The following is a 69,784-nucleotide window of genomic DNA, read 5'->3' as shown; positions in this document are numbered from 1 at the left end:
AACTGGGGATCAAGCCCAAAACCAGCTGGGCCAAATGTGGCTCATCTTAACCTGCAGATGTGAACTGGAGAAATGACAATATGGTTCCTGCTGCTCTCCCACCTCCAACATAATGGTGGAACTGGAAGATGGTAATTATGATAAACACTGTTGTTCTGAAAGGAAAGAGTGGGAGACACACAGTAGTTGATAGTGGCTCCTGGCGATTCTGAAATTCCACTAGGCAGACATGTTTAGGGCCCCCTGCCATGGAGATGGAAACTATCTTTGGGTAACGGCTCCTTTATGCACTGTTCTCTGTGGTCTCTGCAGCGCTCTGTAGGAGGTCCCTCCTTTTTCATCCCCCTCCTTGGCCACATCTCAAAAGAATGTTGGGGAATATACCTCAATCGGTGATTGAGTCATTTCTCAGTCATTTTCTTATAGATGGCTAGGGACCCAAGGAACATTTTATTACTTGAACAGTTACAGTCTTTTAGCTCAAGTTGGTAGTTTTTTTTGAGACTACAACTCTTTTAAAAACTTAGTTGACTTCTTATCTGGAACTATTTAAAGTTTATGTTTTGCCCTGGTTGGGTAGCTAGGTTGGTTGGAGTGTCATCCTGATGCCCCAAGGTTTTAGGTTCAATTCCCAATCAGGGCACATACAAGCATGAACCAATGAATGCATAATAAGTGGAACAACACATTGATGTTTCTCTCCCTCTCTCTCCTCTCTCTAAAATCAATAAGTTGAAAAGACAAAAAAAAAAATCAATAAGTTAATAAAAGAAAAACAGAAGAGTTTTATAAAAAGAAAAAAAATAAAATTTATGTTTTAATTATAGTTGACATATAGTTTCAGGCGTACAACATAGTGGTCAGAATTTATATACCTTACATATCTCCTTGATTTACATGTATCTTGGGCCAGCATGCGTTGTTGGGTGTCTGTTGTTTTCCTATGGTCTCTCAGCTCCAAGCTCACCCTTAAATATGTTGGTCTGTGTTGATGGAACTCAGCAAACCACCGTTCCCCAGATGTCCTTGCCTGTTGGCTTCCTGCTAGGTTCTTCCAATGGGAGGAATTGGCAGGAGATGAGAAGGTGGCTGAAGGGGAAGCAGGACTTCCTTCCTAACTCCAGCACCTACCAGCATCCCCGAGGAGCAAAGGCCAGCTATGGCTTCAGCCTCCAGCCTCTTTTGGCCTTTTCTTTTCTTTTCTTTTCTTTTCTTTTCTTTTCTTTTCTTTTCTTTTCTTCTCTCTCTCTCTCTCTTTCTTTTTTTCATTTGAAATTAAGGAGGGAACTGAGGAAGATTACATGGAGGTAGGAAAAGCAAGGTGGGGATTGGATTATAGGGTAGTTCACAAGATTATGTGCTTGAGTGTGGTTACAGCTTATTTCAAAGGTGTGTTAACCTAAATACATAGAAACGAAGGACAGGCCTTACTTAAGGCAAGGAAAAGCCTTTTCCTAAGAAGTTGTATGCCTGGGGCGTGACTACCCACCATGACCGGCCCAGTTAGGAATCTATGATCCAGATCATCCTCGGAGGTTACTTTCCATAGTATTCCTTTTTTCCCATCCACAGATCCCCTTTCTGGTCATAAGTCAGTCTGAAGGTCAGGCAGTGTTCTTTTGGCATTTCCCCAGCCACTCAGAAGTCTGTGGTGTGAAGTGGTGTGAAGACCAGTCCCCATTACTAGCTACTTGGTATCCCCCTTAAGCGTCCACACATCAGCCATGTGGTACCCCCTCAGAGGTCTGAGTAGCAGCCAAGTGGGCCCTCCCTCCAAACACTTAGGTCTGGTATCCACACCACTTCCTTTTGATTCCTCAGTTCTGAACAGAGTAGCTGCTTTTGGCAGTTACCAGTCGCTGACTGCCTCAGCCCTGGGAGCAGTAGCTGCTTCCTGAAGTCATTAGTATCCGGGTTATACCAGCATCCTCTTTCTGTTCTTCCAGACTTCCAACACTGCAACACCGAGTCTCTAAATGAAATCCCTCATGGCTTGTCCCTCTAACTGGACCTGCTATGGTGGGAGAGCCCTATCTCTAGTTCCCTTTCCCTCAGTTACTTTGTCCAATTTTCTGGGTGCCATGGCCTTTGCTGTGAGAGACCATAATGCAGTTAGAGGTTTTAAATGTAAATGCTGCGTGTTGAGGGCAATACCTCTGTTTCCACTCAAAATTCTCAGTTTCATCTTTTATACACTGGGATTGAGAAGCAATCCTGCAAGTCCTCGAATGTTTGACTGTTTCTCTATTTCATTTTAACTTGCAAACTGGCCAATTCTTTTCTTTTTTTATAAACATATTTTTGTTGACTTTAGAGAGGAAGGGAGAGAGATAGACACATCAATGATAAGAGAGAGAATCATTGATTGGCCACCCCCTGCAAGCCCCCCACCGGGCATGGAGCCCACAACCCGGGCATGTGCCCTTGACTGGAATTGAACCTGGGACCCCTTCAGTCCACAGGCGGATGCTCTGTCCACCGAGTGCCTTGCTAAATACAGCCAACAGCAACCAATGCACATTCCCAGTGTTCTATTTCCATCCTCTCTCGTTGAGCTTAAAGTTTATTAGGTCTGTGACCTGTCTTCCCATGCACTGCAGGAATAGTTGTACCAAATGTTTCACCATTACCTCCAATAACAATTTCTTTGCTCCTCCCTGCATGAACTCAAGTCAATGTCACATATTTTAGGTTTTGTTATGGCAACAGTGTACTTCCAGTACCAATTTCCATGTCAGTGGGAGATTCCTAGCATGGCTTGTCCCTCTAACTGGACCTGCTACAGTGGGAGAGCCATATCTCTAGTTCCCCTTCCCTCAGTTATTTTGTCCAATTTACTGGGTGCCATGACCTTTGCTGTGAGAGACCATAATGCAGTTAGAGGAGTTTGGAGAGGCTAGGTTATGTCGAGGGAACAAACCCCCAGAGTCCAGTGGCCTAACACAACAAGGGCTTATTTCTTGCTCACATCAATGTGCCCATTCTGAGCCAGCTAGGGACTCGGCTCCATGTTCTCATTCAAGCTGCCATAGTGAAGGTTGCCCCTCAGCCTAAAGAGAAGAGATAAATCATGCACTGACTTAAAGCTCCCAACTAGAAGAAACCATGTAACTTGGTAGAAGCAGTCACATGGCCAACCTAACGATGAAGGAGGCAGGAACATGGGCTTCTACCATACATCTAGGCAGAGAACCAGAATCTCTGTGAACCGCACTAATGATCATACTAGTAAACCTATAGAGCAACCGGTCAACTTGGAACAGGAGGATGAGGGCTCTGTGCAGAAAAAAAGTGGATCTGTAGACCACCCGATATAATAGAGTGGTGACAGAGATAGCCACGGTGTGTAAAAGCACAGAGCCTTGCAACGGCCCAGATCTCATGGATGAGGATAAATGAAGGAAAACAGTACAAGAAAAAACAAAAATACTTAGAAACTCCAGGAAAAACAAACAGCTCTCTAAGAAAGGAAATGTGACAGAACCCAGTTGGCTCTGATGTAACTAACATTCCCCTAGTCCAGTGGTCGGCAAATCATTAGTCAACAGAGCCAAATATCAACAGTACAAAGATTGAATTTTCTTTTGAGAGCCAAATTTTTTAAACTTAAACTATATAGGTAGGTACATTGTTATTAACTTAATTAGGGTACTCCTAAGGTTTAGGAACAGCCACATTCAAGGGGCCAAAGAGCCGCATGTGGCTCGTGAGCCGCAGTTTGCCGACCATGGCCCTAGTTGATAATAATGTAAAGACTGTACACTGAAATCAATCTATAGTCAAAGCTTTGAAGATTTAATTATGGTTACAGAACACAATTTAATGTCAACAACCTTGACAGTTTAAAAATTCAGATAGGGAAGCTGAGAGGTAGAAGCTAAAGGGGGCAGTAAAAGCCCTCATGTCCTTATTTTACAAAGTACAGAGTCAGGCACTGCTGTCTGTGGAGTACGGAACAATGGAAAAAAGTGTATGTGTATTGCTTAATGTTACAAAAGTAATCATGGAGGAGTTGAAAACATTGGTAGGACACTGTTGGGGTGTGGGGAGAGAAGAGTGATGATGGTGGTATATGTTATCACCTATCATGGAAGAATGGCTATAGGTAATGTTTAAAACTGATAAAGCAAGAAATTGCCGTATAAGCTCATTATTTGTAAAGATGTAGATACCAACCAGAAGAAATAGCTAAAAGAGTTAAGAAGTGTTGCTTCTTGGGAGCTGGACTGGCAGTTAAGAGAAGAGGGATAGAGTACAGTGGCTTTTTAGTATAAATCTTTCCAAATTAAAACTGCTTAATTTTGAAACCATATGCATATATTTCTTTGGTAAAAAAGTCATTAAAGCCCTGGCTGGTTTGGCTCAGTGGATAGAGCGTCGACCTGAGGACTGAAAGGTCCTGGGTTCAATTCCTGGGCAGGGCACATGCCCGGGTTGTGGGCTAGATCCTCGGTAGGGGGCATGCAGGAGGTAGCCGATCAATAATTCTCTCTCATCATTGATGTTTTTATCTCTCTCTCCCTCTCCTTTCCTCTCTGAAATCATAAAACTATATTTTAAAAAAGTCTTTAAACTAAAATTATGTTTTAGAAAAGGCTGATATAAACAAATGAAGAAACTGAATATCAAAGAAATTAAGTGACATGCTCAAGGTCTGAGAGCTTATCAGTGGCAGAGCTGGATTCAAACACAGGCTCTTTAATGTTAGTCAAGGGGCAGTGGTTCTCAACCTTCCTAATGCCGCGACCCTTTAATACAGTTCCTCATGTTGTGGTGACCCCCAATTTCATTGTTACAAATTGAACATAATTAAAGCAGAGTGATGAATCACAAAAACAATATGTAATTATATATGTGTTTTCCAATGGTCTTAGGTGACCCCTGTGAAAAGGTTGTTTGACCCCCAAAGGGGCCATGACCCACAGGTTGAGAACCGCTGGTCTAGGGTTTATTTCGCATGCTCACACAAACCATTCAACAAAATTCATTGAGCATCTACTTTGGCTGGATGTGATGTCAGGTGCTAGGGTCAAGATGAGTAAGTCCTCACACTTCATAGTCTAGTGCAGAAGGGCTGACCCTTCAACCAGTCCTCATAATGCAGTGTGGTTTCACGATCATGTGATCGTGTAGAATTTGGAAAAGTAGGCTACTTTAACCACAATCAGTTGAGATTGCTGTCTCTTTCCACTTTGACTTCTTCATAAATCTTCCACTTGTGTTGGGTGGTGTTGGAATGACTGTGGGTTTTTGTGAGGTGACCAAAAGGAAAATTGTGTTGGAAATGCATTTAGTGTGGGTTTAGTGCTATATACTTATGTGGTTCTCAGTCATTTCTGTGTATAGTTATGTTATCACTAATTATGCTAGCATTGGAATAAAGTAATAATTAATGCCCTCTCCCTAAGATCAAGAGTAAAGAAAGGATGTTGGGATCTTACTACTACTATTTAACGTTGTGCTGGAGTTTGTAGTCAGGACAATCAGGCAAGGCAAAAAAATAAAAGGTCTATAGATTGGAAATGAAAACGTAAAACTGTCTTGCCCAGCTGGTGTGCTCGGTGGTTGAGCACCGACCCATGCACCAAGAGGTCACTGGTTCAATTTCCAGTCAGGGCTCATGCCCCGTTGTGGGCTCGATCCTCAGTAGGGGGCATGCAGGAGGCAGCCAGCCGATTGCTGTTTCTCTCTCATCGATGTTTCTATCTCTCTCATCCTCTCCCTTCCTCTCTCTCTAATAATCAATAAAAACTTAAAAAAATAGCAAAACTGTCTTAATTTTCAAATATGATCATCTATGAAAAAATTCTAAGGAATTTACAAAATGCTACTAAAACTTAGTTTAGTAAGTTTCAAGATATATACTTCATATACAAAAAGCAATTGTATTCCTATATACTAGCAACATTCTGATTGAAATAGAAAAACTTTATTTTTAGTTTTAGAAATTGACAAGCTGATTCCAAAATTGAAAAGAAATTCCACTTATACAGAATTCTAGGAAATACAAACTAATCTAGAGTGACAGAGGCGGCCTATTGTTTGCCTAGGGATGTGGAGAAGGGGCGTGTGTGGGACAGAGGGGAGAGATTACAAAGGGCCATAAGGAAACTTTGGGGGTGAAGAATCTGTTCATTACCTTGATTGTGGTGATGTTTTTATGGATATATCTATATCTAAAATAAATGTCAAAACTCATCAAATTATGTGTTTCAAATATATGCATTTTATTGTATGTAATCTCAATAAAGTCATAAAAGCAAAAAGAAAGATTGGTTAAATAAATTTGAGTAGATTCATAAGGAGAGATATATGTAGCAATGAAAATTATGGAAAGGAAGGAGAACACCATGTGAATACTCAGGCGGGGAATGGACTGAAACAATAAGCCAAGGATCGCCAGGGATTATCAGCAACACCAGACGCTAAGAGAACAGCACCGAATAGCCTCTCCCTTAGAGCCTTCAGAGAGAGCAGGGCCCTGCCAACACCTGGGTTTCAGACTTCTAGCCTCTGGAACTTTGAGAAAATAAATTTCTGTTGTTCAGAGCGAAAACAAAACAAAACCAAACCTATGGAAAGATATTTAGGATAATCGTTGAGAAAAAAAATCAGATTACAAGCTAGTATATGGTCACTTATTTTTTGATAACCTGAACATGCCTAGTGGTCACTGTTTGATTACAAGCAGTGTCACATTAAAATTAACCCATGAGCCTGGCCGGCACGGCTCAGTGGTTGAGTGTGGACCTGTGAACCAGGAGGTCAGGGCACATGCCCGGGTTGCAGGCTGGATCCCCAGGAGGGGGCGTGCAGGAGGCAGCCAATCAACGATTCTCTCTCATCATTGATGTTTTTATCTCTTTCTCCCTCTCTCTTCTTCTCTGAAATCAATAAAAATATATTTTAAAAATTAATTCATGGTTTATGCCAACCCATAGCCACCCTGCCAGCATGGGGACCCCCTTCCTTGCAAGCCCACCTTTCCCACGTGTTTCTGGGTGTCCTCAAATGTGACTCACTGCTCGTGGAAAGCAAGCTCCGTCTCCGAAGTCATTTGCTGTGGCTGACACCTGGGGCCTCTGCTGAGCTGAGAGGGCCCCATCTAGTTGCACAGCCGGAGGTCCCCACAGGAGGCTGGTTGGGCCCCAGGTGTGGCCGAGCTCGGCGGGGCAGCTCTCTCCTTTTCTCCCAGAGGTGCTGGGGCCGGAAGAGTTCAAGTGCCTGCCCCGGGGAGGCGCCTGGAATGACTGATCCCTCCCACTCTCCCATCCTCGTGTGGAATGCACTCCTACTGCCAAACCCCTCTTCCCCAGCTATGCAGTCTTTCAGGGACTACCATCATCCTCTGTCCGGTCCCTTCTAAGTTTGCCAGGTGAGCCTGTACCCCAAACATGAACACTGGTGGAGATTTTTCTAGGCAGCTGCTCCAGGTTTATGATTGCATCATATATTATATATTTCATATCTATTGTATACACATCACATCACATCACATCACATCACATCACATCACATCACATCACATCACATCACATATATACATACACGCAGTGGGAGGAGGAGGGGTGCCTCCATCTCCCCCAATCAGCATGTCTTCATCTTTCAGCTCTAGTCCAGCTGGAAGCACAGACCCCACAATATCAACAAGGATTCTCTGAGTGAAGAGAGATCATAGATGGTGTCTTATTTTCTTTCTTCTTTTCAGACTCGCCATTTTTATTTTCTTCTGTGGATACACAGAAAGGCAAGGATAGTGCGTCGGGCTCAGAACCTCATCCCAGAGATGCAAATCAAAACAACAATGAGGTATCATCTCACACCTGTCAGACTGGCTATCATCAACAAATCAACAAACGACAAGTGCTGGAGAGGATGTGGAGAAAAAGGATCACTTGTGCACTGCTGGTGGGAATGCAGACTGGTGCAGCCACTATGGAAGACAGTATGGAGTTTCCTTAAAAAACTGAAAATGGAACTCCCATTTGACCCTGTGATCCCACTTCTAGGAATATATCCCAGGAAACCAGAAACACCAATCAGAAAGGATATATGCACCCACATGTTTATAGCAGCACAATTCACCATAGCTAAGATCTGGAAACAGCCTAAGTGCCCATCAGTAGATGAATGGATTAGAAAACTGTGGTACATCTACACGATGGAATACTATGCTGCTGTAAAAAGGAAGGAACTCTTACCATTTGCAACGTCATGGATGGAACTGGAGAGCATTATGCTAAGTGAAATAAGCCAGTCAATGAAGGAAACATACCACATGATCTCACTCATTCATGGATAATAGAGACCATTATAAACTTTTGAACAATAATAGATACAGAGGCAGAGCAGCCTCAAACAGATTGTCAAACTGCAGCAGGAAGGCAGGGGAGGGTTGGGGGGCAGGAGGTAGGGGGGTAAGAGATCAACTAAAGGACTTGTATGCATGCATATAAGCATAACCAATGGACATAAGACACTGGGGGATAGGGGAGGCTAGGGGACTGTCTAGGGCGGGGTGATAAAATGGACACATATGTAATACCCTTTGTAATACTTTAAGCAATAAAAAAAAAAAAAAAGAACCTCATCCCAGCACCCAGCAGCGGTGTTTGGCACATAGTAGGTGCTCAATAAAAGTGTAAACAACTAGGTGCTGCTTTTTAAGAGGGCGAGGGGCTGGTTTAGCAGTAAGGACGGGTGCGGGGGGTGGGGTGGGGGGGAGCGGTAGCTTTTGAGCACCTGCCCTGCTTGCTCCACGTGGACCCACCAGGTCCAGACTCTGCCGGGTGCCTGGGGTTGACGCCTGCCTCGTGGGGCGGAGTGTCTGACGCCAGCCGGGTGCCCTGGGCCTTTGTGAACAGCAGGCTCAGCAGCCCGAGGAGGGGAAGGGGGAGGGGGGAAGGGGATGCTCCACCCGCCGGTGAGGGGGAGGAGAGGGGACCAGGCTCCTCCAGGAACTCACCCAGCGCCCCGCCCCGCCCCTCCCGTGCCTCTGCCCGACTGCTTCCTGTGCCTCCTTCCAGCCTCCTGCAGCCGCCCCCATGAGACTCTGCTCTGGGACTCCGGGTGCCTGTTTCAGAGCCTCCCCAGCAACCGCTTCTCTGTTGTTCCCATTCGGCTCCTCCTGCAAGCTGTGGCACTAGAGTGTCCCACCACTTGGGTAAGGGCCCAACCACCGCAGTGGCTCCCCGCCTCCCTGCCTCAGAAGAGCCACCTTCCCTGGGATCCTCCTGCTGCGGGCTCCTGCTCCGTCCCAGCACCCACCCTAGCACATCTGCCTCTGCGGGGTCCTGGGCTCCAGGGAGTGCCTGGTGCATGTGTGCTGGGCGGGCTGGGTCAGCGGCATCTGGGGTTTGAGCTGGGATGGGCAGGCCTCTCACTAGATTGGAGGAGGCTGGCCCTGGGGAGGGCCTACGGGCACAAGGCTCAGAGTCCAGAGTGTGTGAAGCCACTGCTGACTCACTGGGCAGTGTGTGTGTGCGTGTGTGTGTGTGTGTGTGTGTGTGTGTGTGTGTGTTGGGGAGCACTAGCCCATGTTGTGAGTAACTTTCCTGCAAGGACCCAATGGAGGAAGTTGGGCTTGGCCCAGACCCCCAGCAGCTGGGCCGAGGAGGAGGTTCAGCCTCCACAGGAGGACGGGAGGACGTGGTGAGAGAAGGGGAAGGAGGGCGTGTTTGAGCCTGCTGGGCAGCAGGGAGTTCAGGGCTGGCTGGACAGCATCCTGCCTCTGGCCTCCAGGCGTTGCTAGCATTCCCTCCTCCCAATCCCCACCGCTCTGTGTCTTCTCGCCCTGGCATCATTGGACAGGTTGCTCACTGCTCCCCTTGCCCAGCTCCTCCTGAAAGCGCAGCGTGTGGTCTGAGAGGGGCCTGCCTTGCAGCAATGTTTAGGTCACCTCCACTTCCTATCTCGCTGGTATCCTCTGTTCCTCCCTTCTGTCCTCCTCCCCATCTATCCCACAACTTCCTTTATTGTGTCATGTCATGCCCAGGGCCCCCCAGAAAGAACTGGGAGTCTTTAGCTTGGAGAATAGGAGAGGATGACAACATACCAGCATTCTTTCATTCATTTGTGTAGTCATTCATTCATTCATGTATTTACTTCCATTCACTCACACATTCCCTTGTTCTTTCCCATTCAATTACTCATTCCTTCATTCTTTGGACACTGAGCATCTACTATTGATCAAGGCCCTGAATATTTAGTGGGAGGGGGGCAGGATACCCTGGTGAATCAACACTGCCAGCTTGCTCATGGTCAAGGAGAAATTAACATAAACCAGCCCAATCTAAGAGAAAAAACAGCATGAGTGAGAAAGAAAGGGCTGTGAGGGGTGTGTGTGTTTGTGTGAGGGGATTGAGGGCACTGAGGGAGGGGATGTCATTTCCACTTAGGCGGGCCCAGAAGACTTCTCGGAGGTGGTGCCACTTGAGCGGGCCTTGTTGGGGGCAGGGTTGGGATGTAGAGTTAATAGAATGGAGAGAACAGCAGGAGCCGAGGAAACCCCAGGTGTGGGAGGCACCATGGGGAGCCCTGCTCATGGCTTGAGAAGACTAGAAGTCAGTCTGGACAGGGAGGCCAGGGCCAGGCAGAGGGCAGGGCGCGTGCTCCCACATCTCTGCCAGTGTCACAGGCCAGGGGGCAGCTTTGTTCTGGGTGACCTAGAGCCATGGTCATGGGTTGATGGCAGGACCCACCTGCCTATGAGAACTCCTTAACTGTACAGGCAGCCTTAGACGGAGTGAGCTCTTCAATCTGGGAGGTATGCAAGTGGAGGCTGGGTACTAGGGGTATGTGTGTGGTGGGTAGAGCTATAGGTTCTGGCTCATGGACGGGTTCAGCTAGGACAGAGCCAAAAGTGAGAGCTGGAGTGGATGATGTCAGAGATCCCCTCCTGCCTAGAACGTCTGTAGTCCTATCTGGGAAAACTAGAAGGCCCAGCAGAGGGAATTCCTGGGAGTTTGGTTATTCACTAGTTCATTTCTTCATTTGCTCCTACACCCCTCCCTCCCTCCCTCCCTCCCTCCCTCCCTCCCATCCACCCTCCCTTCCTTCCTTCCTTCTTTCCTTCCTTCCTCCCTCCCTTCTTTCCTCCCTCCCTCCCTCCCTTCTTTCCTTCCTTCCTTCCTTCCTTCCTCCCTCCCTCCCTCCCTCCCTCCCTCCCTTCTTTCCTCCCTCCCTCCCTCCCTTCTTTCCTTCCTTCCTTCCTCCCTCCCTCCCTCCCTCCCTTCTTTCCTTCCTTCCTTCCTCCCTCCCTCCCTCCCTCCCTCCCTTCTTTCCTTCCTTCCTTCCTTCCTTCTTTCCTTCCTTCCTCCCTCCCTCCCTCCCTCCCTCCCTTCTTTCCTCCCTCCCTCCCTCCCTCCCTCCCTCCCTCCCTCCCTCCCTCCCTTCTTCCTTCCTTCCTTCCTTCCTTCCTTCCTTCCTTCCTTCCTTCCTTCCTTATCATTTACCTTCCTTATCATTTAGTCACTAAACCCTTGCTCCCGGCAGGCCCTGTGCTGAGAACTCATGACTCAGATGAGGGCCCTGCCCTTGTGCGTTCCTAGTCTGATGGTGGAGACAGACTGGTGCCTGATGGTGACCCAATGCAGTATCACCATGGAATATAGATGGAGATTGTTTTCATTGTGTTTTGTCATTGTATGGGGAAGGAGAGCTGGGATATGGACCTGAAGAATTAACGCAAACATTTGTCCTCCAGCCAGGAAGGCCCATTGGTGGGACCTGATGAAGGATGTAATGTGAGAAAAGAAGTATTTGTGGGAGAAAATACTCTGGGCTCACTGGGCTTAAGAGGCAGGCTTTCTGAAGATGCAGGGCGCCTGAGGACCAGGCCTCTGGGCTGAGTGCCGCACAGCTCATCCCACACCAGAAATGAGCCAACTGGAATTGGGAACCTCTAGAGCAGCGGTTCTCAACCTGTGGGTCGCGACCCCTTTGGGGGTCGAACGACCCTTTCACAGGGGTCGCCTAAGACCATCGGAAAACACATATGTAATTACATATTGTCTTTGTGATTAATCACTCTGCTTTAATTATGTTCAATCTGTAACAATGAAAATACATCCTGCATATCAGATATTTACATTACGATTCCTAACAGTAGCAAAATTACAGTTATGAAGTAGCAACGAAAATAATTTTATGGTTGGGGGTCACCACAGCATGAGGAACTGTATTAAAGGGTCGCGGCATGAGGAAGGTTGAGAACCACTGCTCTAGAGAATTCCTTGACCAGTGTTAGCTGTAAGCAGACTGTGTAGAGTGGTGGTTGAACTCGAGGGCTCCAGATACAGATTAGGGTTCTTCAACTGTGTGACTTTGGACAAATGACTCCTTGCCTTCATGTTCTCCTGTCAGAGGATAATCACAGTACCTTCCTCGCAGGGCGAGGCCCGCAGCTGGTGAGGTGCATGGAGTGCGTGCACAGTGCTGGGCGGGTCAGCAGGGCTGTGGTGACGATGACAGTGCTGCTGCTGCTGCTGCTGATGATGATGTTGATATGCTGCCAGGAGCTGCCTTTGAAATCTCTGGGCCTCATTGCCCCGGCTGTAAAAAGGGAGGGCTGACCTAGCTCACTGGATCTCAAAGTAGAGTCCTGGTGCCAGCAAAACAAGCCTCCCTTGGGATCTTGTTAGAAACGCCGCTCCTCGGGCTCTCCTGGAGACGGCCCAGCAGGCTGTGTTTAACAGCCCTCTCAGCAGAGGGCTGATTCTGATGCTGAAGTTTGAGGAGCATTGACCTAGCTATGGCTTATGGTCTCTTCTCCGCCTGCCTTCCCAAGGCTGTGGTTCGTGCAGGTGTGTTTCATGTTTCCGGCATTTAGGGCCCTGGTCTGGGGGCTGGTGGGGAGGGGGCACACCCCTCAGGGGGCTCCCAGGTGAGCTGGGAAAGGGAGGCAGACATCCATGGAAATAGCCACTGGGGTGCCACCCTGGGCAGAACTGCTGACGAGACACAGGAGTCGGTTTTGTAATAAAGAGCAGAGAGGAGAGAGTCCTTTGTGGGTGGGCGGGGCTTCTGTTTCTCATTCCTGATAATAACACTGATTGCACCTTGGGGGACACCCTCTCAGGAGTCCCTGCAGCCTCTCTCACTTGATGCCTTGTCGTGGGAGGGGGTGGACAGGACTCCACATCTGAGGTCAGGAGTGGTGCTTCTGGACGCGCTCCTCCATGGGTGACTTTGGGGCTCACGTTTCATTTCTGGGCCTTCATGTTCCGTCTGTAAGGTGAGGGGACTAGACTGAGACCGGAGAGTCTGAGCCATGACAGTTCCCTGGAGAGGGTAGGGAGGGGGGCAGAGGCTCCCTGGGCTCCCATTCCCTCATCTGCATAGCGAGAGCCTGAGCTTGTCCTGCTGCCTGCCCGAACCCTGTGAGGTTGAAGGACATGAACTGTCCCCTCTCCGTGCTGGTTTCCGCTCCAGTCTAGAGAGGCTCATGACACCTGTCCTGTTCACCTCATGTGGCTTTTATCACGTGAGCATGTCTGTCATTCTCAGAGGCTTCTTAATGCCTAAATCCTGTTGCCTGGCATTCGAGGCCCCCCCTCGGCAGATTCCCCACTTTTTTCTGCAAAACGAGCACCCTCACTGCCTATGACAGCACCCTCTTCTGTTTCTGGTAAGCCTTCCCTCACCCCTCTTTTCAGCCTAGCCAGTCTTTCAATGGAGAATATTCAATGGAGAATTTTTTTAATCATTGATTTTTATTTATTTATTAAATATTTTTTGAAATATATTTTTATTGATTTCAGAGAGGAAGGAAGAGGGAGAGAAAGATAAAAACATCCATGATGAGAGAGAATAATTGATTGGCTGCTTCCTGCACGCCCCCCACTGGGGATCAAACCTGCAACCCAGGCATGTGCCCTGATCAAACATCGACGTGAGAGAGACACATTGATTGGTTGCCTCCTGAACGTGCCCAGCCCAGGACTGGGGATCGAACCTGCCACTGAGGTACATGCCCTTGACTGGGAATCAAACCTGGGACCCTCTGGTCTGAGGGCCAATGCTTTAATCACTGAGAAAAGCTGGCCAGGCCCCATCCAGTCTTTAGACCAGCTCTAGCCCTGCCTCCTCCAGGAAGCCTCTTGGCTTGCCCCACCCCAAGTGCCATCCTCGGACCATCTTGCAGTCTTTAAGGTGTGACTTTACTTTCTCATCTGTAGACACTAAGCTGCTGACAGACCATAAACAATTTGAGAGCAAGGCCTGAGCTCATAGGGGTGGACATTGGGGGGTGGACACTGGGACCCTTGACTCCTAGTGCAGGGAGGCTCCGAGGGAGGAGGGAGCATGCCCACGGTCACGTCGCGTGTAGGTGAAAGAACCACGCCCAGAACCCAGGTGCCTCAGGCCCGGGGAGGCAGGCTTCCATATGTGGTGAATGAAATGGAGGGGCACAGGGAAGGGCAGAGGCCTCGGAATCAGGTGACCTCTGTGCCAGCACAGCTCCGCACTCGGTAGCTGTGCCACCTGAGACACATCGCCCACCTTCCCCAAGGGACCTGTGGTGGGGTTAGAGCGAGGACCACGGTGAGGCCTGGTACACAGAGGTGCTCAGTTATCATAAGGAGTTCATTGTCCATCCAGCTCCCCTGCCTGGATCGCCACCCCTCTTTATCCCTGAACCGCTGAGCACTGTATTTCATTGCCCCGTCGTAAGCAGTCCACCATGAGCTTCAAGGCCTCCTCCTCAAGCCTCGTGCAGGAGTGGGAGGGAGAAGGGGAAGTGCTGGTAGTCTCTCAGTCGGTAGTGGCTACAGAGGGGCTAGGATGGGTGCCCAGGGGCTGAGTTCTGTGGAGCCAATGGGGTGGGATGTGGCAGGTGCCACTTTTAGAAAAGTCATGCCACCTATTTTAAGGCAGTGAGGGGTGTGCCCCGTCCCTGGCCAGCAGTGGCTGGAAGCCAGCCGCCTGGAGCAGTGGGGCGGGGGAGCAGCCCTCCCAAGGGTGAAGAGTCCTAGCAGGTGGCTCTGGTATCTCTCTGGGACTTGCTGGCAGCTCCCTGGCCTCCTGCCACCTCCCCACCTGATCCCTTGCACAGGGAGGGAAGCCTGCAGCCCGGGTGGTTCACAGTCTGCCAGCCTGGGCCCAGGGATCTGGAGCTTCCAGGCCCCTGGGAGCGACCCCAGAGCCAGGAGACCCCGTGGGGAGAATTCAGGGGCTGGAAAGGGGGTGACTAAGTTTGGCTGGAAGCAAAGCGAGTGTGCGGCTAGGAGCCCAGTGGGCGGGCACAGGGCCCCCTGAGGTGGCTGTGCCCCAGCTGGCAGCCTCTTTCCTTCCTGTCCTCCGGGCAGGCACAGGAGCTGCTGTGCGGGGGCTCTAGGAGAAGGGGGGCAGAGGGCAGTCTGCGCGAGGCTGGGGCCTGGGCTCAGCGGGGGCGGGCGCTTGGGAGGAGGAGCGGGAGGAGACTGACTGCCCACAGGCTTCATATGGAGCCGGAGCGACTGTTGCTCAGGTGACTCGCGGCTCTTGGAGGGTGCTGCCACCCGTGTGCCACCAGCTAGCTAGCGGGGTCTCAGCCACCATGATGCAGAATGTTGGATCTCAACTGCGAAAGGTATGGAGTGGGGGCCGGGTGGGTTGGCGGCAAAGGGGAGGGGATGATCTGGGGATCCCGAAAGAGAAGTGAAGTTTCCATTTTAAGTCAGAAGTTCTACGTCTCCTCTCTCATTTTCCACGGGCCATTTTCTAACTCTCTTTTGGAAAGAGAAATCGCAGGACCCTGGGCTGCTTTATTATAAGCAACACTTCCCACACAAGCCCCAGGGCGGTCAGCTCCCCAGGGCAGGCTGTGCTGACAGCAATCATGTTCCGCATGTTCTTTGTGTCTGCGGTGCTATGGGGTGTGTGTGTGTGTGTGTGTGTGTGTGTGTGTGTGTGTGTGTTTCTCCCGGCAGAGGTCTGTGTGGGTTTCTGCAGGACACACGAGCTCTGTGGCTGTGTGGTCTCAGAGTTCAGGGCTCAAAGGCGACGTTACAGGGTTTGGGTGTGTGGGCCAGTGCGACAGGGTGAAGCCAGAGTTTTGGGGAGCTAAAAGCTCTTGGGAGAGCAAGTGCAGGGCCAAGTGAGGGCTGGTGACACGCGTCCTGCAAGGTGACCTCGCAAACGTTTCCCGGGAACCTCTTAACAGGGACTTTGGAGCTGAGATTAGATGCGGAGGCACGAGACAGACCCAGTGCTCAGCGGGCGTTTGATCTGGGGAACAGAGGAGGGGTTCAGGACACACTGGCAAAGGTTGTGCTGGGCGTGGAGTGGGTGGCCCCCGAGGATGTTTTCAGGAAAAGCCTTTTTAAAAGGGGCGGGTGCAAGTAAAGAAATCTCTCATCCACGCCCTCCCTCCATCCGCATGATCACCACTGAGCTCGGACTCTGTGCAGCCTCCTCCCTGGTTCCCCTGTCTCACATCCAGCCCCCTCCAACCCACCTGCCCCTGGAGGGATGCTTCTACAAAGTAAATATGATTATTCCTCACCTTCTCAGATGGCTGCCTTCAGCATAATGTTCACATTCCTCACTTGATACCAAAGGATTGGGCAATGTGCCCTGCCCACCTCTCCCTCCTCCTTTCACCCTGCCCTCCCCTCTGCATCTAGTATGGTGGCCACCCTGCACTGCTTGCCCTGCCTCTGTATACCAACTTAGTTCTCTCCTCGCTCTGTCGTACATACTGTACTTTCTGCTAGAGTGACCCCAGCCTCCCCTCACCCCCTGCTAACTTGTTTCCCGGGAAAGGTGCTTTTGAGCCCTCAGATCTCAGCTCAGATGCTGCCTCCTCCGAAAAGCCTTCCCAGATTTCTCTCAGCACAGCGAGCCTCTGTGTTAGTCCCTTCTCACCCTGGACTGTGTGGTGGACTTGCATGTAAATCTCTTCCATCAGCCAGTGAGTTCCCCAAGGCTGCTCTCGGTGAGCCTGGCACAGTGTTGAGCAGGGCCAAAGCCCCAGGGCAGAGGGCACAGGGCAGAGAGCATCTTCCAGGTGGGTGGGGCTGTCTGTGTTTATGTTCCATCATCTTTAACTCTTCTCCCATTGATTTGACTCTTTCCCCATTACCCTTATCAGTAACCGGGGAGAAGGCAGCCGGGGAGGGACGTATCACTGCGACCATTTTGCGAAGATAACCATATCCTATTCTAGCACAATTCCTTACCTAGCGCTGACCATGCTAGGCACCGACCATGCATACATTAACCCATTCAGCTCTCTGGGAGGCTGGTAAAGCTGTCATCCCCATATCCCAGGTGAGGAAACGGGCGCAGGGAAGTTGAGTGACTTGCCCAGGATCACACTGGTAGGAAGGGGCAGAGCTGAGTTTGAGCTCTTAAGAACCTGAGGCTCAGCCTGATGAAAGCCCAGCGTGGAATTCCAACCCACACATCCTGACTCGGCGCCCCAGGACATCCCTCTTCTTCACAGTCCACACCCACACTGAGTTGGGGAGTGGAGCTGGCTGTGGGGCGTGGAAGTTGGACCTGCAAGGTGACATGGGTGACCTCGTGCCGGCCAAGAACACTCTGGCCTGGATTGCCACCTTTGAACCATTGCCTACATGGCAGGTCTCCTTGGACTCCCTTATTCCCTCCTGAATTCCCTAAGTTCCCTAGGAATACAGGAGAGTTGGGGACTGTTTTCTGGGCTGTTATCAAAGCCATCCTACATAATAAAAGGCTAATATGCAAATAGACCGAATGGCGGAACAACCAAACAACTGAACAACTGGTCACTATGACGTGTGCTGACCACCGGGGGGCATGCGCGGAACATGGTGGGTGTCGGCTGCGGCAGGATGGTGGAGCCGGTGAGTGGGGGTGCCAGACCAAGGCGGGGCGCTGGTTGTTGCCATTGGAGCGAGCCTCTAGTGGTTACTGAAAATTCTTTGCTCCTGAGCGTCACAGTCCCACCTGGCACTTGCACCTGCTACTGGTGCTGGCCCTGCTTGCACCTGTTGCTGGCGCTGGAGCCACCCCTTGCACCTGCTGCCAGTGCCTGGCACCGGTCCTGATTGCCCCTCAGGGCTTCTCCGCCTCCCCCTGCTCCTGAGAGGTGATCAGGGCAGCAGCCGCTGCTCCCACTCGCTGACAGCGCTGTCCCCGCTTGCACCCACTACTGGTTCCAGCCCCAGTCACTCTGCACCATCAGCAGATGCGAGTGGGGTGGCGGTGGAAGCGGGGCTACAGGGGGCGGGGCCACAGTGGGAGGGGCCAAGACCTGCCCCCTGTGCTCGCTGCAGCCTCACAGCCCACAGTTCATTTCAAGGTGCACGAATTTGTGCACTGGGCCCCTAGTTTTTAATAAAAAGCAAGCAAACCAACCCCTCCTCCCTGCCCAGCTCTCTTCACTGGGGACTAAAGAAAGCCATGTTTAATTGCGAATAAAAGGGAGGCTTCACATCACAGGGGTGGCGACCCTTGCCAGTATCTTGCGGCTCTGCAGATAGTGGGCATTGTGGAGTTGGAATGTTCTGGCTTGTACCCACCACTGGGTACTCAGCAAGCACTCTGCACGGTGAAGGAGGGAAGAAGGGAGAGAGGGCGTTAGGGAGGGAGTGACTGAATGAGGGAGGTGGTGAGTCTGCTGCCGAGCTGGGGCAGGTGTCTGGAGGAGCACTGAGTGTCGGTCCAGTGGTGCTGGAAAGGTCCCTCTGTCCTCCTGTCTCCCATCCAGGGGTCAAGGGTCAGTCTACACTGGACACTGGGCTGGTAGGGACCTGCTGGCAGCTCAGTGGGAGGCTGGGTATCCCTGCTCAGCATGAGTTCTAGCCTGACTCAGGTGGGGCCCAGGAACTTTATTTACTGTTGAAACAGCTCCACTGTTTGTCCAGTTTCTCTGAGAAGCCCTGTGCTGGTGGTGCTGCTGACATGAACCCACAGACCTACATGCTGTTCCCCATACCCCGTGGCAACCCACTGCTTCACCTTGAACCCGAGGAAGCTGGAGGTGCGCCTCCCCACCCCCAAACTCCAGCCGCATTAGGGGATCTAGTTCAGATATGGGGAGGTTTAGGGTACAACATTTGATCACCCTGGATTAGTTTATCTTCACCCCGTTGCTCTCATATAACCTTGAACCAGGTGTTCCCCATCTCTGGGTGTCCCTGAGGTCCCCACCAGCCTTGACATCCTAGGGGTCTGGATGTTTGTGAAGGGTTTGTGCATCACCTTGAGGTTGGTCCTGACAATGAATGGCAGGGGTCATCTGATTGAGGAGACCCCCCCCACCCCGCCCTGTGTGGGGCTGGAAGGGAGAACCATAGTCATAAAATGACATGCCCATTATATGTAGGAGTGCAAAAACTACTGAAAGAATGAGTGACAGTGGGAGCTCAAAGCAGGCTGAAGTGGTCCCAGAAGGCTTCCTGGAGGAAGAGGCAAGGCTCAGACACAGCTTCAGCCTATTTAGGAGCCACATTTGAACCTCAGTCTCAGCCATGGGCAGATACCCTTAGCGTTCTTAGTCTGTCCTGGAGGACTCTTTATCTTTTAAAACCCGGCTTGGCCATCATTTCCCATTCCAATTCCCACCCTGCCTGCTCCCAGAATTAATGGCATTTCCTTAGGATGTTTTCCTGACTTCAGTTGTTCCCTCCACAAGATTAGCATGTGTCAGGTGCTGAGTACACTGGGACGAACCCAGGCTGTCGTGTGGAGCTACGGCTAATGAGGGAGACCAAGTGAAACGGTAGTCGAAGAAATACAGAAGGAAAACCTGTGAATAATAACAGTAGGATGAGTGTCACGTAAGTGCTAGCTATGTGCCAAGCATGCCTGAACTCAGTAATTCCTTATAACAGCTCGGCAGTAGGTAATAGCTTTGTGCCAGTATTAAAGATGAAACAGACAGAGAGGTTAAGTAACTTGCCCAAGGTCACACAGCCAGTAAGTGGCACTGCTGAGATTAAGCTCGGGCTGTCTGGAGAACAGAGAACAGGAGAGAATAATGAGAGAGGGCAGGAGTTCTCTGAGCAGGTGATAACTGGGTGAAACCTTGCAGTTGAGAAGGAGGCAGCTGTGGGAGGAACTGGGGGAAGAGCATTCCAGGCAGAGGGAACAGCATTATCTGCAGGCTCCCAGCGGGGAGGGGAGGATGGAGCTTGGTGCATCTGAGCAGCTGAATGAGGCCAGTGAGGCTTGGAGTGGAGTGAGTGAGGGCAGCGCAGCTGGAGGGGCTGAGACGCGGCTGCCGCGTAGCAGGCTGGGGGGCTAGGCCCTGTTTTGAGGTCTGGAATACCCTGGGTTGTATAGTCCTGCCCACCAGACCGTGCGCTCCTTGAGGACTCCCTGGCCCCCCAGGCTTGGTGCCACGGTACGCAGTCCTTGCACACCAAGCTCAGGGACCAAGGCAGCCCATCCTCATGGTTCTCCTCTGAATGGCCAGCACCCTGAGGGTCCCAGCCACCGTCCCATCCACCCCTGCTGCTCACAATATGGGCAAGAAGTGAGATGATGTGCCTGGGCTTGCATGGCTGGCGAGGGACTCAGTACCTCTACCAATGAGGCTGGGACCCTTTTCCAGCCCCTGTCTTGACCAGAGAGGCATCTGGGACCTCTGCACCCAAAATGTGGTTTCACTGTCTGTCATCCTCAGACCCACCCACCATCCTTGCCTCCTCTGCCACCTTCACACACTGACAGTGCAGATCCAGGCTGCCCACCTTCCCCCACCTGGTGCACACCAGGTTCCGGGGAGGTGCTCCCTACCCTTCACCTGTGCCTGATCTGGCGGGGCCCAGCTGGCATCCCTGGTGCCCCTGGGTGGCGGGGCTCACCACCACTCTGCTCACCGTGCAAGCGCCCGGAGACCTGCCTTGGAGACACTAACGCACTTCACTCTGGGCCTTTGTTTCCTCATCTGTGAGCCGGTCTTCCTGCAGATCTTGCTAGGTCATTGGTGACATGACAGACTTTGGCGGTTGTAGAACTTGGCACATAATGGGCCCGGTGAACACTGTATTGGCTCTTTTCATCTCATCGGGACCCGTTTCCTCAGTGGGTGGGTAACAGGGTCGGCTGGTCAGCTGAGAAGGGAAGAGCTACCTCTGTGGAGTACCTGCTGAGTGTCAGGCATGTTTAAAACTTCCCACTGCTCTGCCGCCTGCTGGTATTTCTTTTTTTTATTATTAATACAGTATTTATTTGTCTTCCTTCTGTCAAACCCTGAGCCAGCCACTTTCCCCAGGCTGCCTGGGGGGGTATAGGAAAAGGAACACACAGGGCAGACAAGACCCGGGAAAAGGACTATGGGAGGTGGAGACAGCTCCCTCACATGGCGAAGAGGAGGAGAAAGGCCACCATCAGGCAAAGTGCCCCATGGCCTCTGAGAGGGCGAAGCCCAGATGGCGTAGGAGAAGAGCTGTTGCCTCAGAGAAGGGTTCCTGGCATAGCCAATGATGAGGCTCCCAAACACAGGCCCAATTCCAGCCCCAGAGCCTGCCAGCCCTACTGTGGCCGCCCCAGCCCCAATGAACTTGGCTGCTGTGTCGATGTCCCTTGAAAAGGCACTGGTTTGGAAGCTGCGGCTAGAAATAAGCGAGGTCAGGGGACGTGGGGCTGCCAGGCCGCTGAGGCTCTCATCTGCCAGTGTCTCTGGTCGTTCCAGCACCACTGCAGACAGTGACCGGCTCAGCCGGGAGGTGCCCGGACCAAGGAGCGGGTGGAGACAAACTTGGTGCGGGCATACATTTTCAGGGGATGAGGGGAGCTGCTCCCAGTGCAGAGAAGGCAGAGACCCGCCTGCTGGTATCCATCTGGCTGTGCAGACAAGAGCACCAAGGCCCTGGCATGGAGCCGCTTTGAGCCAGTTAGAGAATCCCAGGTCTGACCCCGAGCTGCCGCTGAGCGGGGCGCCGGGGCTGTGGCTCTTGCCCTGGGCCGACCTGGCTGGGCGGAGGCACGGCAGTGCTGCCCTGTGGCCACCGTGTCCTGTGGCTCCAGGGGCAGATGGTGCTGGCGGGCGGCTCTCCTGAAGCTCCCTGGCTGTGGGCCTGTGTGCTCCTCGCGGGTCGGAGGTGGCACCAGGGCAGCGATGGAAAGAACCAGAGTCTGGTGCTTTGGGGACGCAGGGATGAGTCAGAGTGGACCTGTCCTCAGGGGCCCCCATGGATCTTTCCACGGGGAGACAGAGAGGAACAGACTGATGACGACAGCACAGTGTGGCCAGGCTGGGACAGAGGAGGCCCAGAGGTGGCCCCTCCCAGCCTCGGGGACATCTGGGCTCCCTGGAGGAGAGACAGCTGCGTGGGGAGAGAATGCGGCAGTGACCCCTCAGCTGTGTGATACGTACATCCCGCCTGGGCTTCTGGAATAGTAATAATTTGCCCTCAGCAAGCAGACCTTAACTAGTTCATGTCAGATTTAAGCACCTTTTGATTGTGGTAATCATTTCACAATTATATGTATATCTGGTTCTCAACCTTCCTAATGCCTCGACCCTTTAATACAGTTCCTCATGTTGTGGTGACCCCCCAACCATAAAATTATTTTCGTTGTTACTTCATAACTGTAATTTTGCTACTGTTAGGAATCGTAATGTCAATATCTGATATGCAGGATGTATTTTCATTGTTACAGATTGAACATAATTAAAGCAGGGTGATGAATCACAAAAACAATATGTAATTATATATGTGTTTTCCGATGGTCTTAGGCGACCCCTGTGAAAGGGTTGTTTGACCCCCCAGGGGGTCGCGACCCACAGGTTGAGAAGCGCTGATGTATATTAAAACATCACACTGTGCAACCTAAATAATACGTATAATTTTTATTTGTCAACTACATCGAAGTAAAGCTGGGAAATTGTAATGAGACATTGGGACTCCGCAGGGACATGGGACTTGCCCCCTGTCCTCAAGGAGCTTCCTGTCTCCTCATTGGGGCACCACTTACAGCACAGGAAGCAGGTGTACACGCTTTACCTGGTCTGCTTGCTCCTGCCCTGGGGCCGTTACTCAGGATGGGATGCTGGGGCGAGGCATCCACAGACGGGGCCACAGGGGTCCGCCCCTTGCCCGCTGGGGTGAGGGTGCCCTCAGGGCCGGGGGAGTCTTCTCCAAGCAGGGAACCTGTTGCTCACCGTGGGTGGCACTGCCGAGCCCCAGATCTCCCCACTCCTTGGCCTTGCCCTACTTGTGACCTCTAGAGCAGGCTGTGATCCGCCCCTGGGGGTGTGGCCCTGCTCCCAGGCCTGAAGCTGATTAGAGGTCGGAAGGGAGTGGCTCTGGAGCCTTCCTAGAGTAGCCTCAGGTGCCAGCACACTCCAGGCTGAGCTCCACCAGGTGGGTCTCAATTTCCTTGATTCCTTGGGGAGGGAGGGTGTGGAGAGACCTGCTTCTCTCCTTCTCTACGCCTGTGAGCGGTGGCGGGGGGGGGGGGGGGGGCACAGATGGGTGGTCTGGAGTCGGAAGACTCCTGCTGGATTGGTGAGTCTTGATTAGTGAGTAGCAGCACGCCTTTCCCAGCCCGTTTCCTCACCTGTAACTTGGGGACTCGGGGCTAATAATGGTCCTTGTCATTTGAGCCTGTTAAGTGCCAAGCAGGTCTATTCCATGCTGGCAGTTACACAGAGATAAGTTTTATGAGATTAAATGGTGTGCCTACAGGCCTTGAGAGCAGTGGGGTGCGTGGGGAAGGGTGGGGGAGAAGAAGGGGCTGAGGATTAAATGACTTTGGGTCAAGGGGAGGGATTTCTGCCCCCCCCCCCCAAGAAAATGGGGAGGGGACAAGCACAGAATTGCTTCCCCGCTCCCTCCACCGCACCCTGAGGGCCTCCTGAGACGGAGTGTACCGGCCCCACAGGCCACACCTGGCTTCTGAAGATAGAGAGCTTCCGGCAGCCAGGCTCAGGTGTGTCTCGCTGCACAAACCTGATCTCAGCTAGGCAGGTAGGTGGCTGGGAGGCACTTCTGAGCCTGCTCCGCCTGTGGCTAGCCCGCGGTGGGATGACAATGTGGGGGTGCTGCCCAGGTGGGATGGATAGGTCAGAGACCACCCCTTCCAGGTTTTCTCCATACCATCTGGGAGTCAGGGACGCTGGGAGGCAACCCATGGAGGGTCTCCAGAGTGCCAGGCTCTGTCTCAGAAGCCCCCGGTTGGTGACTGGGTTTCCCTCCAACTGGCATCCCTCTCCAGAGTCAGAGAACACAAGTTCAATCTCGCCCTGTCTTTTCCTGGCCTTGTGTCCTTGGGTGGATCTTTCCATGATCCCTGAGTTGTTGTTTTTTTCAACTATAAAGTGAGGACTCCTGCTTCAGAGTGGAGCTGAGAATTAAAGGACCCCCAAGGACTAGGCCTGGCACACAGTAGGCACAATGAATGGCTGCCATCGATATCTGAAAAGGGGTCTTTGAGCTTCTGCGAGGGCAGTTCTTGGGCAGCCCCTGTAATGTAGGCAGCTCTCCGGCTCAGGGGGACCCCCCTCCTACTGGCTCTGTTCCATTAGCAGGCAAATGAGCTCTAATAGCTCCCAGGTAACAGCATCCCTCCCCTGTCCCCATGTCCCCTTCCAACTATTATTTTGTTTCTTTACTCCCCTTCCCCACAAAAATCTCTGAAAGTTTTCTGTGGTCCCTGCTTCCATTCTTTACCTCTCCGCCTTTCTCTAACTCACTCTGCTTGGACTCCTCTCTCTCTCCACCCTCCCTCCTTCTGCTCCCTCATAGCTTTTCTCCCCATCTGCCTTGACTGCCTCTGGACCAGCAGCCCCCTCCTTTGGAGCCCCCCCCTGCCCCCCGCCCCCGCTAGAGGTCCTCTCACCTCACCCAGTGCCCCTTCTCAGTCTCCTTCTCGGGGTCCTCCTCCCACCCTACCTCTAAATAGCTCTGTCTTGGCTCTCTCTTCAGACGATGTGTGTTCTGGTTGCTATGTTGCGTGACAAGCTACCCCCAAAACTTAGTGGCTTAAAAACAAGAACCATTTTATTGTATTTTGAGATTTTGTTTGTTAGGAATTGGGCGGGGCTTAGCTGGGTGACTGTTCTGCTCTACCTGGCGCTGATGGAGATGACGCCATCCAAGATTACTTGCGGGTGTTCAGCTGGTGGGTGGGCTGGACTAGGGAGTCCAAGATGGTATCGCGGGTATCTGGCTGCTTGGCATGGCCGGAAGGCTGGGCCTCGCTGGGACTGTCATTCCCAGCACCAACGTGGGGCCGTTTTTGTATGACGGTCTCAGGGTGGTGAGACTTCCCACCTGGCAGCCGCTGCATGAGAGCAAGGGCTCCGAGAGGCCTGAGTGGAAGCTGCCAGGCTTCTCATGATCCAGCCTCAGAAGTCACCAGGTGAAATGTCACAACCTGTGACATAGATTCAAGGGGGGGAGGGTTAGACTTGACCTGTCCCAGGGAATAGCAGCCATATTTGACCAGCCACAGGATGCAGAGTCCTGTGGATCTTAAATGCCCAAATACTCTCATGTCTCCAGCTGCAGCTCTTCCCCAGTGGCCTCCAATCTTGAACATTGTTGCCTCCCTGACATCTCTCTTGAAGTGTTCAATAGGATATCAAAAATTCTTGATTCCATCCCCTACTCATTTCTCCCCAGTCACCCCCAGCTCAGTAACCAGCACCGTCACTCACCAGCCATGTGTCCAGAACCTGGGTCCTGCCTGCACCCTCCCTTTCTCTCATGCTCAGGTGTGGAATCCGTCAGCACTGCTGGCTCCACCTCCCAGGACTCCCTGGGGCCATCATCTGTCTGCATCTCCAGTGTTACTAGTCCAGCCTGGGCTCCATCTCCTCTCCCTGGACGGCACTGGCCCATGAGGAGGCTCCCTGCTCTCTCTCTCTCCCTCTAATCCACCCCCACACAGCAGCAGGGTGATCTTAATGCAGGTCAGGCCACCTCCCTCCCCACTTACAGCTTCCAGTTCTTCCCGTCACACTTGGAGTAAAATCCAAATCCCACTGGAACCTACGAGGCTTTGGGTGACAATGGCTCTACTTGTCTGTTCCCCTGGCTGCATTTTCCACTTGCCCCCTCCCTGACACCACTCCAGAGCCCTGGCCACCCTGCTATTCCTCTGGCAGCCAGGCCCGTCCTTGTCCCTCCTTGGATCTTTGTACCCTTTGTTCCCCTGACCCAACCTTGTGTCCCCAGAGCCTTGCAAAATCACTCCTTTTTGTCATTCATTCAGATCTGGATTACCCAACCCAAATTAGCTCCTCCCATCCACCACCTTCTCTCTTTGTCACATCCGCCATTTTTATTATTTTTTTTGGTAGCACTTTTCACTCTCTAAAATTATTTTATTCATTTATTTGTTTACTAGAGGCCTAGTGCACAGATTTGTACATGGGTGGGGTCCAGCCTGATTGAGGCCGATCAATGAGTCTCTCTCATCCTTGATGTTTCTATCTCTCTCTCCCTCTCCCTTTCTCTCTGAAATCAATAAAAATATCCTATATAATAAAAGCCTAATATGCTGTGTCCAGTCATCCCGTCAGCTGTTCAACCAATCAAAGCTTAATATGCTAATGATATGCTAAGGCCACTCAATTGCTCACTATGATGTGCACTGACCACCAGGGGGCAGACAGTTGACTGGTTGACCAGTTGCTATGATGTGCACTGACCACCAGGGGGCAGACTCTCAGACCGGTAGGTTAGCTTGCTGCTGGTGTCCAGCTGATCAGGACTGAGCAAGATGGGCCAGACACACCCTGGAGCCCTCCTGCAGTCTCTCCCTGGCTGGCCAACCTCCCATATCCCTCCCCTCCCTGGCCCGATTATGCACTGGTGGGGTCCCTCGGCCTGGCCTGCGCCCTCTCACAATCCAGGACCCCTCAGGGGATGTTGGAAAGCTGGTTTTGGCCCAATGGCAGGAGGACCGGTCGCTATGACACACACTGACCATCAGGGGGCAGACGCTCAACGCAGGAGCTGCCTCCTCATGGTCAGTGCACTCCCACAGGGGGAGCGCCGCTCAGCCAGAAGCCAGGCTCACAGCTGGCGAGCGCAGTGGCGGTGGCGGGAGCCTCTCCCGCCTCTGCAGCAGTGGGATATATCCCGAGGGCTCCCGGACTGTGAGAGGTTGCAAATCGGGCTGAGGGGACCACCCCCCCCCCAGTGCACAAATTTTGTGCACAGGGCCTCTAGTATATGTATAAAAGAAGGATCTATGTTGATGCCCAGCCAGAATTGGCCTCTCTCTAACCTTGTCCATCCCTGTCTGGTCTTGGCTTTATACCTTACTAAGACCCTTCCTGTCCTCTGACCCAGCCAGACCTTAGATTTACAGCGAGAGGCCTGTCCCCCAGGTCAAATGTAGCCCAGCCCCCTCACTGTCCCTCCTGGGGACACTCCCTGTTCCCTCACAGGGCTGGGCCACACCCCAGTGGGGGGCTGTCTTCTCCCGGCTACTAACCCTTTCCTGCCCTAAACATGCCCCCACCGCTCATGACAGCAGACGCTGCAGCAGCCACAGGGTGCTCCTTTACTTACAGCAGGAGTTGTCAGTGTTGAGCTGTGGACAGATGAAATCATGTGGCTGTTTTTGCATAAACAACCATTAAGTTAGAGCCACCCAGCATGCATATAACTTAAAGCAAAGGGATGGCAATAGAAAAAAAAACGTAAATGCGCAGGCTGATACCGTAAATCTTGTTTGTTTTCATCTGCGCGGTGTGATGTTCGTGTTAGGTTTCAGGTGGCCATCAATGTGTCTTTATTCAAGCCATTTGATCCAGTGTTGAACGGAGCGGACAAATGTGCTAGTCCCCAGGAGACACCTCCCAGGGTCTATCGAACACATGGACTGAGCCCTTCACCATGTTCTGGGTCTATGCAAACGCAAACTATGTCTACTCCCGCCCCCGTGACCTCTACCCTTGTGCCTGGAGGCCTGTTCCCAATGAACCTGAGCTGGTTTCTAGTGATTGTCTCCTTCCTTCCCAAGAAGCCATTTCCACAGTGAGGCGTCGTAGGGCTCCCTGAGTTGGTTCGGTTGTGTGGACGTCTGTGTGGGAAGCCACAGACTCCGTCCTGTTCGATGTCTGGATCGGTGGCTGCAGCGAAGCCCTGGTGCTAACAGACTGCACGGCCACCTGGCAGGGTTGTCAGAGAGTGGGGCTGACAGGCCTGCGCACCCCACCGCTGCCGGAAGCTCCCTCAGCTCTCCCATCGACCCGGAAGTGGGCTTCATCCTCAAGCGGGGCGAGGGCTCAGCCACACCGGGCTGTGCAGGCTCTTCCTGGCTCCGATGATTTCCTGCGTCGCTCAATAATGCCTTGCTTTAAAAAAATGTTTTTATAGATTTTTAGAGAGAGAGGAAGTTGGAGGGATAGAGAGATGGAAACATCGATGAGAGAGAAATGTCATCCATCATCTGCCTTCCACATGCCCCCTACTGGGGCTCAAGTCCGCAGCCCAAGCATGTGCCCTGACTGGGAATCAAACTGTGACCTCCTGGTTCATGGGTAAACACTCAACCACTGAGCCACACCGACCCGGCAATGCCTTGCATTTTATTTTATTGATTATTTATTTTAAAAAATATATTATTATTGATTTCAGAGAGGAACGGAGAGGGAGAGAGAGATAGAAACATTAATGATGAGAGAGAATCATTGGTCAGCTGCTTCCTGCATGCCCCCTACTGGGGACAGAGCCTGCAACCCAGGCATGTGCCCTTGACTGGAATTGAACCTGGGACCCTTCAGTTCGAAGGCTGACGCTCTATCCACTGAGTCAAACCAGCTAGGGCAGTGGTTCTCAACCTTGGCTGCACATTAGAATCACCTGGGAATCTTTTTTAAAATCCTGATTTCTGGGCCTCATCCTCTGGAAATTCTGTTTCTTTGTTATGGGTGGGGCCACAACATTAGTAACAAAGAAACAATTTCCAGAGGATGAGGCCCAGAAATCAGGATTTGAAAAAGATTCCCAGGTGATTCTAATGCAGCGGTTCTCAACCTGTGGGTCGCGACCCCTTTGAGGGTCTAACGACCCTTTCACAGGGGTCACCTAAGACCATCGGAAAACACATATATAATTACATATTGTTTTTGTGTTTAATCACTATGCTTTAATTATGTTCAATTTGTAACAATGAAATTGGGGGTCACCACAACATGAGGAACTGTATTAAAGGGTCGCGGCATTAGGAAGGTTGAGAACCACTGTGCTAATGTGCAGCCAAGGTTGAGAACCACTGAGCTAGGGCCATGCCTTGCTTTTTAGCATGAAGTGCTAACACTTTCCAAGCACTTTCGATGGGTCAGACCTTATTCTAAGCAACTTGCACATAAAATCTCACTGAATCCTCTCTGTGAACATTATTGCCACTTTATAGGTCTGCAAAGCGAGGGTCAGTGTGTCTCACATAAATGCTTAAGGTCATTCAGGGAGACGGGGGCGGGGCCAGGATGCCCATGCAGCCTGGGTCAGGGGGGCCTGCTGCCAGCCCCCCGGGCCTTCCTGTTTTTTTCTTTCTTCTCTCTGTGCCCTGCTTATCCTTTCTTCAACAAACCTTGACTGTGGCTGAGAGTCCTCAGACAGTACAGGGCACCCATGGGGTGTGATTGGGACCAGCACACGTGTCTTGCAGCCAGAGCTGGAGGTCAGGGAAAGACTTGGAGCACCGTAAGTGCCGGTGGAGAGCTTGTGGTGCCCCCGCCTCAGAGCGCAGCAGCCCCTGCCACAAATGGTGGGCAGCTGTGGGCCTCACCCTGAGACCTGGTGACTCAGGGCCCCAGAAGCAGCCCTTCCAGGGTTGGTGTCTCCTTGCAAGGCTCATTCTGAGGCCTGGTCTGCTCCTTACTGGTGTAAAGGAATGCGTTCTGCGCACGAAGTCACAGCCCCTGCACTCACCACTTGGCCCTGCTTAGAAAGGTTTCTTGAACACTTTGTATTTATTTGATTTTTTAAATCCTCACCCGAGGATATTTTCCCGTTGATTTTTAGAGAGAGAGGAAGAGAGAGGGAAAGACAGAGAGAAATATCGATGTGAGAGAAACATATCGATTGGTTGCCTCCTGTATGTGCCCTGACCAGGGCCCAGGGCCAGGGAGGAGCCTGCAACCAAGGTACTTGCCCTTGACTGGAATTGAACCGTGGACCCTTGGGTCCGCAGGCTGACATTCTATCCACTGAGCCAAACCAGCGAGGGCCTTGAACACTTTGGGGGAAAAGTCAGTGTGTTGTGTGAGGGGAAGCTGGGAAAGAAGATGAGGACTGCCGACTGGGTAGGCAGGAGAGCTGGGACATCTGGGGCCTCAGGGAGTATAGGGGAGGTCAGTCTGAAGGTGCTGCCTGAGGGGCTGGGGAAGCGGCCTCCCCTGCTGGGCCGGGGTGGGGGTGGGGGTGGGGGTGGGGATGGGGGGCCCCATCCCTCAGAAGGAGGGGCCTGCAGTGGCTGGAGGAGCAGCTGGGCCTGGAAGGGGCCACCCAACATGTGGCTAGCTTCCCAGGGCAGGAAGTCCCAGCTGCAGCCAGAATCCTATAGGGCTGAGAGGAGCAGCTCAGGCCTGAGGAATGTGTGCAGCCTGGGAGGGGAGAGGGGCCCCTTTCCTGCTCCCCTTACTTCCCTCTGGGGAGAGAGAAAGCGAGAGATTGATTTTCTTCCACTTGCTCTCTTCTCCCCCAGCTCCTATTCTTGGACCTCGTGGATTTTCTGTTCTCTGTTTCCCGTCTTTCTCTGCGTCTGTCACCTCTCTCTTCTCCTCCCCGCTTTCCGTCTTCTTGGTCTCTCTCCCTCTCCCTTGCCCTCCGGGAGGGGTTTATGGTACCTGTAGCTGGTGTGCCCAGCTTCAAGGTTAAACAGGGTTGTTGTCAGGATGGCCGGGCCTGACCCATCACCTGGCCACCTGTTGCCATGGTGACCCAGAGGCGGTGTCCAGCAGCGGCCTTGGCTGTCTACTGGGAGGACCTCGCAGGCACTGGCACTTGAGCATCCAGCAGGACAAGCGCCTTGACTCTGGACTGTGCTGGGAGGAGGTACTGAGAGCGGAGCACGTGGGGGTGGGCAGGGAGGGGAGAATCCCTGTATGGGTCCCGGCCTGGCCTGTGGGGTGAGGAAGGGCTGTGCCTGGCCCAATGCCTGGGATGATGAAGTAACTACCTTGCCCATCAAATGAGAAAGCAGTTATTTATGGCAAAGTGGCCAAGCAGCCTCAGCCTTTGAGTTAAATAGACTTGGTTCAAGTCCCATCTCTGTCCTTTACTGACTTTGTGATTGTGTGTGTGTGTAAGTTACTTTCCCTTTCTGAGACTCTGTTTTCCCATCTATAAAATGGGAATACTAACAGCATTCAACTAGTAGGACCGTGTGAAGATTGAATGAGAGAATGCATAGAAAATGCTTAGCACAGTGCCTGGCACATGTTAACTACTTAAGCAAGGGAGAGCGATTGTTCTCAATCTCACCTACACACCCACCCTTTCAATTTTATAAATGAGGAAGCTGGGGCCGGAGACATGAAAGAACTTGCTCATGTCCCATTGATCATTAGTTACGGGGCATACTACTGGGACAGCACCCAAGCAATACAGAGAAGTGGCAGTGAGGATGTTGGCTGAGGTTAATTGAACCCCCTGCCCCACAGGCCAGTTCCTGCCCCTGCAGTCTCCGCACACACTCCCATAGGCTCCTGCCTCCCCTCAGTGTAACAGCACCCCCTAGGCAACCCCAGCTCTCCCACTCAGGCTTGTCCCTCTGGCAGGCTCTGCTCAGATGCTCCGGAATAAAAGGAGGGCAGAACCATTGCAGTCGGCCTAGCACTTTCCATATGCCCCCTCTCTTTGCACTCTGGACAGAGTACCTACGATCTCATTGTACAGACGAGGAAACTGGCCTGTGGGGGGTGCTCACCTGGGGAACATATGAATCACTGGGTGGAAGGGGGTGGAGGGGCGAAGCAAGTCACCTGTGCCCCCGTGTTTCTGAGGGTAGGTCTGGGTTCCCGTGCAGCCTACCTGGCTCTGGAACCCCCGGTCCCATGGTGCCTCCTCCCCCACATTTTCATTTTCCCAAAGCTGAGAAGCGAGGGCTACTGGAATCTCGCGTGGTTTAGGAAAGACAAGGCCCTGTCCAGCCCAAATGCTCTATCCTCTCCAGCCCCTCAAACGGTGCTCCCTAACACGGGCACTCCCTTCATTAGCCGTGCCTCTCCCAGGTCCTCACAGTGCTCTTGGAGGAGATGGGGTGGGTAAGCCCTCCTAAGCTTCTCAGTAACCTTGGACAGAGCTCCCAGTGCCTCAGTTTCCCTAGGCATACGAGCAGCAGGCCGTTGTAATCGATCTCTGACACCCTCCTCACTCTCATGGTGGAGGAAGGGGCTGCAGGGTAGGTGGAGGCAGCAGGCCTGCACTTAAGCTTGAGCCTGGTTCTGTGGTTCAGAACTGGGGGACCTTGGACAGGGCTTGGGACTTCTCTGGGCTTGGGTCCCCTGTGTACCTTGCCAGTGACAACCCCTCCAGTATGTGTCCCTGGGTCAGATGGGACAGGAATGGAAAAGCATTCAGGAAATGCCCTCTCGGCCCCCGCTGCCCCCTGCAGGCTCTTTGTGGGGCAGGGGGAGTTCTCCTGAGGACAGGTGAGGGTAGGTGTCAGATTTCAGACAAGGTTATTTTTACCCTGGGGGTGGAGGCAGGCAGGTGATGCTCAGGCTCTGTTCTAGAATGGGGTGAAGGGGCAGGGAGAAGAGATGGACCTGCAGTGGGGAACCTCGCCTGACCTCATGGCCTGTGTTCTCCCTGCCTTTGTGGGGAGACACTAGTGGGAATCGGGGACCCACTGAGCAAACTCATGCATTTGTTCCTCAACGGGCCAGGCTCTGTGGGCCCTGTGGGCACCAGGAGCAGAAGGAGAAGGCTCCTGCCTGGCCGATCTTCTGGTCCAGTGCCAACCAAATGTGGCCATTAAATAAACGCTGTCATTCATTACAGGGAGAGCATTTAAGAGGCGAGGTACAGGTGCCAGGAGCCTGAGGATGCGGGGAGAGAGAATGGAGCTGAGGGGTGAGTAGGCACTGCAGAAATGGAGAGGAGAGGGAAGAGTGCTCTGGCAGAGGGCATGGCACGGCACAGGCTCTGGGGCGGGCAGTGGCATGATGAGTGTGTGGAAATGACAGAGCCGGGGAGGCTGGGGCACATGGTGTGAGCAGGGGATGTGGCGGGCTGTCTGTGAGGGGCCTTGGCGGCCTTGCTGAGGGCTTCTTCCTGGAAGCCAAGTCTTGGAGACTAGGTAAACGCCCCATTTGGCAGATGAGGAAACTGAGGCCCAGAGAGCTAATAATAAAAGCTGCCCACCATTTTTACTGTGTGCCAGGTACCATGCTAAACAGTCTGCTTCCAACATCATTTTTTGCTAATGGAATTGGCATTTTACATTTCATTTAGGGGGCTTACCTGATACTTATCTAAAATGTTTTTCTGAACAGTTAAACATCTTTTTCAAGGTGAAATATAACATACAATTACCCATTTTATTTATTTATTTTATCCTCATCCGAGGAGATACATACATGTGTACACACACACATACACACACACATATCTCATCTCTCTCTCTCTCTCTCTCTCTCTCTCTCTCTCTCTCTATATATATATATATATATATATAGGAGCATATATATGTGTGTGTGTGTGTGTGTGTGTATATATATATATATATATATATATATATATATATAGAGAGAGAGAGAGAGAGAGAGAGAGAGAGAGAGAGAGAGAGAGAGTTAGGAAGAAACATCAATTGGTTGCCTCCTGTATGTGTCCCAACCAGGGATTGAACCCACAACCTAGGCATGTGCACTGACTGGGAATCAAACCCGAAACCTTTTGGCATATGGGACAATGCTCTAACCAACTGAGCCACCCTGCCAGGGCACAATGACCCATTTTAAAGTGTATAATTCAGTGACATTTAGTACATTCATCATCTTGTACGACCATCACCTCTATCCAGTCCCAAAACGTTTCTGTCACTCCAAAGTAAACCTCCTTCCCTCTAAAGCAGTTTCCCCCAAGGACTGGAGGTCAGACGGGGAGCCCACCGCCTGATCGTCTGTATCAGACTCTGGGCTCTGGACAGGGACTCAGGGCCATGGCCTGTTTTCTCCTCGGCCGTTGACTGGGGTAGTTTGCTCCCCTCTGAGGCTCAGATGGGAAGAATTCCTTCTGTCTTCCCCATCTCTAGGGCCTATGGAAGTGCTACAGAGATGTAAATGTGGACTATGGCTGGTGGGTCTGGGAGTGTCTTAAATTCTACCATTTCCCAGGTGTTCAGAAGCAATGTACCTGTTTCTCTATCAGCCTCGGTTTGCTCATCAGTGCAATGGGTAGAGTAACAATGCCTCACAGGGTAGATATGAGAATTACTGAGATAATACATCTGAAAGCTCTTAGCATAGAACTTGATACATACCAGGTATTCAATAAATCAGTGATGGCGAACCTTTTGAGCTCGGCGTGCCAGCATTTTGAAAAACCCTAACTTAACTCTGGTGCCGTGTCACATATAGAAGTTTTTTGATATTTGCAACCGTAGTAAAACAAAGACTTATATTTTTGATATTTATTTTATATATTTAAATGCCATTTAACAAAGAAAAACCAACCAAAAAAATGAGTTCGCGTGTCACCTCTGACACGCGTGTCATAGGTTCGCCATCACTGCAATAAATGTTAACCAAATGCATAGCATATAGGAGGTCGTAATGAAAATTACTGCTTTTCTCTACCTTTTTCACCCCCAAATTCTGAAAAGTGTCAAATGCCAATTCACCCTGTATCTAGAAGTAAAACGAGGATGTTTGTGTAGGGCACTGGGGACCATTGTTTATCTTCTAGAATGAAGATCTGATCTGATATTATATGAGAATTAGAAGCCTGGAGCAGCCCACTGTGTCCCCCAGCCCTCAGGCTGGCTTCATGGACGGCTGCTCCCTCTTTTCACCTGAGTTTGGAATCCACTGCTACCCGTTTTTGCTTTGTCTGCTGGGACTCTCAAGGCCAAATGCAATTCTCTATGGCAGTATATTTGTGCAGCTGGATTCCTAACATAATTGCGTCTCCCTTATTTGGTTTCTTAGCTCTGTTTGCATCTCGGCTCCCAGTGCACTGTGTCCTGTGTGTGCAGGCCTCAGAGCCTTTTTGGGAGAGAGGTAGGGACCCTGAAGGGGAATTTAGGATGTTGACAAATGTGCCTGCCTTTCTGGGGGGAATCCACCAGAGGCCATCCTGGTCTCTGAGATGCGGAGCCACCCCTCGGGGATGGGGCAGCTCAGAGTGGTCTCACTCAGACAGCCAGGCCCTTCATGGGGCTGGCCCCCGGCTCTGAGGGCGTGGGTCAAAGTCTGCTTCTCGCTGCCCCCCCCCCCCCCCTCAAACCTGCATTTTAGTCCCATGCCTCTAGCGGGAGGGAGGGAGAGTGGGAGGAACAGGGGCTCTCAGTCTCACCCTGGGCTTGAGTCCAGGCTCCAACATCAATGGCTGTTTGAATTCTCACAGAACCTCACAGACGGGCTAATAATCTTGCCCATTAACAGTCTTGCCCCATGAAGTTCTGGTCAGCTCAGAGGTGAGAAAAGGCTGCGCAAAGTCCAGTGTGGATTATATTTGGGCCTTTCCCAGCTGTGTTTCTGTAGGAAGTCGGACCTCAGCTTTAAATACTGACAGTACATGTTCAACAAATGTTAGCCATATGGCCGACATGTCCGAGGAACTTTAAACCCCTGATCTCATTTCCTTTCATCCTTCGGATGACCCCTGCAGGTAGGCACTATTTCCCCATTTTTTACAGATGAAACTAAGGCCCACAGAGCAGCTTGCCCTGAGGTCATACAAGTTCCTTGTGGAACCAGATTTGAACCCTGGCCAGGTCAGCTTCAAGGCCTCCCCTGCCCTGGCCTGCTGTTCCTGGTGGTTCCTGCAGCACCGAGCTCTCTCCTCTGCTGTTCCTGCAGCACCGAGCTCTCTCCTCTGCTGTCCCTGCAGCACTGAGCTCTCTGCTGGCTGTCGCTGCAGCACTGAGCTCTCTCCTCTGCTGTCCCTGCAGCACTGAGCTCTCTCCTCTGCTGTCGCCGCAGCACTGAGCTCTCTCCTCTGCTGTCCCTGCAGCACTGAGCTCTCTCCTCTGCTGTTGCTGCAGCACTGAGCTCTCTGCTGGCTGTCGCCTTTTCGGGGCAGTCGCTGTAGGGACTCCCTGGCCCCTTTCCCTCTGTCTCTACCCACACCAGTACCTAGCACTTGACCCCAGGCTTTCCTTTGCCACGCAGTGCCCATCACCGAGGCACCACTGTTCCTGCTCGCCCTCTGTGCTGTCTGCACGTCCTCTCTGCACCTGCGACCTTCCTGTCCTCAAGTCTCAGCCCCTGTCACCAGCCCCTTGCATAGGTGTTTATTCGGCACCTGCTCTGTGAGGCTGCATTGCCCCTGTCTGGCGGGAATGACTGTCTGGCGGGAGAAGCGTCTAGGAATACAGTGACTGCACAGCTTCACTGTGATGGAGGCCGGCGAGGCTGTGGGGGCTGGGGGGACCTAAGTCCCTGGGGAAGAGGCAGGGTGGGGGAACTTGAAGAAGGAGGAGGAAGGACTCACCTGGGAGATAGGGCAGATAGAGGGAACCTAGGCAGGAGCAGCCCCGCGTGGCAGAGGATGGAGGAGGATGAGGGTGGTGCTCTGAGGAACCTCCTGGGGTTGTTCTGGGAGGGCAGGTGCTGGAGGCCAGAAGGAGGTGGAGACGGGAGGCCTGTGAACAGGCTCTGGAAACATGCAGCAAGCCCCAGTGCGGGGCCCCAAGCCCGAGGGCGGTGGGTAGGCTGAGAGCGTCCGGGGTTGGATCCCCGTTACTTGGCTCAGTGGGGGAGGGAGGAAATCCAGGTCAGGTGCGTGAGCGTGGGGCTGCGGTCGAACTGCCTTGAAGGAGCCCCTCTGCGTCCCAGGGGGGCTCTTCCTGGCTCCCCAGCTGTGTGACCCCGGACCAGCCTTTCTTTCCTGTGCCTCAGGGTCCCCATCAATGAAGGGATTGGACGAGGGGGCCTCTCCTGCTCTGACCAGCAGGTCTGGGACATGGATGGCCCAGGAGGAGGGACACAGGACCCTGGTGTAGCCAGCTGAGGCCTAGCCTGGCAGTATCAAACCTGGCCGGTCCTGCTGTGTGTGGGGCCAGAGCCTGGCACGGCTGCCTTCTGAGAGGGCACGTCTCTGACCCCATGACCCCATCTGTGGAGTGGGCTCTGCCTCCCTGTCAGCTGTCTTGGCTCAGCCAGCCTGGCCGCCCCAGGACCTGCTCCATCCAGGGCCTCCGTGCTGTCTGTGACTGGCCCCGGGAGGAGTGTCCCAGCTCTAGAGCCCCATTGGCCAAGCCTCCTGCGCCCCGGCTGGCTGCCCGCCCACCCTGGGACAAGAAGGAGGCCTGGCCGGGCCTGACGTGGGCAGGCTGTCTTAGAGCCAAGGGAGGAGTTGGCGTCTGAGAGGCCATGTCCTGGGCCACTGCTGCTCTGTCCCTTTTGCTGGTGCCACGGACCAGGGCTCTGCACGCCTCTCTCTGAGGGGCATGGGGAGATAGCCATCGTGGGGCTTGTCCCACAGCCTGCAGGGGTGGGGAGGTGGGAGCTCAGCCCTGCTGGGAGGAGCTCAGTATTTCCTGTCTGACAGGTCACCGGGCTCCTTAGCTTCCTCACTGGAAATCTCAGCTCAGCACGCCAGAGCCCTGCAGGGTTAAACCCCAGAATCCCGGAACCAGGGCTGGGGATACCTTGGGGGTTGGCAATCTCCCACTGCCCCTGCCCACCTTGTGAGTGAGAGATGAGGTTCAGGAGGAGGGGGGCTTGCTCAGGATCACATAGCACCTGAGGGACAGGGCTAGGATTTAAACTCAAGTCCGGCCCTAGCTGGTTTGGCTCAGTGGATAAAGAGTTGGCCTGCAGACTGAGGAGTCCCAAGTTTGATTCCAGTCAAGGGCACATGCCTGGGTTGTGGGCTCAATCCCCAGTAGGGGGCGTGCAAGAGGCAGCCGGTCAATGATTCTCCTCATTGGTGTTTCTATCTCAGTCTCCCTCTCCTTTCCTCTCTGAAATCAATATATATATATAGTTAAACTCCAGTCTGTCTCTGCTTGTCCCTCCACAAACCTTTGATGAGGTCCTACTGCGTGCCAGGCCCTTCTAGACACGAGCACTAGAGCAGAGCTTCTCAAAGGGATTGGCCCGACTTACCTTTGCATTCTCAGTGTTTGGCCCAGGGCCTAGTGCAGAGAAAGGAGATGCTTGGTGAATGAATGAATGAATGAATGAATGAGGCAAAGATCCTGCCTTCAGGCATGAAGAGTCCATTGGGAAGGTAGGGACTCCTTTACATTGAACAGGAAATAGGAGGCTGGTGGGGGTGGGGATTGACCAGGTGAGAAGCAGAGAGAAGATTAGAACTCAGGTGTCCTGGTCTAGATCTTTTCCCATCCTCACTTTCCTCAGCTGTAAAAATGGGGTCTGCCTTCCTTGTGAGGATCCAGGGAGGCGGTGGGTGTGAGAATAGGCTTGTGAAGCTGGGACATTGTGTGTGCATGCCCGGAACCGCTCAGAAACCCACGAATCTGCCCCCTTTCTTCCCGCTTACCCTGTGCATCTTGCCCCCCCCGCCCCCTCCATTTCCCTAGCTTTCTCCAGGCTTCTTGCTGGAATGTTCTGGCCAGGACCCCTGGCTGAGGGAGGGGGTTGGGAAGAGTAGGTGAACAGTCTGCCTGCTTCCTCCCTCTCCCGTCTCCCACACCCAGAAAGGCAGCCACCCGCATCCACATCCATGCAGGCCCCCAGTGCACACTAGGCTGGAAGTGCCTTGGCAGTGGTTACCATGGTGATAGCCCTGCTTAGACCACAAGGCCTGTGAGATGCCTGCAAGATTCTGCAAGCCTGGCAGCCTGGCACCTCGAAGGATTCCCGCCCGCACTGAGAGCTCCTGGATCGGCTGCCCTCCTCTCTCTCCCCTCAGTGCCCAGCACTGTATGTGGTACCCAGGGCCGCTCTGGGGACCTACAAGCTGTTTTGGTTTAGACGGGCCCTGTTCAAATCCCACATGTTCCATTTACGAGTCAGCGACCTTGACTCAGTCACATCGGTGTGTTTTGAATGTAGTGAATTAGCTACAGAGCCTCATGGGGGCAACTATCGAAGGAGTGCCCCTCCCCCCGCACGAGGGCCATCACTGGCCTGAGATGTCGCTGCCCCCATCTGAGCAGTGGCAGGGTCAGCCTCGGGGTCGTATCACTCTTTGCTGCTGAATCCGGGCCCAGAGCTCTGGCTTCCTTCTCATCTGGGCCCAGGAGCCCCTGCAGGCAGTGCAGGGTGATGGGTGGGGCCTCAGACTGCAGCCAGACCTCTGCGGTCACAGCTAAGCTTTGCCACTTACTTGGGCCTCAGTTTCCCCCACTGTGAAGTGAGGATAATCTTGAACCTACCTCAGAGTTTTGTTGTGCGGGTACACTTTAATTAGCACAGGGACGTGCTTAGAAGCGCGCTTGATGTCTAATAAGTGCTATGTATATGTTGGCGTCAACTGTTACCCTGCCGTTGGCATTGGCCATGAGAACTGGAACTCCTCCTGCCCCTCCTGTCAGTTTTCTCACACATGCAGGTGTGCCCGGCTCTTGTTCACAGTCCGATTAGGGAGAGAAGGGATGGCGGGTCGACTCCACCTCCTCCGTCCCACCCCATCCAAGGGACTGCACTCGCCACCTCTTCTGCCCGGGGACTAAGAAAAGCTGGGCTCTGGGCAGAAACTCCACCTCTAATTCATGAGTTTGAGGATTTTCTCAGCTGGTTCTCCAGCTGGCAGCTGCCTGGATCACACAGCTGCTCAGGCACTGCCCAGAGCCCTCCCGGCCAGGAGAGCTAAGTGCTAAAGACAAATGAGCACCCAGCAGAGGTGTCAACTGCAGAGCGAGAAGCCCGGGGAAGGGGCCTTTGGGGGCTGAAATAGGACCTGCTTCTTGAAGCACTTCATTGGGAACAAATCCCCAGGCTTGCCTGCGAGGGGCTCTCGGGGCCTCTGCACAGAGAGGGGACATCTTTCGGGCATCAAGGCCAATCAGAAGCAAAACTGTAAAAAGCAAACCCTCAAACTGAAGCTCGGAGAACTGAGTTCTCTGCACGATTCCCTTCTCCCCTCCCCGTTCCTCGGGCCCCAGGCCGTGTTAACGTGGAGATGTTGGCCAAAAGGAACCTGAGCCAGAGTGACATCCTGGGTCTGAGCTCTGGGCTGGAGGGCGGTGACCACTCTTGGAGTTGGGGTCTGGAGGGAGGTGGCCCTGGGGCGCTCCCTCCTCTCCCCCCCCCCGCCCTCAGGTCTCAGGGAGGGGCAGACTCAGGGGACCCTGCAGCGAGCTGACTCTCTGGTCCCACCTGTTCCCCAGGGCTTTGCCTCCGTGTTCTCGGGCCGTCAGTCCCGGAAGTCAGCCTCCCGCACAGAGAAGACCATGGCGGATGGCGAGGAGTACCGGAACCCCACCGAGGTGCAGATGAGCCAGCTGGTGCTGCCCTGCCACACCAATCAGCGTGGCGAGCTGAGCGTCGGGCAGCTGCTCAAGTGGATTGACACCACGGCCTGCCTGTCTGGTGAGACTGCCATCCTCCCACCCCCTGGCCCACCCCCGGGGGAGAGGCCTCACTTATGCTGAGACGTCTGTTCCCCACTCGTCCCTCATCCCAGCCGGCCTGCCTGCAGTGCCCTCCAATTTCCTGATGCTCAGCTCTGGCCCACCCTCTCCCCAGAGGTCCCAGTTCTCAGTGCCCTTAGGTCCCTGCTCCAACACAGCGCTGCCTTCAACGCGGCTGCTCCGGGGCTGGCTCAGGAGTGCTGTGAGCAAGCACCGTGCTGTCTGCCTTAAAGGGCTCCCTACATTAAGTTGAGGAGTTGAGTTGACCTTTCGTCATTCCTTTGATGTCCCAGTATTCTCCAACCCACAGGAAGCTCACAGTCTGATGGGGGTGGGGGGGGAGGGGAGGGGGGGGACACAGGTGACCCAACTGCTCCAGCACTGTTTTGTGGGGACTGGGAAGGGGAGGGAGGACAGACCAGAGGCCGTGACCCAGCCCTGGGGACAGAGAAGGGACTCTAGAGGGACTAAGGCAGTGAGCAGGGTCCTGAAGGAAAGACTCAGCAAACAAAGATGCATGAAGTAGACTGGGCAGACCTGAGGCCACTTTACAAGGCCGGGAGCTAGCATAGCATGGTGTGACCATTCATTTATTCCATAGCTGCTTGTTGAGTGTCTACTATGTGCCAGACACTCTTCTGGGACTGGGATACGCCTATGAGCTAGGCAGGCAAACATCCTCGCCCTCAAGCAACTTGCAGTTGAACAGAAGAGAGAGATACTAGACAGACAAAACTCCGATATATGAAGCAGGGGGCGGCAACTTTGAGGAAAAATAAAGAAGGCTGTGGGTGAGGAGGCACGGCCTGAGCTCGGGGGTCTGACATTTGATCAGAGGCCTGCGTAACATGGGAGGCAGCTAACGCACGGCTTTCTTCTCCCGGTGCCAGCGGAGAGGCATGCTGGCTGTCCCTGCGTCACGGCCTCCATGGATGACATCTATTTTGAGCACACCATTAGGTGAGTGGCCCCAGCTGCCGCTAGGTCCTTCTGGGCTCCCCACCAAGGCCTGGGGACCCCTCCCCTGCCTCTCCTGCCTGGAACCTGCCAGCCTTGGCAGGTGGAGTGGGGGAAACCCCCCAGAAGCAGTGACCCGTCTGCAGTGTCTCTGGACAGCGCTGGGCTGGGAGCTGGCTTGCTGCTAGTTGCCGTGGGGTGGGTGCCCTCAGCCAGTGTGGAGCCAAGGAAGTTGCTTCAAGTTTAGAGTTGGATGGGGTGCAATGTGACTTTGGGGAAGTCAGACATTTTCTCTGGGCCTCAGTTTCCTTATCTGCAGATGGGAGGGATTAGACTTAATCAATGAATGCCTTTTGGAACTGGAACATTCTCTGTGGGTCATGGGTTGCTGGTTGGTGGGGGGGTCCCTAGATAAGGTACCTTGGCAAAGCCTGAGCCAGAATCTTGGGTCATTCAGTCTCTGCTTACATACCTCCAGAGACGAGGCGCTCACTACCTCACAGTGAGCTGTACTGGTTAGAAAGTCTTCATTACACTGTGTTGGGCTTTGTTTCTGCAGAGCTTTGCTGGGACCCAAGGGCCATACCAGGCCCCCAGCTCAGGCCAGGCTGTAGGGACTGCGACAGTGCTCTGGCCTGTGGGCCTGCTCCTGAACTCTCCGCCATCGCCTAGGCCAGTGGTCGGCAAACTCATTAGTCAGCAGAGCCAAATATCAACAGTACAATGATTGAAATTTCTTTTGAGAGCCAAATTTTTTAATCTTAAACTATATAGGTAGGTACATTGTTATTAACTTAATTAGGGTACTTCTAAGGCTTAGGAAGAGCCACACTGAAGGGGCCAAAGAGCCGCAGGTGGCTCGCGAGCAGCAGTTTGCCGACCACGGGCCTAGGACATCGAGTGCCAAGGGCTTTCTCAGGGCTTCCTTGGTGCCCAGAGTGCTGTGGTTAAGGAAGAAGTTCAGCCAGTTGCTGTACTCATTGTTCAGTCATTCATCACTACTGGCACTTTTCTGGGCCAGGGCCCATGCTGGGTTTGTGGTACAAAAGGTCCCGGTGCCCAGTAGCTCCTAGACTGCAGGGAGGCCGATTGTAGATTAGTTTTTGATGTACACTCTGGCTGTAGATAGTACAGAGAGTCCCCATATACCCCACATCCAGTTCCTCCATTAACATTTTACATTCATGTGGGGGTACCTTTGTCACAATTGATGAACCGATACGGATGCAATAAATGCGGAACGGATTCATTTAGTAGGCCACTAATTGTGGAGGAGCTGCCCGGTGCCCTGTGCCAAGCCTTGCCCCAGTGGAGCTTATAGGTTGTGAGGTCGACCTGCTGGAAGAAGTGTTAGGAAGGTGGACCTTACAGAGCGACAGGGTGCAGGGAGGGCTCCCTGGAGAGGGGACCGGTCAACAGGAGCAAAAAGAAGCTTGAGCCTTCACTGGACAAGGAGGAGTGGGGGAGGGGGCAGATAAATGCAATTATCCCCCTTCTCTCAGCCTCCTGGGAAAGGGGTGCTAGCACTATCTTGCTGTCTTGCTTTGAGGACTCGGTTGACATCCATATGTGAATACACGCTGTAAAGTAACATTCTCCTAACAGCTCCCCTCAGTAGAGGCTCCCCAAGTGTCTGGGGCCCCTGCTCCCCGCCTCTGCCCCCTCTGAAAGGCTCACCTCCGGCTTTTCTCTCCCAGAGTCGGACAAGTGGTGAATATCAAGGCCAAGGTGAACCGGGCCTTCAACAGCAGCATGGAGGTGTGTGGGGCAGGTGCTGCCTGGGGATGCGTGGGTGCTGGGTGGGTTTTCTGCCTCCTCTCCATCTCTGCCCCCAGCCCAGGCATACTCACACTGGCAAAGCCCTGCTTGAGGCGGCAGAGATCTGGACCAGCTGGCAGGGCTGGGCAGAGCCTAAGGATCTTCCGGTTCAACACCCCATAACACAGAAGGGAAACTGAGGCCCAGGGAGGGAAAGGGATTTGCACCAGGTCACCCAGCCACGTAGATCCCAATGTGGGACTTAACTTCTGGCCTCCTGGTCTTCACGCCGAGACCCAGACCCTGTCTTCAGCAGCCTGGTGGCTGTGCAGATTTGAGGATGACAGCCACCTGGAGGCAGTGGGGCTGGAGCCGGGATAGCACTGGACTTCAGTCCTGTAGCTTACGTGCCATGACTCTGTCTTCCCATCTGTAAAGTGGGAGCATGACTTCTGTGCCTCAGGGCTGTAGAAGGACTCGTGGTGAAGCACAGGCTCGTGAGCTCTGGGGAAGAGACTCTATTTGCCACCAATGGACGTAGGATGGAGACAACTTCCACCCAGTGGTTGCTGAGGGACTACTGAGGCTGAGATAGCGGCACCCCATAAAGGCACAGGGTCCCTGGGCACCCTCACATGTCTGCCCTTTCAATTTAGCCAGCACTTTACTTACACAGTCTCATGCTAATCCTCTCAATAGCCCTTCGAGGGTGGGTTTGGTCATCCCCACTTTACAGATGAGGAAACTGAGGCCCAGAGAAGGGAAGTGACTTGCCTAAAGTTTCCCAGGGAACCAGGGGCAGAATCAGAACCTACCCCAGGTCCCTAGCCTCCTAGACTTGGTGGGTGATACTGGAATAGCAGAGGGGGACTTCCTGTGTCACTAGACTGTGGGCCTCGGGTTTGTGAGCTCTATGTCTTCCTTCCTCACTCCTCCTCCTACTCTTCCCCTCCAGGTGGGCATCCAGGTGGCCTCCGAGGACACTTGCTCTGAGAAGCAGTGGAGCGTGTGCAAGGCCTTGGCCACCTTTGTGGCCCACCGTGAGCTCTCCAAGGTAGGTGGCCACACCTGGCTGCCAGTCACGATGGGCCGGGACCAGGGTGGTGAGGCTGGGGTTAGGCAGGGGAGTGGAGGTGGGGTGTGGCAGGGAATCATAGCCCCTAGAGCAGCTGTGGGCAAACTACGGCCCGCAGGCTGGATCTGGCCCATTTGAAATGAATAAAACTAAAAAAAAAAAAAGACCGTACCCTTTTATGTAATGATGTTTACTTTGAATTTATATTAGTTCACACAAACACTCCATCCATGCTTTTGTTCCGGCCCTCCGGTCCAGTTTAAGAACCCATTGTGGCCCTCGAGTCAAAAAGTTTGTCCAGCCCTGTTCTAGAGGAAGGCCCATCCCTCGCTGCCACCGGGCCCCAGGCGCCCTCCCTCTCTCCTTTCCCCACCTCTCCCTGTGCATCTCACATGGGGAGTCTTCAGGTCTCACCATCCTCTTTCACGCCCTGCAGTGACCCCTACCCCCATCCTCTGTGCCTTTGCCCCAGAAGGGAGCCTAGGGTTATTGGAGGATGAAGATGATGGATCAGTCAACATGGAGACGGGAAAATGTGGGCAAAGAGGGACAAAGACTTATAACCATCCAGCAGCCCCGGGCGTGTGATGGCAGCTGCGGGGACAGGCCCTGGCACTATTTCAGGGAACCCCACCCCTGCCCACAGGTGAAGCTGAAGCAGATCTCGCCACGCACGGAGGAGGAAAAGACTGAGCACAGTGTGGCCGCCGAGCGCCGACGCATGCGGCTGGTCTACGCGGACACCATCAAGGACCTCCTGGCCAACTGCGCCATTCAGTATGGTGAGAGGCTGGGGGCAGGGAGGCAGCAGGTGCCCCCCTTGTGCCCTGGGCCCCACTGGGCAGAGGGAGGAGAGGCATTTCCTTGGGATGTCTACCCACTGGTGGCCGCAGGCCTGGCTGGCCCTCTTGCCTCAAGGCCTCCTTCAGGGAAAAGGGAGTGCCTCTTGCCCAGCTCCCAGCAGCCAGAGGAAAACGCTTTGTTAGCCACAAACTGTGTTTGCGTCTCTAGGACTTAAGGTATTTGGGAAGGCAGTATTGAGCTTGGCCTTGAAGACTCAAGGATTTTTTTAAAATATATTTTTATTGATTTCAGAGAGGATGGGGGAGGGAAGAGAGAGAGAAATATCAATGATGAGAAGGAATCACTGATCAGCTGCCTAATGCATGCCCCCTACTGGGGACAGAGCCTGCAATCCGGGCATGTGCCCTTGGCAGGAATTGAACCCAGGACCCTTCAGTCCGCAGGCCTACCTCTATCCACTGAGCCAAACTGGCTAGGGCATGACTCTAGGATTTTTAAAAAGCATATAGGTAGGTAGATTGGTAGGTAGATATAGATGTAGGCATCGGTGTAGGCATAGATCTAGAGCTAGAGATAAAAACAAGACCCGCCTACCCCAGAACCCAGGTCCCCTCCGGAGGCACCTCCTGTGCCTCATTTTTGGGCATCTTTCCAGAAGCATTCCCTGCACATTCCCCCCTGTGTCTAATTTTGCCCCCTTTTTTACCTAAACGGGAAGACACGGTACATACTGTTCTGTATCTCGCTTCTTCCCCCTTCAAGTGCATCTTGCAGCTTGTTCTGTACCAGGGCCTCACATCTCCTGTGGACTGGCAGGGCTTATCAGGGGGAGATAAGGAAAGAGACTCCTGGTGGAGGGCATAGTCTGGGCAAAGGGTCAGAGGGGTGACCTTGGATTTGCTCACTGATCTGCAGAGCATTAGGATGTGGAGCCTTCCTTGAAACTTCAAGGAGGCAATTTTAGGACAAGTCGAAAATAGTTCAGCTGCCAGAGTGGGGAGGGGTGCAGGCGGAACTAGCCACCCCCTGTGGAAGCAGCTGGCTGTGCTTCGAATTCCGTGCACCCTATTTACTCTGTGCCTGGGGGCTGTAGCTGGGCAGGTCCAGCTCTCCCTCCTGTAGCCAAGGCCCCCTGGAGCCATCCATCCCACTGCAGCCCTCCGAAATCCCTCCTGCCCAAGGGTCAGTCCAGATGCCCTAGCCGGCCTCCAGGCCCTTGGCTGACCGCTCAGCCTCGTCTGGCGCTGTCCCTTACTTGCCCTCTGCTCCAGCTGAGCCAAGGCCTGATTCTCCCCGTGACTGTGACTGTCTGCCTCCAGACCGTGGCTCAGGCCTGTAACCTCCCCTACCCGTGTCTGTGGCATCTGAGCAGCCTGCAAGCCATGCAAAATGTTGCCTATTTGATGGGTCCTTCCCGGTGAGGTCTTTCTCCCTGGGAGATGGCGCTTCCTTGGGTTGGGTGGGCACGTCAGCATCCGATTCCCTGACCTCTCTGGCCTCCCCTACTGAGGCTATCCTATGCCATTGCCCCTGAGGCACAGCGCATGCCAGGCAGTGGGAGGGAAGAACTCTCCTTCTTGAGAGCGTGCCTCCTGAGTTTGGCGCCAGGCACTCTAGAGCGGAGATCGCATTTCATCTTCACTGTCCTTTCCGGTTGAGTTTGATGTCTGCCCTTTACACGTGGGAAATTGAGGTTCAGAAAGGGCATTGACTTGCCCAAGGAAATACAGCCTGTATGGGGTGGAGCTGAGTTGCAGACCCAGGTGTGTGTTGTCTCAAAGCTAGTGTTCTGCCCTTTGCTCGGTGCCAGCCTCATCTCTCTCATCCAGTTTCCCCCCATTTCTCGTGTAGGTCCAGCACACTAGGTGCTGAGTAAATAAAAGAAGGTGGGTGGGGCAGAGAGGTGGTGGAGGGGTCCTGGGCTGCCCTTGGAAAGCCTCTCACCTCCCCCCTCCCTCCCTCTGCCCCTCCTTGGTCAGATCTGGAGAGCAGAGACTGCAGCCATGTGGTGCCAGCCGAGAAGACGCGGGTGGAGAGTGTGGAGCTGGTTCTGCCTCCCCACGCCAATCACCAGGGCAATACCTTTGGGGGCCAGATCATGGCCTGGATGGAGAATGTGGCCACCATTGCAGCCAGGTGAGGGGAGAGTGTCCTGCTTGTGCCTCCCTTCCTGTCTCCCCTCCGTCCCTTAGCCACAATATATCAGCAGTGCCCTATGAGTGCAATAAGATCGCAGAGAAAAGTCAGAGCCTGGATAGTCCGGGAAGGCTTCCTGGAGGAAGAGCACTTCAGCTGGGCTTTGAATGACAAGTAGCTTTGGGTAAGGGGAGGACTTCCAGGTAGCAGGGACAGCAGGTGCTAAGATACGAAGGTTGGAAGGGCTTGGTTGGATTGCCCCAAGCCCTGCCCTAGGCTTTCCTCTGTCACCGCAGACTCAGCTGCTCCCTAGCCATGCACATCGACCTCAGTACTCGCAGCTCAGAAATGGGACTCAGTTCTGTCCCTCTAGGCAGAGCTGTCACTGAGTGGAGTGGGTGGGCCTGAAGGTGGTGCGTGTGGTTTGGGCTAGGTCTGGGGACGGGGGTAGGGGTAGAGGCTGGTTTAAGCCAGTGGCTAAAGCACTAGGGGCATTTCTCCTGTCCCCAACCCCTGGCCTCCTCCAGCCGGCTGTGTCGTGCCCACCCTACGCTGAAGGCCATTGAGATGTTTCACTTCCGGGGACCCTCCCAGGTTGGGGACCGCCTGGTGCTCAAGGCCATTGTGAACAACGCCTTCAAACATAGGTGAGGGGCTGGGATGGGCAGGATCGGGGTTCCTGGGGGCTGAGGGCTCTTCCTGACCTGAGAACGGACTCTACTGCAAACCTGCTCCGTCCTTTCACCTTCATCAAGATTCAGCTCTGATGTTCCCTGCTCTGGGCGCCCCAGCCCTGTGTCTCCTGCTGTCTCGGATAGTACCACGTGATCATTCTGTCTCTCTCTCCCTGCCTCCTGCCTCCAGGCCTGCACACTGTGGATCACAGGGCCACCTTTTGCCAGTATTCTGTTGTCATCATACCTTTTCCCACCCTTTGTCCAAAACGAAACTTAGTCCCCAGAGCCCTTACCTTTGAAATGAATCCTGACATCTATGCCCATGAAAGCTTATTTTAAATATCTTTTTTGGTGATTCCAAAGATCATATAGTATAGTCGATAAAAGCAAAGGCTCTGGAGCCAGGCTGCCTAGGTTCAAGTTTGGCTCACCTCTTACTAGCTGTGTGACTTTGGGCAAGTTACTTAACCTCTCTGAGCCTCAGTTCATGTAAAATGGGGCTCACCACAACTATCTTATAGTTTTAAGGATTCAATGACCTGTTACTAGAACGCCACAGAACATGTTTAGCGAAGGTTAGCCATTGCTGCTGATGCTATTATCATTATTATTATTATTATTATTATTATTATTATTCACAGCCTGACCAGCACGTATTCTGCTGCCATGCAGGGGGAAAGCTGTGAGGCCTGGTTTCTAGCCCAGGTTCTCTCCTGACTGTTGTGTGACTTTACTTACTGCCCTGTTCTAGGTCTTAGTGTCCCCTCTGTATGATGTCTACATTATGGGGTCAAGACCTTCTTAACTGAGGGGGATGGCGGTGGCTGCTATTTTATAATTATTAAAGACAGTCAGATATAGAGAAACAGCAGCCACTGAGCTGTTATAAAGTGCTGACGATTGGGTGTATAATGAACACTATTTCTAATTGGGCTCAGCACCTCCCTCTCCTTGCCTGTATTCTTCCATAACATAGTTTCATAACATACTATCATCATATGTATATATTTGTGGCTGCAACCCCCAGCTATTAGTCCATGAGAACATGGACCGGACAGGTTTATTCATTTCTGAGTCCCCAGTGACTGGCATAGGGCCAAGCACGCAGTAGGTGCTCTGCAGACACTGACCAAAGGGAGCAGCTCTGGGTTTCCTGCCAGAGGGGCTCTGACCCAGGAGGAACTGCAGGAGTGCATGTGTGTGCCTGCACATGTGCGTGTGCATGTGTGTTGGGAGGGGCGAGGCCGTGGGAAGGTCTGTCCAGCATGAGAGCAGCCCTCCCTCGCCCTCAGCATGGAGGTGGGCGTGTGCGTGGAGGCCTACCGCCAGGAGGCCGAGGCCCATCGGCGGCACATCAACAGCGCCTTCATGACCTTTGTGGTCCTGGACCCAAATGACCAGCCCCAGATGCTGCCCTGGATTCGGCCCCAGCCTGGGGTGAGTGGGTGCAGCACCCTGCCCTCCCCCCAGCTCCCTCTCCCCTCTCTGCCCAGGGTGGGGGTGCCTGCCAGCTCCTGATAGGCCCGAGAGCAACAAGCCCCGCTTTGCCCATCTGCTGGGTGCCCTTGTGTGGCCCCTGGAAATGCCCCTTGTGCCAGGTGGAAACCTTGTTCTGCCTGAAAGAATTCAGGCCGTGCATGCGGGCCTGGCTCATCGTGGGTGTTAACAGCGTTGGAAGAGCACTGGCTTTGGGGCAACATGTGTTGGAACCAGCTCTGCTGCATTCTAGTGGGTGCCTCTGTGAGCTCTGGGTCCCCACCCGTAAAGCGGTGCGCCTGCATTCCAGTCCTCATGGGGCTGTGGGGTCTATGGGATATTGACCCTGGGCCTGGGTCAGGCCTGCAGACATTCAGGAAGTGCTGACAGTGATGACGATGGTGACAGGAGAGCAAGGAGGCAGGAAGGAGAATCAGGGCCTGGATTCAAAGGCTGTCCCTTCAGGTCATGCTCCATTGTGCCTCCACTGGGCTAGGCCTGGCTTGCTCTGGAGGATCAGGGAGTGAGCTCTCACTGGGAAGGTCCCTGTCCTGCCTGCCTCACAAGGCTGAGCCTGGCTGTGGCATTCCCTGCTCGTAGCTGGGTATTGGCCAGCCGAGAGTGGGTGGTCTGCGGAGGAGTGGGAGCCTAGGAGATGGGCGATGCAGTGCACAGGCCCCAGATGCTTTCAGGCCTTTGCCGTTTAATGCTCCCGAGTGAGGACACCTTAGAAGTAGAAGTTAAGAGTCAGGCTCTGAGTCAGCCCGTCAGTGCTTGTTCCTGTGTCCTTGGGCAAGTCCCCTAATCTTTCTGTGCCTCAATTTCCCCCTCTGTAAAGTGGGATTATACTAGTCCCAACCTCAGAGGGTTGCTGTAAGGATTAAATGAAATTTTGCATGGAAAGCACTTTAGCTGAATGCCTGGCACGTAGTAAGTGCTCAATAAATATGTGTTCTTATTACCATTGTAAGTGCCCTTAGGGATCCCATTCTACCGGGGGGGAAACCGAGGTCTGGTGAGGGCAGTGGTTCCCAGGGCCACTCGGAGAGCTTGAGGGGAAGCTGGGGCTCAGTGACCTGGCGTGTTCCTGTTCAGGTTGCTTTGACTCTGGCTGCCCCGGTGGGGCCAGAACACCTCAGGGCTGCAGGACCTCCTTGGGCCCTTGGGAGGGGGGGCCGTGGTCAGACAGTAACAGGGATGGGGGGCAAGTTGTTGTCCCATCTGTACCATCGTCTGTCCCTGCTTCTCTCCCCAGGACGGTGAGCGGCGGTACCGAGAGGCCAGTGCCAGGAGGAAGATCCGCCTGGACAGGCAAGTTGGGGCTGGGTGGTGGGAGGGGACACAGGGTGCAGGGCTGTCCACCTGCTCCCCGGCCTCAGGGACTTGCATTTCTTCGATGCGGCCCCTGTGCTGGGCACTAGCTGGGCCCTTTACATCCGTGCCACCTCATTCCACATCCCATGTCTGACTGGCCCATTGTACAGGCGAGGACACTGAGAACAGAGGAATTGTGGCCACGGGCACACAGGAGTGATGGGCAGAGTGAGAATTTGAACCTGGCCGGGTCTGGCCAATTTAAAATCTTTTGTTCCTTCCATGGACTCTGATGTCCATTTGGCACATGAAGAAAGAAAGGCCCGGAGAGGAGAAGCGATGGCTCAAGGAAGCACTGTATCATCATTTGTTGTTAGTAAGAAAAGTGTGTGTTTATGGAGCATTTACATGCCAAGGCGGTTCTTGTGATGAGCCTCTGAGGCAGGGGTGACTGCAGATCCCATTTCACAGATGAGGACACCGGGGCACAGTGGCGAAGTCGCTTTAGCTCAGCCAGGGTGTGGGGCACGGAGCCTTCACTAGGCACCCTCCCCTCGTCCTGTCCTACCTCCGACTGAGTTTGTATGTTCTCGCTGCTGTGTTCTGTGTGCCCATCCCGTCTTCCTGGCCAGACAGTGGTCTCTCCTGCCCTCTGGGCTGAGCACAGGGCCTGGCACACAGTTGGCATGCGGTGAAGCCTGTTCAAAGAGATGGGCTCCCGAGGGATCAAGGTTGTCACCTTTCCTCTCTCCCAGGAAGTACATTGTGTCCTGCAAGCAGGAGGAGATGCCTCTCTCTGTGCCCTGGGACCCTAGCAACCAGGTAAGGCCCCAGCTCTGAGGGGAGAGTCCTCAGGCCCACCCGTCCCGTTGTCAGAGTGGGGTTGGAGGTAGGCCTGAAGGGGACAGGATGCTAATGCCTCAAGATGCATACAGTTAGCAAAGGGCTCTCCTGATGTCCGTGCTTGGCAGGAGGGAGCTGAGGCCCTGAGAGGAGGAGTGGCTTGTCCAGGGTTGCTGGTCGAGTCTGGCGCCCACCCTCCTTCACCACCAAAGCCCAGCGCCCACCCTCCTTCACCACCCCTGCCCCTCCCCCGCCCCAGCATGGCCTCGGCACCAAGCCTGCGGGAGGGGAGAAGGCGAGGTTTCTCTGTGTGCCCTGTCCAGGTGTATCTGAGCTACAACAACATCTCCTCCCTGAAGATGCTCGCGGCCAAGGACAACTGGGCGCTGTCCTCGGAGATCAACCAGGTAGCTGACCGCACCCACCCACCATTGTCTTCTGAGCAGCCAGAGGTGGCGGGCTGCAAGCCACAGAAAGTCTCTCAACTCACTCCTGTCAGAAGGGCATTTCTTTTTTTGCTTTTTGTTTTTGTTAATCCTCGCCCGAGGATATTTTTTTCATTGAGAGAGAGTGGAAGGAATGAGGGAGAGAGAGAAACATCGATGTTAGAGAGACACACTAATTGGTTGCCTCCTGGACGTGCTAGGACTGGGGCCAGGGAGGGAACCCACAACTGAGATATGTGCCCTTGACCGGGAATTGAACCCAAGGCCCTACGGTTCGCAGGGCGACACTGACCACTGAGAAACACCGGCCAGGGCAGAAGGGGATTTAAAATATATATATATATATATATATATATATATATATATATATATAATATTTATTGATTTTAGAGAGGAAGGGAGAGGGAGAGAGAGATAGAAACATCAATGATGAGAGAGAATCATTGATCGGCTGCCTCCTGCCCATCCCCCACTGGGGGTCAAGCCTGCAACCTGGGCATGTGGCCTGACCGGGAATCGAACCGTGACCTCCTGGTTCATAGGTTGAAGCTCAACCACTGAGTCATGCTGGCCAGGCAAATCACTGCTTCTTAAAACACCTTTCTGTCCACTTGTGCTGAATTATCTCAACAGCCACTTTCATAGGGGTGTGACTGAGGCTCACAGAGCTTGAGTCACTTAATTGCAGTCACACAGCAAGTCAGAGGCAGTGCTGAGCTTCTAGCCCTGGCCTCCAGCATCCCAGTCAGCCCATCCCACTCCCCGCATAGTCTGGGGAGGGGATACACGAATGAGGCCACCCTCTGTCCCACGCAGGTCGGCCTGTACACCCTGGAGGATGACAAGTACCTCTCCTTCCACATGGAGATGTTGGTGAATGTGGATGCGGCCCACGCCTTCCTGCTACTCTCAGACCTGCGTCGGAGGCCTGAGTGGGACAAGCATTACCGGTGAGGGCCAGGGCCCAGGTGGGGCCAGTTTCCGTCTCAGGCCTGGTGGGGAGGGCAGGTCCTCAGGTGTCCTTCGGCTGAGCTATTCCTTATTATGCTCAGCCCGGCTGGCCTTTATGGTGTTTGGGGTGTGGGGGTGGGGGGAGTTGGGGTGGAGGTGGAGGGGGTAGGGGACTGTAGTCATGGGTTAGGTGGGAGTCAGGGTCAGGGTCATTCTGAGCCTTCAGAGAAGGACTGAGCCTGGAATTGAAGTTGAGGGCCTGGTCCTGTTTCTGGTCCAATAGCTGTGTGACCTTGGGCAAGTCATTTCCATTTCATTCCTGGGCTTAGTTTTCTTCCTCTTAATATGTGTGCTTCAGAGGTGAGTCTTAGCTTTACCCTCAGGGATAGATCAGTGATTTTCTATCTGTGTTCTGTGGAGTTTTCTGTTCCCAAGAGAGTTCCAGATACTGCTTGGGGTGGGGGATGGAAGGCTGAAAGTCTGGCTGGGACCCCCTCCCCGATTCAGGCCTACTAGTAGAGTGGCCAATTTGCTGAATTTACCGTGTGTTAGCTCTACATCTGGGTATGGATATAAATAGCCAGGATTTCAGTGTTTAGTATGAATGTTAAATTGAAAGTGGTTTTTGTCAAGTGCCTGTGAAATCATTGTCTGTTATGCCAACACCCTGCTTTGGGGGGCGCCTCTTTGATCATTTCTCCACTGGCTTCTTACGAGGAGCCTCTATTTCCGAGTCTGTCCACAAGGAGGACCTGTGCTCCTAGAAATCCAGTGAGCAGGCCATCTGAGTTTTGATAAATTGGCCTTCTCCCTCCTACCTCCACGTGTCCTCACTTGAGCAGGTCCACTTGCAGCTGTTTACACACGGGCTTTCTGCTTAAGATTTCTTTGCAAAAAGGGAGGTGCTGCTTTAAAAAAAGCCCTGGTCTAGGTGACCCGAGGCCTGCTGGCAGTGCCGTTCGAGAAGCCTGAGAGGTGATTTGCTGGTGGGCACTGGGGAAGCTGGCTATATGGTAGGAAGTGGGCTGGGGTGGGCCTTGAAGGCCAGGCCAGATCTCGCTGTTTGATGGGATTTGGAGGAAGTAGCTTGAGGGGAAAGAGAACCCCACACTGCTTCTCCCCACCCTGCTCCTGAGACAGCCTCTGTGGAGGGCAGAGGAGCAGGGGAGGTGACAGGTTTGGACATGGTCATGTGTACCTCTGTGTATGTCCTCATGTGTGTGTGTGTGTGTGTGTGTGTGTGCATGCATATGTGTGAGTATGTGTGCATGTGTTGGTATAAGCCAGGGGTGGGGAACATCGGGCCTGTGGGCTGTGTAAGGTCCACGAAATTATTTGGTCTGGCCCTGCCAAGGCATTAGGGGTGAGTTAATGAAATGTCTGACCAAATAGAGCAGGCTAATTTTTAAGTTGACAGTTTTGTGTGGCTTGTGAATGATGTCATAAATATCCGCATGGTCCTTGGCAGAAGAAAGATTCCCCACCCTTGGTAGCCTACATGTATGTACAGGCACATGGGTACAGTGTACCCAGGCTAAGGGGCACAGGCCTGGCACCCGATGGCTGGGCACATTCCAGCTCTGCTTCTCTATTAGCTCTGTGGCTGTGGACAGGTTGTTTCCCCTATGAAGAGGGGCTGCTAAGAGTACCTGCCACCTGGGCTGAAATGCATGGTACACCTGAAGCCCTTAGAGTGGTGCCTGGCACACAGTGGGTACTCACTAAATGTTCAGTACAACCAGGAAATCAGCACACCTCTGAGTCAGCACGTGCACCTGCCCTGCACAGACTGTCCAGACACGCATGGGTCTGTGTGTGCACGGTAGGTGTCTATCCATGTGTCTGAGCATGCAGCTATGCCCACAGGTTTGTGTCTGTGCAGGTGTATTTGTGTGCGTGTGTATGCATGCACCCACATGTGTGTGCATACGTGTGTTGCGTGCATGCATCTTGGCCGGGCCTTTCTGCCCACCTGTGGGCCCTGCTGAGTGTGTAGGGGCTGAAGTGTCCCCCAAGCATTGGCTCAGGGAGGCCAGACCTGCTTTCCTACAAGGAGCTGGTGTGACCCTCTTGGGCCCTGTGGTCTGGGCCTCCTCACAGGAATGTGGAACTAGTGCAGCAGGTGGATGAAGACGATGCCATCTACCATGTCATCAGCCCCACTCTCGGCACTGACCCCAAGCCCCAGGACTTCGTGATCCTGGCCTCTCGGCGGAAGCCTTGCGACCACGGGTGGGTGCCTGCCTGCTGGGTGGGATGTGGGCAGGACAGGGAGTGGACATCAGCTAGAGTCGGCTCTCTGCCTTCTCCTGGCTTTTCGGAGCTGCCATGGAGGACAGGGAACACCCTCCCCTCTGGTTGCTCCCTCTAAAGGAGGGTAATCCCTGACCCGGAGGTGGCAAGGCCATTTCTCACAAGGCACTGCCTTGGCCGCCATCTCTGACAGCCCTGGTGAGGATGCCGGACAGACGGCTCACTTCTGCTGGACAGGCACAGAAAGAGGAAGCGGACAAATCCCAAAGCCCACACTGCTTCCTCAGGGGCTTTTCCAGAAAATCTGCAGTTGAGTCTCGCTGGCTCCTGGCAAATGCAGGGCTGTTAACGTACAGGTGCCTCCCTCCAGCCTGGCCCAGAGCCAGACATGGGCCCTCTAAGAGTTTACATGACTTTAGACTCTGGTGTCAGTGCCTAGGGGAGCTCCAGAGGCTGGGTCAGAGCCAGAGGGGGTTCCAGAGCCTGGGCTGGCAAGACAACCCTCATCTTCTTCTGTGCTCCCTCCCTTCACTGCAGGGACCCCTATGTCATTGCACTACGGTCAGTTACACTGCCCACCCACCCCGAGATGCCAGAGTACAGGCGTGGGGAGACCCTATGCTCAGGCTTCTGTGTCTGGCGCGAAGGGGACCAGATGACCAAGGTGAGGCCAAGTGACCCCTTCCCTCACCCGAGCCACCCCAACCCACATGCACGGAGCTCAGCACTGCCCGGCTCACAGTTGTCAGCCGTGGGCTCCCACCCCTTGCGCGACAGTGGGCTCTTCCAGCTTGGGGGGGGGGGGGGCGCGGACCTAAGCATGTCAGGGGCTAGAAGTGAGCCTTCATTAAAATCTAATCTGTGCGGAAAAGTCCGAGGCCCCTGCAGGGTCTTGGGAAAAGCTCTGCCCGCTGAGGGCAGAAGCCCCGGTTCTCATCTAACGGTCATTTAGCATATGCTTTCTTGTCTGGGAAGGCTTTCTCTGGTTCTCAGGGCCCACCTGACTCAGCAGGGCAGTCGGTGTTGGAAATGTGGGGGAGGGGCTGAGAGCGAGGAGGGAGGGTCTGCGCAGCTGCCCTCCTTGGCCCAGAGCCGTGGGGGGTGGGGGTGTGTGTGGGGGTGGCCGGGGGAGGGGGGCCCTGAGACTTGCCCGGTAACACACTTCCCTGATGAGCTTCTCAGGATAATCTCTGGGCGTAATTGTCATTCGTCTCTAAGACCCTAATAGACCTTCACTGAAACAGGATTCTGTGTTGGGCTCTGCTCCTTGTCTCACAGGGCTTCCCTGCTGGCAGGGAGCCACCCGATGACAGGACAGTGTGTGGTGGCAGGGACCCTAGGGTTGTCAGTACCCAGAGGGAGGGACCAGGGGAACTGCCTGAGGAGGCCACGCCTGCCAGCCACGTAGCCTTTGAAGACCCCAGGCTGCTGCCCTCCCGCTCAGGCCCAGCGCCCCTGAGTGTGGCTTCCTGTCCTGCAGGTGTCCTACTACAACCAGGCCACCTCGGGCTTTCTCAATTATGTGACCACCAACGTGGCCGGCCTCTCTTTGGAGTTCTACAACACCTTCAAGGCCTGTGAGAAGTTCCTTTTGGACAACCGAAATGACCTGGCGCCCAGCCTCCAGACCCTCTAGGCACCGCAGCAGCTACCACACGCCCACACCACCCCGCCCAGGACACATGTGCAGCGCGCTGAGGAAGGCAGGGCGTTTATTTCTCCCTCCTCCCCCACGGGAAGCCTGCCCCAGGGACCTCCTGTCCAGCACCACCGGGCGGTCAGTTTCTGCCAACATCTGCCAGCAGGTCTTCGCGATAACTCCGGGGCAGCATGTAGTAGACCCGGGTCTTGTCCACGGCCCTGGCCGCCAGCAGCCCTTTCCGCACAGATGTATAGCTGCCCGCCCAAGGGCTGTGCTGCACTGTGACGGTGGCCCTGGGGGAGGCTGCCAATAACCTGGCCACCACCTCAGCCGTGCTCTGGCCCAGAGACCCAGCCTGGAGCTGGAAAGACACAGGCTGCCAGAGGCCCTTGCTCAGCTCCAGCATATCCGTGAGCAGCTGCTCCTCATAGCCATTGCCCAGTACCTCCTGAGGCCAGCCCAGGGCCACTGTCACGTGGGGGAAAACCTCAGCCACAGCGGTAAGCAGCTCCTTGCCGGGCACGTAGCCAGGCACTGCAAAGCTCCCATGGGAGACTGTGGCCCCCACCCACACAGGCAGAGAGAGGCGATTGAGGTTGGAGAGGTGGGCCAGCACGGCCAGGGCTGGCCGAAGGGCCGTGGGCTCTACTATGTGCAAATAGACTCCCCAGCGTCCAGGGTATGTGGCGAGCTGCAGCAGGCACGACTCCAGCGCCAGGGCAGAGTCACGCGAGGCATACACGATGGGCACGGCATCTCCAGCGCCAGACTCCTGGAGGCTGATGTTCAGCAGGATCATGCCTTCTTTTCCTGGGAGAGGCGGCGGAGGCCACAATGACTGTGCCTGCCTCTCTCATAGCTCAGTGTGGCTAAGGGCTCAAGGGTGCTGGTCCGAAGGCCAGGAACCCCATCCCCTTGGCAACACTGTCCTCCCCCACCTCCTAGCTGCTATGTTCCAAGGTAACAGAGTCCCTGCCCCAAGCAAAGGAAAACCCCTGCAGATTATCTGGGAGCACAGGGGCTGCAGCCCTCACCTGAGAGTTGAACTGTTGCATTGCCCTGGATGTCAGGAACCTGCCACTCCACGCTCAGAGCGTCGCCCCCGGGGAGCTGGAGAAGGGGGATCAGGCTGCCTCCTGTATAGTAACTTTGCTTCCGTGTGGCGTTCACTGTGGGACCCCAAATTGTCATAATGAAGCGCTGCCGTTCACAGAGCGCCTTCTGTGTGCCACAGCTACCCACACTTCTATCCTACAGCCAATGGCAGAGTTGCTGGGATTGGAACCGGTTGGAGCCAGGTTTGTCTGGTTCCCCTTCACCTGGGTGGCTCCCAGGAGAGGAATGTTGAATCTGATGGGTCCATGGCCTAACTGCAGGCTCTCCTAGGTTTGGAGTCAGGGAATGAGGGGTTTGAACAAGGGAACAGGCAGCATCTGGGTCATTGGTGAGTGGGTGCAGCAGAGGGGCCGCTCTCTGAAGTGTTAGCGTAACCCACAGAGAAGCTAGGTTGCCAGTGCAGGCACATGGGTTTGGAATTTTCTGGGTTCCAATCTGAGCTGTGCCACGGACAAGCTGGATGGCTGTATTAGTTCCTTCACTGCTCTGAACCCCCGTTTTCCCGCGTATGGAAATGGAACCTCTGCTCCATGGACGGATGCAGCTTAGGTAGCACGCGGCACCAGGACTGGCACACGATCGGTGCTGAGTGGTTCCTTCTCCCTACTCCACCCAGGACTTCCCCTTCCGATGCCCCTGCAGAAGCCAGCCCACCCTCCAGACCACTCCCTACTTGCAAGCTGCTTGAACTGCGACAGGACAGGCTCGAAGAGGTCATAGTAGATTTGGTGGTTGGCACAGTTGTCCCGGATGTAGAGGAGATCGTCCACTGACACGGGGTCCGTGACACCCTGCCACAGTGTCAGGCTGTACCTGGGGCCCAGAGAGCAGGCTCAGCGTCGGCCTAGGCCCACCTGGGTCCTCAGTCCCTGTGCTCGGAATTGGACCCTAGCTGGGTAGGAGTGCGGCCTCTGACTTCCCACCAGCCCCTTCTTCCAGAGCTACCCGCTTCCTGGGGGCAGAAGAAGCCGCAGAGGCTTTGGGGAGGATAACTGGAAGCAGAAGCCCAGAAGGAGGGAGAGGGTGCCTCTTTTCTGTTTTAGGAAAGAGGACGGGCACAGGGGAGAGGGGAGCAGTGTGGATGAAGGTGTGGATGAAGGGGGAAGCCTCAGGACTCCTGTGGGGAGCTGCTGAAGGTGGGGCTGGGTAGCCGGGGCAGAGGTTGCAGGGACAATCTGTGCAGCCCACAGCTGGCTCCCCTGGGAGGAAGCTGTGGGGAGGCAAGTTATGTCTTAGTGTAAACTCAACAGGCAGGAAGTCAGTTATCCACCAATGGACGGGTTGCCTGTCACCAGAAGTATACAAGCAGAAAGGGATGCTCTGTAGGATGTGAGCGCCAATGGGGGTTAGACTAGAATCTTTAAGACCAGCCATGAGCATCTGGGATCTTCCTGGGGGCATCAGTGCCTCGGGGTGGGTTGAGCAGGAGCAGCGGCTGGGCCAGGGGCGGGGCGTTCTCACCTGTCCGACTGGCCCAGCAGCCAGCTGAAATGGGGCCAGGCAGCACGCGCCATGACAGCCCGCACGGGGAAGGTGACCCTCTGCGGCAGCGCTCCCACCAGCTCCTGCATCTTCTCTATCATGGCTCGGGTGTATGTGCTTTTCGGGAACAGGGGCACGTAGAGGGTGGTCCAGCCTGGAGACAGGGTGGCCTCAGGATACTTCTCCTGGACCAAGGCCAGGAACCTGCAGAGAATCAGAGACACGTCTTTCAGAGCCTCGCTGGCCCCGTCCTCGCCTCCTGGGTTCCCATTGCTGTGCTGGAATGTGGCAGGGCCTGCTGAGTCTATGATGTAAAGGCAGAAGCAGAGTCCTGAAGAGCAGGAGTGGCTTGTTCAAGGCCCCACAGGTAGGCATGGATTTTAGAGTCAGAGGGTCTGGGTTCAGGTCCTGACTGTGACCTTGGGCCGCTTTGATTCTCAGAGAAGGCATCCCTGGGGGCAGGGCCTCTTCAGCATCCCCTTATAGACAGAAGCAATGAAACCCAGAGCCCCAGGGGTCTGGGCTCTGCCTTCTGTGAGAGTCTCTGAAGCTTCAGATTTTATTTTAAAATTTCATTCGGATTTTGCCCTGATGCAAATTTTAATAGGCAAATAATGTTCCCTTCTCTCTCCCCAACTACTGAGTAAAATCAATACTCCAAGAAGAGAAAGATATATTTCTCTTGTGCCACTGACTACAATTTTCAAACTACTGCTTTCCAAATGCACCTCAGTTTGAGAATCACAAATATTGGATGAATGGATTGTTGGCTGGTTGGCTGGACAGATGGATGGAGAGATGGATGATAAGGAGTGTGGGGCTTAGACTCCAAGGCTTGGCTTTGAAATCTTTGCTCTGCCAAGTGCTAGACTTAGGCAGGCCCTTTCACTTTGATGAGATAGTTCCTATACTAATAAAATGAAAATAATAGTACCTACCTCATTCTCATTGTAAGAGTTAAATGGGCCCTGGCCGGTTGCTCAGTGGTCGGAGCATGAGCTTTAGCCTGCACACCAAAGGGTTGCAGGTTTGATTCCCAGTCAAGGGCATGTACCTTGGTTGCAGGCTGGATTCCCTGCCCTGTAGGTGCGCGTGCAAAAGGCAACCAATTCCCGCCCCTCCCCCCCCCCCGGCCCCACCTCCCTTCCACTCTATCAAAAAGCAATGAAAAATCCTCCGGTGAGGATTTAAAAAGAATTAAAGTGTATTCTTCAACTAAAGTGCCTGGGGCACATAATAAACATTCAATAAATTAAGCCTCAATTGCTGTCAGCTTTCTTATCTGTAAAATGGGGGGGAATACTCCTAGCCTAGTGATGCTGCATAGGAATTAAATCAGTAATATCCTATCCTTTTATGGGACCCTCTTTTGTAAGCTGTAGAGTAGCATGCAGTGGTTTGAAGGCTGTTGGTGGCAGTGCTGGGATTTCATGGGGGCTGGGCAAGGAGTCAGCAGTTTAGACTTTCCTAGCAGGTCAAGCCCTGTCCTGGTCACTGGGGATACAGAGCATACCCAGAGGAATCAGGGCTGTGGGAGGAGGAGGTGTGCTTTCAGCCTGGGTGTTGGGGCTCTTTTGGAGGAGGTAATGACTGGGCAAAGGTTCATCAGGAAATGGGAGAAAAGCATTCGAGGCAAAGGGAACAGCCTGTGTGAAGGCTCAGAGGTCAGACTGTATGGTATTTCTGGAGGCAAAGGCAGGAAAGGCCCCCTGAGCACTTCCTGTGCCAGATGTGGAAGAAAGGGGGCTGGGTACAGTTGGGGCAGAGATGGGAACACTCACTGTGTGGCATTGACTTGGATGGAGATGGGCACGTTGGGGCCCTTCAGGATGTCGGCGTTGATCCATACAGGCCTCCGGACTTTCCCAGCATCTGTCAGTCTCCGCAGGAGGTCCAGGGAGGGGCCCACAGCCTTGATACTCTTAAAGTCTAGCTTGATACCTGCGGGAGGAGGCCGAGGGCTTGGGGAACTGGCTTCTCATGCTCAGGGCAGAAGGAAATGGAAGACATGACTTCCTGGGGCTGAAAGAGCAGGTATGGTATGTGTGTGTGTGGGTGGGGAGAGGATTGGGGGTGGGGGCGAGGATGAGGATGGGGGAAGAAAGAAAGGGACCGGATTCTGGCTGAGTGTGAAGAAGGGCTTTCAAACAGGCAGAACTAACCCAGGCAGGAAGGACCCCTGTAGGAGGGAGAGACATCCTCCATCTCCCCTGTGTCCAAGAGACCACCCAGATCACACCCAGGATGTACTCTTTCACATCCCCATCTCGCCTGGAATTCCCTCGGCCTGGACCTCGGGAACTCCGGGCTGGAAAACCAAGGCAATGAGCAGCTCATGACAGCAACTGGACTTGCCTCCCAGGGGAGCGGTCCCTGCTGACGCTGAGGACTAGAGGGCTGGGAGCTGGGGAGGGGCGGAGAGGTGCTCACCCTTCTGGGAAGAGGCCAGCACAGCATCCAGCCACTGCTCCAGGGTGTTGTCACTATAGATGAGTGGGGGGTGCGCCATGATGGGGACCCCTGTCTCGTTGGCCGTGTTGAGCCCTTCTAGGTTGACATCCGCCTCTAGGACCATGACGTCGCCTGGATAAGACACAGAACTCAATCAGTTCTTGATTGTTTTTAAACAGTCGTTGCTCATCATAAAACCTGTTGCATGTTTATGATCGAACACTCGGAAAATACAGAAAAGCAGGACGAAGGGAACTGTCCATCCACATTTCCACCATAGTTCATGTTTTGATATATTTTCTTTCGTTTTTGCCACTGTATAGTTTTTACACAGTTGAGACCACACTGCATGTCTAATGTTTAATCTCTTTCAACAATATGATACATTTTCACAAACTTTTATATGCTTCGTTAAAGAAAAAAAGGAGACAAAAGGCCTTGTCGATTTAGATACCCCCTCCTATTCCTGAGGCATTCCTGTAGTTTCTAATTTTTTCTACTAATAAATAATGATGCAACATTTGGGGACTTTTTACACAGGAATGGCTGTAGGCCATCTGCCACCATGAGCCCTTTCCCCTGCGGGCTCAATATCCACGCCCTGCTCTCTGGGCTGCCTGGCTCTTGGGCAGCAGGGTTCCTGGCTGTCTGCTGCCACTTCAGGGACATGATTCTCGACCTCCTCGGTGCTCCAGGAGGCACTCCCTACACCTCGGTCCACCTCGGACGCCCAGTGACACCCCGGCTGGGATGGGTCTGAGAGCACTAGGGCTAAGTGAAAAAAGTCAGATGGGAAAGACAAGAACCATTTGATTTCACTCCTCTGCAGGATACAAAACGAAAACAACAAGTGAGCGAAGAAAACAAACTCATAGAAACAGACAACACCAGTCTTTATCAGAGGGGAGGCGCTTGAGGGGAGGACAGAGGGTAAAGGGGGTCAAATATAGGGTGATGGAAGGAGACGAGCCTGGGATGTTCAGACACAATAGAGTACACGGATGTTGTATTGCAAAGTTTTACACCTGAAATTCACATAATATTATTTATTAACCAACATTATCCCAATCAATTTAATTTTTTTAGAAAAATATTTTTGTTGATTTCAGAGAAGAAGGGAGTGGGAGAGGGAGATAGAAACATCAATGATGAGAGAGAATCATTGATCAGCTGCCTCCTTCACACCCCACAATGGGGATCAAGTGCACAAACTAGGCATGTGCCCTGACTGGGAATGGAACTGTGACCTCCTGGTTCATAGGTTTTTTTTTTTTTTAAAGAAAGAGACTAAAAAAAGTTTGTTGAATGAATGAATGATCAAACAGCCCAGGTCCAGAAAAATGAAAGACTGCCCAAAGTCACAGAGAATTTTCAGATTTCTCTAAAATCTGGTGTCTACAGATTTTAGGGCAAGAGAGACTAAGGAGAAAATAAACAAATGGGACTACATCAAAATTAAAAGCTTCTGCACAGCAAAAGAAACCATCAACAAAACAAGAAAGCCCACTGCTTGGGAGAACATATTTGCCAATGCTATCACTGATAAGAGTTTAATCTCCAACATTTACAGGGAACTCATACAACAAAAGGAAGATAATCCAATCAAAAAATGGGCAAAGAACCTAACTAGATACTTTTCGAAAGAGGAAATTCAGAAAGCCAAGAGACACATGAAAACATGCTCAAAGTCACTAAGCGTCTGAGAGATGCAAATTAAAAGAACAATCAGCCGAAACCGGTTTGGCTCAGTGGATAGAGCGTCGGCTTGCATACTGAAAGGTCCCAGGTTCGATTCTGGTCAAGGGCATGTACCTTGGTTGCGGGCACATCCCCAGTAGGAGATGTGCAGGAGGCAGCTGATCGATGTTTCTCTCTCTCTCCCTTCCTCTCTGTAAAAAATCAATAAAATATATTAAAAAAAAATAAAGTTGACATTTAAAAAAAAAAAAAAAGAACAATCAGGTACCACCTCACACTGGTCAGAATGGCTATCGTCAACAAATCAACAAATGACAATTGCTGGAGAGGAGGCGGAGAAAAAGGCACTGCTGGTGGGAATGCAGACTGGTGCAGCCATTGTGGAAAACAGTATGGTGTTTCCTCAAAGATTTAAAAATGGAACTGCTATTTGACCTAGTGATCCCACTTCTAGGAATATATCCCAAGAAAACAGAAACACCAATCAGAAAGGATATATGCACCCCTATGTTCATAGCAGCACAATTCACCATAGCTAAGATCTGGAAACAGCCTAAGTGCCCATCAGCAGATGAATGGATTAGAAAACTGTGGTACATCTACACGATGGAATACTATGCTGCTGTATACAGGAAGGAACTCTTACCATTTGCAATGGCATGGATGGAACTGGAGAGCATTATGTTAAGTGAAATAAGCCAGGCAGAGAAAGAAAAATACCACATGATCTCACTCATTCATGGATAATAGAGAACATTATAATCTAATGAACAAAAAGATAGATACAGAGGCAGAGAAGCATCGAACAGACTGTCAAATTACAGTGGGAGGGCTGGGGAGGGTTGCGGGCGCGGGGAGGTAAGAGATCAACTGAAGGACTTGTATGCATAACCAATGGACACAAGACACTGGATGGGGCGGGGGGGCCTGTGCTGGGGGGTTGGGGAGGGGTGTGGGGAAGGTCAACGGGGAAAAAAAGGAGACACATGTACTATTTGTAATACTTTAAATAAAATAAAATAAAAATAAATAAATAAATAGAATCTCGGTAAGTTTCCAGGAAGGGAAGGAAGCAGAGTGCAGATGGTCCCTGGCACCAAGCCTGGCACTTTGCATCACCCGCTTTCATCCCACTTTGCATCCTGCCCAGAGCTCCCGTCTCCCTGGTTTCCTCACTGGCATAATGGGGATGAGCCTCCCCAGGCCACGAACACAGGACATGGACATCAAACCACATTGTACACTGAGGGGCTTCATGAGGGTAGCCTTAATTTGTATGGCTTGAACACAAATAACTGGTTACCTGGGAATACAGAGAGGTCCGAAGGGTTGGCCTCCAGTGAGGCCCAGAGAAGCCGGGTCCACCGGGACAGCTGGGCAGATACAAGGGTACACAAGCCAATGGGTCTGAGGGGTCTCCTACCCCATCTAGCTGCCAGTTCCCATCTGGGGGCAGTGGGGTGCATCGGGAGGGAGCCGGGACTGGAGTCTGGACTGCTGCTGCCTCCCTGATTTGCACTAGCTGCTTCCCCTGTGACACTGTGAGCCCCTTACAGACAGGGCCACCTCTTACTTCTGTCTTCCTCCTGAGACTGGCCCAGAGCAGGGGCCCAGCAAATGCTCAGCAAAGTGGACTAAGAACGGATGGAGAGTGCGTTGTGGCCCTAACCCGACTCCTTGTGATTGCCACCTGGGTCCAGCTTCCTTCTGGAAAAACCTCCCTTATCATTAAAACTGTTACTCGCAGAGCTGTGTGCGCCTGACCTCTCAGGTTACTTGACCTCTCTGTATCTCCTTCTCATTTACTAGAATTAGACAATAAAATATCCCTGGTTAGGCATTCACTGGGTGTTAATTATTATTTACATGGAGTAGCTCACTTAACTAGGTGACACAATGTCCCTGTTTGCCTGGGATAGTCTAGTCTATTTCTGTTACCTCTGCATAATCCTTTTCTTTTTTTTGATCCTCACCCGAGGATATTTTTCCATTGAATCCTTAGAGAGTGTGGAAGGGAGAGGGAAAGACAGAGAAGTATCCATGTGAGAGAAACACAGATTGGTTGCCTCCTGCACACGCCCTGACTAGGGCCTGGGCCGAGGAGGGTCTTGCAACCGAGGTACGTGCCCTTGACAGGAGTCGAACGTGGGACCCTTCGGTCCGCAGGCTGACACTCTATCCACTGGCCAAACCGGCTAGGACTGCATAATTATTAATAATGATCTCTTCCACTATCCAAAGTGCCCTGGTTGGAATAATAAATGAGGCAGTCCTCCTACCAAGACGCCTTTTGTAGAGGGAAAAACTGAGCTGCAGGCAGGTGAAGTCACTTACTCCAAATCACTTCGCTGGTAAAGAGCCAAGGTAAAATTTGAATTTAGTTGTCTTGCCTCCCAGGCCTTCACTCTGGCCCCTCTTTTCCGCATGGACGTTGGTCATGTCTAAGATGACTTCACCAGTTTAACCCTACCACTGGCTCTCCGTCAGGATGCCCACCCCATGTTGGCACCGCCCTCCTCCCAGGGGCCCACCACAGGGCCCTCAGGAAGAAGCCATGCCTGGGGTCCTCGCTGGACCCCTGAAGCTATGCTGTTGGCACTGCTTGGGTGGGGCCCTTGGCTTTCTTCTTGGCCAATGTCACAGCTTGGTAGGGCTGGATCTGTCAGCTGCTCTTGGGCTGACATGGGATGAGCCCAGGGGGGGGGTGAGTCCTGTTCACCCCAGGTCTTATCTCCCAGATAGGAGTCCTCCCTCTCTGGCCTGGCTCTCTCATCAGCGGGAGGGATGTTTTTCTTATCACCAAGGTCTGGCAATCTGCCTTTTAATCAGAGATTCCTGAAGCACAGCAAACTGGCTCTTCCCAGCCTGTGGTGGCCTTTCCTCTCCACCACGCCTGCCTCCTCCAAGAAGTGCTCCCTAACCATTCATTCACTCAGCAAGCTTTCCCCAGGCACTCACACCCAGGCCCTCTGGTGTGGTGACCCTATAGGATTAAGAGCTAGAGGCCTGGTGCCTACCCCTTGTTCTGTGTGACCTTGGACAAGACGGCCTCCCACTCTGGGCCCCAGTTTCCTCTTCTGAAATGGAGAGATTTTGGTTGTGGGGCCGGCAGCATCAGCACTGCCTGGGAACTTATCAGAAATGCAAGTTCTCAGACCCCACCCCAGACTCACTGAATCAGAAGCTCGGGGTGGGGTCAGCAATCTGAAGCGTGCTCCAATCTGAGGGCCATGCCTTTCATTTTGGATGGTTACTGCTTTAGTTTTATTTCTTCCTTATTGAACTGGGTCGGGCGTAGGGCAGTGGCCAGGAGTGTGGGGCCAACCACTCTGGGTTCCTATGTTGGTGTCACCCTGGGTGAGTCACCCAACTTTTCTGAGCCTCCTTTTTACTTTTGCCACATGGTACCCATGAAACTGCTTGCAGATCCAGGAGAACCCATGTGGAACCTGTGTGCCCGTCCCTACAGTGAGCCGTCGCTGACGGGCTGCCATAATCACTCTCAGTTGGAGACTCCGAGGAGCTGCACTATTTGCTCGGGTTTTTACAGCTTGGTAGCGCTGGGCCTCAAGCACACGTTTTCTGGTTTCCTTAGGTGTTGAGGGCAAAGGCCTCCTCAGCAGGGACAGTTGTCACTGACGGGTCATGGGAGGGGTAGCAGGGAGGGCGGGCAGGACATGATGACTTTGGAATCAGACTTCTGGTTCAAGCCCGAGGCTCAGAGCTTATCAGCTGCACAGCCTGAGCCAGTCCCTCCACCTCTGAGCCCCCACTCCCTAGTCTGACAAGCCAGGTGAGTAGCCACCATCGTGCCACGGGATAGGCAGTGCTGTCTAACCCCCACCTCTGCTCTCCCTGAGACAGGCCAGTCAGCCAGGACCAGAAGTAGGGAAACAGATGATAGTTAAACAAGCAGTTTGCAGCCACGCAGTGAATCCTACCTTCCCTAAACCAGGGACACTTCCTCCCCCACCGGCATGCGTCTCCTAAACTCTAAGGGACCCCACAAGGCTTGCAACCAGGGGAGCAGTGTCCCCAAAGCCCCTTTCCTCTGACTTCTTGGGAAGCCAAAGCAGACCAGCCTAGACTCATGTCTTCAGCCCGTTCCTGTTTCGCTGCCCCCAGCTTTAATAGACATCCTCTAAAATTCACCTGGACTCGTGTTGTGAAACGTTTCCTGCACTATGGCAAGAACCCACACACTGCCCTAGCTGGTTTGGCTCAGTGGAGTAACGGTCCTGGGTTCAATTCTGGTCAAGGGCATGTACCTTGGTTGCAGGAGGCAACCAATCGATGTGTCTCTCTCACATCGATGTTTCTCTGTTTCTCCCCCTCCCTTCCACTCTCTCTAACAATCAATTGAAAAATATTCTTGGGTGAGGATTAACACACACACAAAGAACCCACACACTACTGGCTGTCCTAGGCAGACACGCCAAGGGCCAGGTCCCCTTTCGGGGAACACCACCATCTCCCCCACTCCTGCCCTGGCCTGTCTCTGTCCACACAGCTGGACTTACTTTCCAGGGCTGCCCTCATGTCCTTCTGGCTGTTGGCAGCATGGTGCCAGGTGACCAGCAGGCCATCCCGCTGGCTGATCTGGCCCAGGCTCAGCAAGTAGTCCAGCATGTCTGCATCTGGGCGACAAACTGCATCCTCCTTACAGCCTAGAAGGAAGGCCAAGGTGCTGTTAGCCACAGGACCCCTGTCCACTCACCCACCCTCCCTCTCTAGGCTCCAGGGTGTGTCCAGCATGCCAGCTAGCAGAGAGACAGTGGGACCCCAGTCACCAGTGCTGCGGGAGAGGGCAGTACGTGGGCTCCTGGGTGCAAGGAGGCTCCAAACCAGCCTGGGGCAGTCAAGAAATTTACAGAGAAGGGAACATGTATGGGGCACAGGACATTAGAAGCAAAGGCTTGACTGTAGGAAGAGGGCCGCCTGAAGGACTGAACTTTGGCTTGTTGCAGGTGGAATGTAGAGAAAAGGAAGTGGCAAGAGCGATAAAAGCTTTGTGACCAGGTTGTAAATGGCCTTGACTGACAGCAAAGGAGTTGGGCGTGCGCTGAGGGCAGGGAGTGAGTTCTGTGGTTAGAAAGGTCTCCCTGGTGGCAGAGACCCTGTGGGAGGGAGCAGGCCACTTCAGGGGCCCGGGAGGAGCCGGCAGCCTAGGAAAGCCGGAGGAGCCTGGGAAGGTGGTAGGCAGCCCATGGAGGGAGAAGGCAGATGCCTCAAGGTGAAGGGCCTGAGAAGAAAGGCCTGAGGCAGAAGGATGAGGAGGCTGCTCCCAGGGGGCAAGGGTGAATTTGGCTCAATGCACCGTTCGAGATGCCCAAATCACTGCTAGGAAGGAATGCCTATTGGGGGCACGGGGCGGGGGGCGCGTGGTCTGGGCTGAAGACCAAGATTTAGTGTGATTTTCAGGCAACGGAAGCCTGGTGAAGGAGGGAGGGAAAGAAGGCCAAAGTAACCTTCCTCAGGGGAGCGGTCTTGGGGTGGTTGGGAATGGGAGAGGCAAATGGAGCTGAATCTTGGTGGGGATGTGGGATGGGAGAGAAGGCCATCACGGCTGTGGCTGAGGACCAGGAGGGTGGGTGACGAGGACAGATTAGATCTGCCTTGGTGGGGACAAGGAGTGAGGGATGAGGGGAGCTAAGCTAATGGCATGGTGGGGAGGGACCTACCTGGCTGGCTCACCCCCAGCATCATGTAGCCCAGGACCAATCCGATGGCACACACGATGATCACACTGGCAACGCCGGCAAAGCACCACTTGTTTGAGCACTTCTCGCAGGCCATGGCAGCCTCTCTGGAGAGTGTCTCCCAACTCCTCACGGCCCAGAGTCCTGAGTGCTCTGCAGCTGGGATTGGGTGGGAGGCAGGAGCTCCCAAGAGCACCTTTTTCTATCCAGGGCAGGGCAGCTCCTCTGGCAGTTGTGGAGGGTGGAGCTCCTCCTCCCTCCCCACCCTCCGCTTCTTCCCTCTCCCTCCCAGGATCTTAACGGGTCAAGCAGAAAATCCTGTCACCCTGAATATGAACTTTGAGCACATGAAGAGGCAGCCGAGGATGTTGGCCTGAGCCCCCACCCCCGGCCTATCTGCCCTGCCTGGGAGTTGG

At 53.4% G+C, this 69,784-nt stretch overlaps 2 protein-coding genes and 1 pseudogene across 3 annotated transcripts; 1 reads left to right on the top strand and 2 right to left on the bottom strand.

Annotated features, from left to right (window-relative positions):
* Positions 1-21,270: 21,270 nt before the first annotated feature.
* LOC308516420 (ATP synthase F(0) complex subunit C2, mitochondrial-like) lies at positions 21,271-21,690 on the bottom strand (annotated as a pseudogene). Its single transcript has one exon. The product of its transcript is annotated as an ATP synthase F(0) complex subunit C2, mitochondrial-like (transcript).
* An 18,449-nt stretch (positions 21,691-40,139) lies between these two features.
* On the top strand, positions 40,140-56,916 carry ACOT11 (acyl-CoA thioesterase 11; the record flags this gene model as incomplete). The annotated part of the gene is made up of 16 exons (XM_081086067.1): positions 40,140-40,203; positions 40,280-40,549; positions 41,481-41,550; positions 43,245-43,305; positions 44,261-44,359; positions 45,027-45,162; positions 47,164-47,320; positions 47,848-47,967; positions 49,290-49,434; positions 50,729-50,784; positions 51,543-51,609; positions 51,954-52,037; positions 52,893-53,026; positions 55,128-55,259; positions 55,818-55,944; positions 56,761-56,916. 16 exons carry the CDS (start codon positions 40,140-40,142, stop codon positions 56,914-56,916), a joined length of 1,878 nt encoding a protein of 625 aa, XP_080942193.1.
* A 133-nt stretch (positions 56,917-57,049) lies between these two features.
* FAM151A (family with sequence similarity 151 member A) lies at positions 57,050-63,858 on the bottom strand. Its single transcript, XM_081088334.1, has 6 exons — positions 61,951-63,858; positions 61,302-61,461; positions 59,500-59,724; positions 58,712-58,851; positions 57,957-58,091; positions 57,050-57,732 (listed from the first exon to the last, which is right to left on the bottom strand). The coding sequence occupies exons 1-6, from the start codon at positions 62,093-62,095 to the stop codon at positions 57,059-57,061; spliced, it is 1,479 nt and encodes a 492-aa protein (XP_080944460.1). The 5' UTR covers positions 62,096-63,858; the 3' UTR covers positions 57,050-57,058.
* Positions 63,859-69,784: the final 5,926 nt, after the last annotated feature.

This window comes from Myotis nattereri (genome assembly GCF_964212035.1).
Source record: "Myotis nattereri genome assembly, chromosome: 3".
Lineage (NCBI taxonomy): Eukaryota > Metazoa > Chordata > Mammalia > Chiroptera > Vespertilionidae > Myotis > Myotis nattereri.
This window is presented reverse-complemented; position numbering and strand designations above follow the sequence as displayed.

Coding starts and splice junctions, on each gene's coding strand:
- FAM151A (XM_081088334.1), bottom strand. CDS start 62,095: ATGGTCCTAGAGGCGGATGTCAACCTAGAAGGGCTCAACACGGCCAAC. Junction 61,462..61,950: donor GCTGGCCTCTTCCCAGAAGG/GTGAGCACCTCT, acceptor CTCCTCCCGCAG/GTATCAAGCTAGACTTTAAG. Junction 58,092..58,711: donor GCAGTTCAAGCAGCTTGCAA/GTAGGGAGTGGT, acceptor GGGGTCCCACAG/TGAACGCCACACGGAAGCAA.